Source organism: Protomyctophum parallelum (assembly GCF_964188405.1).
Source record: "Protomyctophum parallelum genome assembly, chromosome: 21".
Classification (NCBI taxonomy): Eukaryota; Metazoa; Chordata; class Actinopteri; order Myctophiformes; family Myctophidae; genus Protomyctophum; species Protomyctophum parallelum.
In genome coordinates, this window is record NC_139713.1 from 13797844 (window position 1) to 13869932 (window position 72089).

At 43.2% G+C, this 72089-nt stretch overlaps 4 protein-coding genes across 5 annotated transcripts in view; 2 read left to right on the forward strand and 2 right to left on the reverse strand.

The window, feature by feature from the left end:
• The first annotated feature begins 17073 nt into the window (after positions 1–17073).
• Positions 17074–38909, forward strand: rcl1 (RNA terminal phosphate cyclase-like 1). The gene is made up of 9 exons (XM_083793984.1): positions 17074–17270; positions 18087–18158; positions 21415–21590; positions 22526–22600; positions 23255–23379; positions 24384–24509; positions 24724–24880; positions 32315–32418; positions 38734–38909. Exons 1-9 carry the CDS (start codon positions 17135–17137, stop codon positions 38885–38887), a joined length of 1125 nt encoding a protein of 374 aa, XP_083650110.1. The 5' UTR covers positions 17074–17134; the 3' UTR covers positions 38888–38909.
• A 137-nt stretch (positions 38910–39046) lies between these two features.
• LOC310879365 (annexin A3-like) lies at positions 39047–50107 on the reverse strand. Its single transcript, XM_083793985.1, has 14 exons — positions 49907–50107; positions 49708–49742; positions 49410–49457; positions 49212–49296; positions 48543–48637; positions 47855–47968; positions 46070–46160; positions 45517–45596; positions 44756–44812; positions 43165–43258; positions 42855–42950; positions 42697–42755; positions 40932–41054; positions 39047–39734 (listed from the first exon to the last, which is right to left on the reverse strand). The coding sequence occupies exons 2-14, from the start codon at positions 49717–49719 to the stop codon at positions 39675–39677; spliced, it is 1014 nt and encodes a 337-aa protein (XP_083650111.1). The 5' UTR covers positions 49720–49742; positions 49907–50107; the 3' UTR covers positions 39047–39674.
• A 3988-nt stretch (positions 50108–54095) lies between these two features.
• On the reverse strand, positions 54096–55097 carry LOC310878833 (kelch domain-containing protein 3-like; the record flags this gene model as incomplete). Its single annotated transcript, XM_083793248.1, has 2 exons — positions 54096–54575; positions 54702–55097. The coding sequence occupies 2 exons, from the start codon at positions 55095–55097 to the stop codon at positions 54096–54098; spliced, it is 876 nt and encodes a 291-aa protein (XP_083649374.1).
• Positions 55098–59853: 4756 nt separating this feature from the next.
• LOC310879367 (dual specificity testis-specific protein kinase 1) overlaps positions 59854–72089 on the forward strand; it is a 16833-nt gene continuing 4597 nt past the window's right edge. The window contains exons 1-7 of one of the 2 annotated variants that reach the window (XM_083793988.1): positions 59854–59957; positions 63903–64009; positions 64103–64207; positions 65754–65875; positions 66087–66135; positions 67434–67583; positions 71096–71269. In XM_083793988.1, the coding sequence (XP_083650114.1) occupies positions 63926–64009; positions 64103–64207; positions 65754–65875; positions 66087–66135; positions 67434–67583; positions 71096–71269 (684 nt within the window). In that variant the 5' untranslated portion in view covers positions 59854–59957; positions 63903–63925. Of the gene's footprint in view, positions 59958–61560; positions 61642–63902; positions 64010–64102; positions 64208–65753; positions 65876–66086; positions 66136–67433; positions 67584–71095; positions 71270–72089 lie in introns of those variants that run through there. The other variant, XM_083793987.1, reaches the window with a different exon arrangement.

A 72089-nucleotide genomic window follows, 5' to 3' on the forward strand; every position in this document is an offset into this window, starting at 1 on the left:
TAGGTCATCAATCCCTGCTGCTTTTCCGGGTTTCAACTTTCCCATTGCAGTTTCAAGTTCTTCTAGGTCGAAGGGTTTGGTTTGAGGGCTGGCTGATTGTGGTTGGTCTGATACCACTGTGCGATGGTATTCTCCTGTGGGTCGGTGGCGGTCTTGGTCACAACTGGTGGCCAACAGTTGTAACCAACACCGCCACCGACCCACATAGAATACCATCGCACAGTGGTATCAGACCAACCACAATCAGCCAGCCCTCAAACCAAACCCTTCGACTTAGAAGAACGTGAAACTGCAATGGGAAAGTTGAAACCCGGAAAAGCAGCAGGGATTGATGGCATACTGGCAGAAATGATACAGCACCTGGGACCTATCGCAAGGACCTGGCTTGTGGGGATGCTGAACACATGCATAGCACAGAAAACCATCCCTTCTGTTTGGAAAAAGGCTGGAGTAGTTGCAATCCCTAAACCTGGCAAAGACCCATTATCCCCGAAGAGCTACCGACCCATTTCCCTCCTCTGCATCACGTCTTTCTTATACCTGTGGTGTGCGGGCTCCATCCAATACCTACACCAGTTGTGATGCAACAGAGTTTGCTGTGACCATTGTGAATTATGGGTGGTGTGGTCTTTGCCAAGACGGTGGATTGTGGCCCATGCCTTCCTGCTGTTATTTGTCATTATGGTGTTCTCTATATCTTTTCGTCCTGGGCATGACGTTAAACTGTTCCGTTCGAGAGGACCGGCGACCCTCGAATGTAAACGGCCACGAAAGGAAACTGTGTGTGTGAGGTGTTCTCTATCATTTCATTCCAGACTTCACTGTCTATCTCCTGTGTTTTCCATTCATCTTGAGCGTTACACAGTCGTCTGATGTGCGGGGACAGGTGCCGGCTAGCGCATAAAGGCACGGACGGGACAGGTGTTGTCTTGACCCATCCCGTGATGATGCGACAGGTGTCATTTAGGGCTGTGTCGACCAATTTGGTGTGACGTGATCGGCTCCAGCTTGAGCAGGCATACTCTGCTGTAGAGAAAGACAGGGCCATGGCAGTTGCACGGATTGTTTGTGGGTCTGCGCCCCACTTGGGAGTTCACTAGTTTTCACAGGATGTTATTGTGGGTGTTGACCGTGGCTTTTGTGTTCTCCAGGTGTTTTTTTGAAGAAGAGTGTCCTGTCCAGTGTAACTCCAAGATACATGGGGTGGGTATGGTTGGAGAGTTTGTGACCATCCCAAGTGACGCTCAGTTCTTTTCTCGCGTCTCGGTTCCTCAGGTGGAAGCTGCATAGTTGGGTTTGTGTGTCTTTCTTTTTCTGTCTTTCTTTCTTAGGACGGAGATCAACGTAGACGCCATAGGAAGGCTCAACACTAGCCGATGCCCCTAGAGATCCATCCCAAAGCTTCCCTCAGGGAGCACAGCAAGCCAGCTAGCCAGCAAGCGTGCCCAGTCAGCCAACGTAGCCAGTCAGCTCCGCCAGTCAGCCAGTGTAGAAAGTCAGGCTGCCAAGCCAGAGCATATCAGCCCTTGCAGTCAGCCATTGCAGCCATACCAGCCTTGCTCAGTCAGCTCAGCCAGGCCTCTCTTGAGGCCTGGCTCTCTGTCTGCCTGGCCCGGTCTGCCCTGCCCTGCCTTGCAGCAACAGAACCAGCCTTTCTGGAAAGCCAGCCAGCTCAGAATGCGAGCTGAGCAAGCCAGTGCAGCAGCAAGCCCAGACTAGGTTACCGCAGCCTTACTGTGCAGCCACAGCCACTCAGTCTAGACCAGCAGGAGCTGGCCAGGCTCCAACCCTTGCAGCGCAGCCTTAGGCCGGACAGTCCCCCTGCCTGCACTTTGTTGCCTTCCTGGCCTGTCTGCCTGCCTAGGCGCCTCGGTCTTCCTGTCTGTCTGCCTTGGCCTGCCAGTCTGAAACTGGTTTAGACTAACTGCGTGCTTGCCAGCTGCGCTGGCTTGCTGAGCTCGTATTCTGAGCTGGCTGGCTTGCCAGCAAGGCTGGTTCTGTTGCTGCAAGGCAGGGCGGGGCAGACCGGGCCAGGCAGACAGAGAGCCAGGCCTCGAGAGAGGCCTGGCTGAGCTGACTGAGCAAGGCTGGTATGGCTACAATGGTTGACTGCAAGGGCTGATGTGCGCTGGCTTGGCAGCCTGACTTTCTACACTGGCTGACTGGCGGAGCTGGCTGGCTGCGTTGGCTGACTGGGCGGGCTTGCTGGCTAGCTGGCTTGCTGGACTCCCTGAGGGAAGCTTTGGGATGGATCTCTAGGGGCATCGGCTTGTGTTGAGCCTTCCAACGGCGTCTACCTTGATCTTCGTCCTAAGAAAGAAAGACAGAAAAAGAAACACAAACTCAACTATGCAGCTTCCACATGAGGAAGGCAGGCAGGCACGCAGGCAGGCACAAGCTGCCTGCGTGCTTGCTTCGCCCTCCAGTTGCTGCTCCAGTTATTTGTTTTCCCTCAAACCCATCCTCAATGTGTTGGGTGAGGTTGAGCTCTGTCCAGCACAGGACGGGACGGAAACCAGCTTGGTCTTTAGTCAGCTTGGTGTCTATGAGTGGTATGAGGCGTTGGAGTAGCAGCCTCTCTTGTAGGTGATGCAGAGGAGGGAAATGGGTCGGTAGCTCTTTGAGGATGATGGGTCTTTGCCAGGTTTGGGGATTGCAACCACTTTGGCTTTTCTCCAGACAGAAGGGATGGTTTTCTGTGCCATGCATGTGTTCAGCATCCCCACGAGCCAGGTCTTTGCGTTAGGTTCCAGGTGCTGTATAATTTCTGCCAGTATGTCATCAATCCCTGCTGCTTTTCCGGGTTTCAACTTTCCCATTGCAGTTTTGAGTTCTTCTAGGTCGAAGGGTTTGGTTTGAGGGCTGGCTGATTGTGGTTGGTCTGATACCACTGTGCGATGGTATTCTCCTGTGGGTCGTGGCGGTGTTGGTTACGACTGTTGGCCACCAGTTGTGATGCAACAGAGTTCGCTGTGACCGTTGTGAATTATGGGTGGCTCCCTGAGGTCCTTGATCGCCATTGGGTCCAACAGTGGTCATTGAAGCGTGCACACACATGCACACATGCACCTACACACACAGGGGCACATGCGTATGCACACCTGGACCTTTAAATGAACAACAACACAAAAACTAAGGCACTGGTGTCGGACTTCTGGTTTACCGGAACGGGGTTCAACTCCCTGCAGTGCCCTGCTCAATGTGTTGTATTTCATTCATTGGTCCATGGTCTCAGGTCATTGAGCGGCGCGCTATAGTGTGCGATTCTTCATCATTGTTGAGGATTTTTTAAAGGTGAAAATCAAGGAAAAGCAAAAGGCTATAGTCCATGGTCACGGACCGCATACTGGTCAAGGTCATTTATACTGGTGAAGATCATTTGCTAGTCTTCTAAAGGTCATTTATACTGGTGAAGATCATTTACTAGTCTTCTAAAGGTCATTTATACTGGTCAAGGTCAATTACTAGTCTCATGAAGGTAATTTATACTGGTCAGTCATATACTGGTCACGGTCATTTCTACTGGTGAAGGTCATTTATACTGGTCAAGGTCATTTGTACTTGTCAAGGTCATTTATACTGGTCAAGGTCATTTACTAGTCTTATTGAAGGTAATTTATACTGCTCAAGGTCATTGATATTGGTCAAGGTCATTAAGTGGCACGCTATAGTGCGCGATTCTTCATCATTGTTGAGGATTTGAAAAAAGGTTAAATTGCAGAAAAGCGAAAGGCTAAAGTCCATGGTCACGGAGGGCATACTATAGTATGTTGTTTTTCTTTTTTTTTGGTGGTGTGCAGGCTCCATCCAATAACTACACCAGTTGTGATGCAATAGAGTTTGCTGTGACCGTTGTGAATTATGGGTGGTGTGGTCTTTGCCAAGACGGTGGATTGTGGCCCATGCCTTCCTGCTGTTATTTGTCATGTTGGTGTTCTCTATATCTTTTCGTCCTGGGCATGACGTTAAACTGTTCCGTTCGAGAGGACCGTCGACCCTCGAATGTAAACAGGTGTTGGGACAGGGTCAGGTGTTGTCTTGATGCATCCTATGATGATGCCACAGGTGTCATTTAGGGCTGTGTCGACCAATTTGGTGTGACGGGATAGGCTTGTAGGTGATGCAGAGGAGGGAAATGGGTCGGTAGCTCTTTGGGGATAATGGGTCTTTGCCAGGTTTAGGGATTGCAACCACTTTGGCCTTTTTCCAGACAGAAGGGATGGTTTTCTGTGCTATGCATGTGTTCAGCATCCCCACAAGCCAGGTCTTTCCGTTAGGTCCCAGGTGCTGTATCATTTCTGCTAGTAGGTCATCAATCCCTGCTGCTTTTCCGGGTTTCAACTTTCCCATTGCAGTTTCACGTTCTTCTAGGTCGAAGGGTTTGGTTTGAAGGCTGGCTGATTGTGGTTGGTCTGATACCACTGTGCGATGGTATTCTCCTGTGGGTTGGTGGCGGTCTTGGTCACAACTGGTGGCCAACAGTTGTAACCAACACCGCCACCGACCCACATAGAATACCATCGCACAGTGGTATCAGACCAACCATAATCAGCCATCACTCAAACCAAACCCTTCGACCTAGAAGAACTTGAAACTGCAATGGGAAAGTTGAAACCCGGAAAAGCAGCAGGGATTGATGACCTACTGGCAGAAATGATACAGCACCTGGGACCTAACTCAAGGCCCTGGCTTGTGGGGATGCTGAACACATGCACAGCACAGAAAACCACCCCTTCTGTCTGGAAAAAGGCCAAAGTGGTTGCATTCCCTAAACCTGGCAAAGACCCATTATCCCCGAAGAGCTACCGACCCATTTCCCTCCTCTGCATCACGTCTTTCTTATACCTGTGGTGTGCAGGCTCCATCCAATACCTACACTAGTTGTGATGCAACAGAATTTGCTGTAACTGTTGTGAATTATGGGTGGTGTGGTCTTTGCCAAGACGGTGGATTGTGGCCCATGCCTTCCTGCTGTTATTTGTCATTTGTCATTATGGTGTTCTCTATATCTTTTCGTCCTGGGCATGACGTTAAACTGTTCCGTTCGAGAGGACCGGCGACCCTCGAATGTAAACGGCCACGAAAGGAAACTGTGTGTGTGAGGTGTTCTCTATCATTTCATTCCAGACTTCACTGTCTATCTCCTGTGTTTTCCATTCATCTTGAGCGTTACACAGTCGTCTGATGTGCGGGGGGAGGTGCCGGCTAGCGCATAAAGGCACGGACGGGACAGGTGTTGTCTTGACCCATCCCGTGATGATGCGACAGGTGTCATTTAGGGCTGTGTCTACCAATTTGGTGTGACGTGATCGGCTCCAGCTTGAGCAGGCATACTCTGCTGTAGAGAAAGACAGGGCCATGGCAGTTGCACGGATTGTTTGTGGGTCTGCGCCCCACTTGGGAGTTCACTAGTTTTCACAGGATGTTATTGTGGGTGTTGACCGTGGCTTTTGTGTTCTCCATGTGTTTTTTTGAAGAAGAGTGTCCTGTCCAGTGTAACTCCAAGATACATGGGGTGGGTATGGTTGGAGAGTTTGTGACCATCCCAAGTGACGCTCAGTTCTTTTCTCGCGTCTCGGTTCCTCAGGTGGAAGCTGCATAGTTGGGTTTGTGTGTCTTTCTTTTTCTGTCTTTCTTTCTTAGGACGGAGATCAAGGTAGACGCCATAGGAAGGCTCAACACTAGCCGATGCCCCTAGAGATCCATCCCAAAGCTTCCCTCAGGGAGCACAGCAAGCCAGCTAGCCAGCAAGCCTGCCCAGTCAGCCAACGCAGCCAGTCAGCTCCGCCAGTCAGCCAGTGTAGAAAGTCAGGCTGCCAAGCCAGAGCATATCAGCCCTTGCAGCCAGCCATTGCAGCCATACCAGCCTTGCTCAGTCAGCTCAGCCAGGCCTCTCTTGAGGCCTGGCTCTCTGTCTGCCTGGCCCGGTCTGCCCTGCCCTGCCTTGCAGCAACAGAACCAGCCTTTCTGGAAAGCCAGCCAGCTCAGAATGCGAGCTGAGCAAGCCAGTGCAGCAGCAAGCCCAGACTAGGTTACCGCAGCCTTACTGTGCAGCCACAGCCACTCAGTCTAGACCAGCAGGAGCTGGCCAGGCTCCAACCCTTGCAGCGCAGCCTTAGGCCGGACAGTCCCCCTGCCTGCACTTTGTTGCCTTCCTGGCCTGTCTGCCTGCCTAGGCGCCTCGGTCTTCCTGTCTGTCTGCCTTGGCCTGCCAGTCTGAAACTGGTTTAGACTAACTGCGTGCTTGCCAGCTGCGCTGGCTTGCTGAGCTCGTATTCTGAGCTGGCTGGCTTGCCAGCAAGGCTGGTTCTGTTGCTGCAAGGCAGGGCGGGGCAGACCGGGCCAGGCAGACAGAGAGCCAGGCCTCAAGAGAGGCCTGGCTGAGCTGACTGAGCAAGGCTGGTATGGCTACAATGGTTGACTGCAAGGGCTGATGTGCGCTGGCTTGGCAGCCTGACTTTCTACACTGGCTGACTGGCGGAGCTGGCTGGCTGCGTTGGCTGACTGGGCGGGCTTGCTGGCTAGCTGATTTGCTGGACTCCCTGAGGGAAGCTTTGGGATGGATCTCTAGGGGCATCGGCTTGTGTTGAGCCTTCCAACGGCGTCTACCTTGATCTTCGTCCTAAGAAAGAAAGACAGAAAAAGAAACACACACACAAACTCAACTATGCAGCTTCCACATGAGGAAGGCAGGCAGGCACGCAGGCAGGCACAAGCTGCCTGCGTGCTTGCTTCGCCCTCCAGTTGCTGCTCCAGTTATTTGTTTTCCCTCAAACCCATCCTCAATGTGTTGGGTGAGGTTGAGCTCTGTCCAGCACAGGACGGGACGGAAACCAGCTTGGTCTTTAGTCAGCTTGGTGTCTATGAGTGGTATGAGGTGTTGGAGTAGCAGCCTCTCTTGTAGGTGATGCAGAGGAGGGAAATGGGTCGGTAGCTCTTTGAGGATGATGGGTCTTTGCCAGGTTTGGGGATTGCAACCACTTTGACCTTTCTCCAGACAGAAGGGATGGTTTTCTGTGCCATGCATGTGTTCAGCATCCCCACGAGCCAGGTCTTTGCGTCAGGTTCCAGGTGCTGTATAATTTCTGCCAGTATGCCATCAATCCCTGCTGCTTTTCCGGGTTTCGAGTTCTTCTAGGTCGAATGGTTTGGTTTGAGGGCTGGCTGATTGTGGTTGGTCTGATACCACTGTGCGATGGTATTCTCCTGTGGGTCGGCGGCGGTGTTGGTTACGACTGTTGGCCACCAGTTGTGATGCAACAGAGTTTGCTGTGACCGTTGTGAATTATGGGTGGCTCCCTGAGGTCCTTGATCGCCATTGGGTCCAACAGTGGTCATTGAAGCGTGCACACACACATGCACACATGCACCTACACACGCACAGGCGCACATGCGTATGCACACCTGGACCTTTAAATGAACAACAACACAAAAACTAAGGCACTGGTGTCGGACTTCTGGTTTACCGGAACGGGGTTCAACTCCCTGCAGTGCCCTGCTCAATGTGTTGTATTTCATTCATTGGTCCATGGTCTCAGGTCATTGAGCGGCGCGCTATAGTGCGCGATTCTTCATCATTGTTGAGGATTTTTTAAAGGTGAAAATCAAGGAAAAGCAAAAGGCTATAGTCCATGGTCACGGACCGCATACTGGTCAAGGTCATTTATACTGGTGAAGATCATTTACTAGTCTTATAAAGGTCATTTATACTGGTCAAGGTCATTTACTAGTCTCATGAAGGTCATGTATACTGGTCACAGTCATATACTGGTCACGGTCATTTCTACTGGTGAAGGTCATTTATACTGGTCAAGGTCATTTGTACTTGTCAAGGTCATTTATACTGGTCAAGGTCATTTACTAGTCTTATTGAAGGTAATTTATACTGCTCAAGGTCATTGATATTGGTCAAGGTCATTAAGTGGCACGCTATAGTGCACGATTCTTCATCATTGTTGAGGATTTGAAAAAAGGTTAAATCGCAGAAAAGCGAAAGGCTAAAGTCCATGGTCACGGAGGGCATACTATAGTATGTTGTTTTTCTTTTTTTGGTGGTGTGCGGGCTCCATCCAATAACTACACCAGTTGTGATGCAATAGAGTTTGCTGTGACCGTTGTGAATTATGGGTGGTGTGGTCTTTGCCAAGACGGTGGATTGTGGCCCATGCCTTCCTGCTGTTATTTGTCATGTTGGTGTTCTCTATATCTTTTCGTCCTGGGCATGACGTTAAACTGTTCCGTTCGAGAGGACCGGCGACCCTCGAATGTAAACAGCCACGAAAGGAAACTATGTGTGTGTGAGGTGTTCTATCATTTCATTCCAGTACTACTACTTTGGGTTAGGGCATTAACCAAACGTGATTTTTGATAGTCGACTCGACTACCATCAAAATCGATTTATAGTCGATTAGTCGGCGGTAAAATATGATATTTATTCCATCCAATCAAGCATTAAAACATCGTGTTATGAAACAGCCAGCGAGCGAAGCAAAACAGAGCGGTGAATGCACTATCAATGCAGGCCGAGTGGAATAGTGTGGCGACACACTTCCTATGGGCTATAGTTCCAAACATTGGAACTATCCCATTGAGATAGAATGAGCACTTCCGCATTCCATTGTTACAGTGGGAGTCAACGCGAGTGTTGCCACTCTTACTAGATTACGCTGAATGCCGCTCTGATTGGCCGAAAGTAGCTCAGCTGTTTCAAGTCAAAGTTGCAAGTCCACAATGACTCACGGATGGACGCGTTGTGAGCTTGTAGATCTGCTATTTTTTATGCACAAGACCGTTCTATGGAGAAGCATAGCATGTTACGTTGTTCACAATGTTTGGAGAGTGGAGAGAGACTGGAGCAATGAACCATGCGATGTTTTTCATACAACCCTAAATGTTCAACAACAAGTTACAATCACAGTTCCTTTGGTTTTTAGAAGGAGCTACAAGCAAGGAGGAGGTTTGCTAGCTAGCAGGCTGCCAGGCTATGAATCAGATGATCAACTACTTAACTCCATCGCGAGTCTTTTGCGGCTACGTATTAGAACTATGATCGTGCGGCATCGCTGTTTGTTTTTAATAATGCCACACGCAGCACGCAGACTTTTGTTGGATAAGCATGAAGAAACATGAAATCACGGCAAGAGCTACTGTAGTTTGACTGTCACCAAACTGGATACTATTGGGCAGAGCGAGGAGGAACTCCTGCTATACTTTACTGTACCGGACGACGACACGTCTCCAATCTAACTTGTTGAACAAACTACAGTAATAAACTCACCAATAGTAAAAGTATTTACACACTGTAGTTGTCCCCATTGATCTTATGAGCCTATGAGGCATATCACATATGCTTTTCCCAAAGAAAAACTGTCTTGACTGCTGCTAGTGCCACCGCCGATACGCCGCCCACCACACCTACACGAGTCAGACGAGTGAGGGTGACGGCAAAACCCACGTACAGTAGGCTTGTATGATATGAAAACAATCAGCCAGGAATGGATTAGTACTGAAGTTGGCGAACTACCAACAAAACAACCGAGCTCACAGCTGCATGCCTGCATGTCTGCTGTAGAAAAGCAAAAAAAAAAAAAAAAAATCATAAAAAATATTAAAAATAATTAAAAATAATATTAGCGAATAATCGGATGTCAATTAACAGTGTCGACTAGTGTTTTGCTAGTCGACTAGTCGACTATTCGATTATTATGTTAATGCCCTACTTTGGGTAGTGGCTGGACGTTTGTGTAGATATTGAAAAGGAGGGGGCGAGCAGGCTACCATGTGGTAGGCCGTTCTTTTGGGCTTTCCATTTACTCCTCTGGTCATTTAACTGGACATAGAAGCGCCTGTTGTTGAGGAGGCTTTTCCTGACCATTGTGCGGTGTTGGACAGTGTCGTAGGCAGCAGAGAGATCTCTGAATGCTGCTCCAGTTATTTGTTTTCCCTCAAACCCATCCTCAATGTGTTGGGTGAGGTTGAGCTCTGTCCAGCACAGGATGGGACGGAAACCAGCTTGGTCTTTAGTCAGCTTGGTGTCTATGAGTGGTATGAGGCGTTGGAGTAGCAGCCACTCTTGTAGGTGATGCAGAGGAGGGAAATGGGTCGGTAGCTCTTTGGGGGTGATGGGTCTTTGCCAGGTTTGGGGATTGCAACCACTTTGGCCTTTCTCCAGACAGAAGGGATGTTTTCTGTGCCATGCATTTATTCAGTATCCCCACGAGCCAGGTCTTTGCGTTAGGTCCCAGGTGCTGTATCATTTCTGCCAGTATGTCATCAATCCCTGCTGCTTTCCGGGTTTCAACTTTCCCATTGCAGTTTCGAGTTCTTCTAGGTCGAAGGGTTTGGTTTGAGGGCTGGCTGATTGAGGTTGGTCTGATACCACTGTGTGATGGTATTCTCCTGTGGGTCGGTGGCGGTGTTGGTCACAACTGGTGGCCAACAGTCGTAACCAACACCGCCACCGACCCACATAGAATACCATCGCACAGTGGTATCAGACCAACCACAATCAGCCAGTCCTCAAACCAAACCCTTCGACCTAGAATAACTTGAAACTGCAATGGGAAAGTTGAAACCCGGAAAAGCAGCAGGGATTGATGACATGCTGGAAGAAATGATACAGCACCTGGGACCTAGCGCAAAGACCTGGCTTGTGGGGATGCTGAACACGTGCATGGCACAGAAAACCATCCCTTCTGTCTGGAGAAAGGCCAAAGTGGTTGCAATCCCTAAACCTGGCAAAGACCCATTATCCCCAAAGAGCTACCGACCCATTTCCTTCCTCTGCATCACCTACAAGCTCTATGAGAGGCACTAACATTTCTGAACAGACTATATTTACATCAATATGTCTGGGTCCCCACATACTCACTCAGGGTTGACGTGTCACACCTGCAGTGATGGGAGGGGCACCAAAATGTGGTGTTTTGATTGGTTGATGGGGGCACTCCCTTAGTATAAAAGTGTATGTTTTGTGTACTGTACACATGACCTGATGAAGATCAAATAGATCGAAACGTTGTCAGTATTTCAATACAGAACGTTTTTTTTACACCTGTGATGTGCGGGCTCCATCCAATACCTACACCAGTTGTGATGCAACAGAGTTTGCTGTGACCGTTGTGAATTATGGGTGGTGTGGTCTTTGCCAAGACGGTGGATTGTGGCTCATGCCTTCCTGCTGTTATTTGTCATGTTGGTGTTCTCTATATCTTTTCGTCCTGGGCATGACGTTAAACTGTTCCGTTCGAGAGGACCGGCAACCCTCGAATGTAAACAGGAGTAGCAGCCTCTCTTGTAGGTGATGCAGAGGAGGGAAATGGGTCGGTAGCTCTTTGGGGATGATGGGTCTTTGCCAGGTTTGGGGATTGCAACCACTTTGGCCTTTCTCCAGACAGAAGGGATGGTTTTCTGTGCCATGCATGTATTCAGTATCCCCACGAGCCAGGTCTTTGCGTTAGGTCCCAGGTGCTGTATCATTTCTGCCAGTATGTCATCAATCCCTGCTGCTTTTCCGGGTTTCAACTTTCCCATTGCAGTTTCGATTTCTTCTAGGTCGAACGGTTTGGTTTGAGGGCTGGCTGATTGAGGTTGGTCTGATACCACTGTGCGATGGTATTCTCCTGTGGGTCGGTGGCGGTTTTTCGCGTCTCGGTTCCTCAGGTGCAAGCTGCATAGTTGGGTTTGTGTGTGTCTTTCTTTTTCTGTCTTTCTTTCTTAGGACGGAGATCAAGGTAGACGCCGTTGGAAGGCTCAACACAAGCCGATGCCCCTAGAGATCCATCCCAAAGCTTCCCTCAGGGAGTTCAGCAAGCCAGCTAGCCAGCAAGCCTGCCCAGTCAGCGAAGGCAGCCAGTTGGCTCCGCCAGTCAGCCAGTGTAGAAAGTCAGGCTGCCAAGCCAGAGCATATCAGCCGTTGCAGTCAGCCACTGCAGCCATACCAGCCTTGCTCAGTCAGCTCAGCCAGGCCTCTCTCGAGGCCTGGCTCTCTGTCTGCCTGGCCCGGTCTGCCCTGCCCTGCCTTGCAGCAACAGAACCAGCCTTTCTGGCAAGCCAGCCAGCTCAGAATGCGAGCTGAGCAAGCCAGTGCAGCAGCAAGCCCAGACTAGGTTACCGCAGCCTTACTGTGCAGCCACAGCCACTCAGCCAAGACCAGCAGGAGCTGGCCAGGCTCCAACCCTTGCAGCGCAGCCTTAGGCCGGATAGTCCCCCTGCCTGCACTTTGTTGCCTTCCTGGCCTGTCTGCCTGCCTAGGCGCCTCGGTCTTCCTGTCTGTCTGCCTTGGCCTGCCTGTCTGAAACTGGTTTAGACTAACTGCGTGCTTGCCAGCTGCGTTGGCTTGCTGAGCTCGTATTCTGAGCTGGCTGGCTTGCTAGCAAGGCTGGTTCTGTTGCTGCAAGGCAGGGCAGGGCAGACCGGGCCAGGCAGACAGAGAGCCAGGCCTCGAGAGAGGCCTGGCTGAGCTGACTGAGCAAGGCTGGTATGGCTGCAATGGCGGACTGCAAGGGCTGATATGCTCTGGCTTGTCAGCCTGACTTTCTACACTGGCTGACTGGCGGAGCTGGCTGGCTGCGTTGGCTGACTGGGCGGGCTTGCTGGCTAGCTGGTTTGCTGGGCTCCCTGAGGGAAGCTTTGGGATGGATCTCTAGGGGCATCGGCTTGTGTTGAGCCTTCCAACGGCGTCTACCTTGATCTTCATCCTAAGAAAGACAGACAGAAAAAGAAAGACACACACAAAGTCAACTATGCAGTTTCCACATGAGGAAGGCAGGCAGGAAGGCAGGCAGGCACGCAGGCAGGAACAAGCTGCCTGCGTGCTTGCTTCGCCCTCCCGGTTGCTGCTCCAGTTATTTGTTTTCCCTCAAACCCATCCTCAATGTGTTGGGTGAGGTTGAGCTCTGTCCAGCACAGGACGGGACGGAAACCAGCTTGGTCTTTAGTCAGCTTGGTGTCTATGAGTGGTATGAGGCGTTGGAGTAGCAGCCTCTCTTGTAGGTGATGCAGAGGAGGGAAATGGGTCGGTAGCTCTTTGAGGATGATGGGTCTTTGCCAGGTTTGGGGATTGCAACCACTTTGACCTTTCTCCAGACAGAAGGGATGGTTTTCTGTGCCATGCATGTGTTCAGCATCCCCACGAGCCAGGTCTTTGCGTTAGGTTCCAGGTGCTGTATAATTTCTGCCAGTATGTCATCAATCCCTGCTGCTTTTCCGGGTTTCGAGTTCTTCTAGGTCGAATGGTTTGGTTTGAGGGCTGGCTGATTGTGGTTGGTCTGATACCACTGTGCGATGGTATTCTCCTGTGGGTCGGCGGCGGTGTTGGTTACGACTGTTGGCCACCAGTTGTGATGCAACAGAGTTTGCTGTGACCGTTGTGAATTATGGGTGGCTCCCTGAGGTCCTTGATCGCCATTGGGTCCAACAGTGGTCATTGAAGCGTGCACACACACATGCACACATGCACCTACACACGCACAGGCGCACATGCGTATGCACACCTGGACCTTTAAATGAACAACAACACAAAAACTAAGGCACTGGTGTCGGACTTCTGGTTTACCGGAACGGGGTTCAACTCCCTGCAGTGCCCTGCTCAATGTGTTGTATTTCATTCATTGGTCCATGGTCTCAGGTCATTGAGCGGCGCGCTATAGTGCGCGATTCTTCATCATTGTTGAGGATTTTTTAAAGGTGAAAATCGCGGAAAAGTGAAGGGCTATAGTCTATGGTGTCGGACTGCATACTGGTCAAGGTAATTTATACTGGTCAAGGTAATTTACACTGATCAAGGTCAGTCTGCTCCGCCCTGCCTTGCAGCAACAGAACCAGCCTTTCTGGCAAGCCAGCCAGCTCAGAATGCGAGCTGAGCAAGCCAGAGGTTGGGTGAGGTTGAGCTCTGTCCAGCACAGGAGCGGCCGGGACGGAAACCAGCTTGGTCTTTAGTCAGCTTGGTGTCTATGAGTGGCATGAGGCGTTGGAGTAGCAGCCTCTCTTGTAGGTGATGCAGAGGAGGGAAATGGGTCGGTAGCTCTTTGGGGATGATGGGTCTTTGCCAGGTTTGGGGATTGCAACCACTTTGGCCTTTCTCCAGACAGAAGGGATGGTTTTCTGTGCCATGCATTTATTCAGTATCCCCACGAGCCAGGTATTTGCATTAGGTCCCAGGTGCTCAACTTTCCCATTGCAGTTTCGAGTTATTCTAGGTCGAAGGGTTTGGTTTGAGGGCTGGCTGATTGTGGTTGGTCTGATACCACTGTGCGATGGTATTCTCCTGTGGGTCGGCGGCTCCGCCAGTCAGCCAGTGTAGAAAGTCAGGCTGACAAGCCTGAGGTCCTTGATCCCCATGGGGTCCAACAGTGGTCATTGAAGCGTGCACACACGCACGCACACACACATGCACCTACACACGCACGGGCGCACATGTGCATGCACACGCTAACCAAATGTAACTCTGAGAGTGTAACACATGTAACCAAATGGACCCTTACAGCTCTAACTCTGAGAGTATATATGGTGGCCGACGGGCACGTACAGGTCTAGTGTAACCAAATGGACCATTTGGTCCATGTCTGTAAGTCTGAGAGTGTAACACATGTAACCAAATGGACCCTTACAGGTCTGTCATTCTGAGAGTGTAACACATGTAACCAAATAGACCCTTACAGGTCTTTAACTCTGAGAGTGTAACACATGTAACCAAATTGACCCTTACAGGTCCAACACTGGTTATCGAAGCATGTACACACGCACGCACGTGTAACCAAATGGATCCTTACAGATCCAACACTGTTTTTTGTTAATCATCGAATGAAATGTGGGAGGTCGGCAAAAGAGAAAGTTTAAAAAATCAAAGCAAAGGTAATTCGAAAATGTTATTTTTGTGCTTTTGTGTTTCTCTTCTTTATACATTACTTTACTGTTTGAAATGTAAAATTTACATTTCAACGAAAGGACCTGTAAAGAACAACACAAAACCTAAGGCACTGGTGTCGTACTTCTGGTTTACCGGAACGGGGTTCAACTCCCTGCAGTGCCCTGCTCAATGTGTTGTATTTCCATGGTTCATTGAACGGGGTTCAACTCCCTGCAGTGCCCTGCTCAATGTGTTGTATTTACATGGTTCATTGAACGGGGTTCAACTCCCTGCAGTGCCCTGCTCAATGTGTTGTATTTACATGGTTCATTGAACGGGGTTCAACTCCCTGCAGTGCCCTGCTCAATGTGTTGTATTTACATGGTTCATTGAACGGGGTTCAACTCCCTGCAGTGCCCTGCTCAATGTGTTGTATTTACATGGTTCATTGGTCCATGGTCTCAGAGGTCATTGAGCGGCGCGCTATAGTGCGCGATTCTTCATCATTGTTGAGGATTTTAAAAAAGGTGAAAATCGCGGAAAAGTGAAGGGCTATAGTCTATGGTGTCGGACTGCATACTGGTCAAGGTAATTTATACTGGTCAAGGTAATTTACACTGATCAAGGTCATTTATACTGGTCAAGGTCATTTATACTGATCAAGGTCATTTATACTGGTGAAGGTCATTTATACTGATCAAGGTCATTTATACTGGTGAAGGTCATTTATACATGTCAAGGTCATTAATCCATGGTCTCGGAGGTCATACAATAGTATGTCGTTTTTTTTCGATTTCGGAGGATTTGAAAAAAAAAAGGTGAAAATCGCGGAAAAGAGAAAGGCTATATATAGTCCATGGTCACGGACCGCATACTGGTCAAGGTCATTTATACTGGTCAAGGTCATTTATACTGGTCAAGGTCATATATACTGGTGAAGGTCATATATACTGGTGAAGGTCATTTACTAATCTTATGAAGGTCATTTATACTGCTCAAGGTCAGTGATTGATTGATTGATTGTCGAATTACATTTCAAGCACAAACTCAATACTAAAAAGTTCCAGCATGTGTCTCCACAGTAAGCTGAATAACAAAGTGTGAATGTAGTTTCTAGGTGAAAGTGATTTTTAAATTTCCCCATTGACATGAATGGGAAAAGGCAAAAATTCACATTCAAGTATTTGTTCCTCGGAGACTGTAATCACTATAGTTACAAAACTTTTAGGGATAATTCAACATTATCCCTAAAATTATTTAACCCTAAAATTGTATCGGTCGGCCTCATGGTGGCGCTATAACAGCCCACTTTACCTTTTGGCTTATAACTCTTGAACCGTAGGTCGTAAAATAAAAAATATTTTTTCCCTGGATTCCTTGGGTCATGACGCATCTCCCCATATAGGCCACGCCCATTTCCGCCATGATAGATTTTCCGCCATTTTGAATTTTGTCCAAAACACACTTTTTGCTTTTCCTCCTACAGATTTTGTCCAAATCTCACAGAAATCGGCACACGTGATCTCTGGACCCATCCAATTAAAACTGAACTGCAGAATTTTGAAAGTGCGTATCGTTCGGCCGTAATCGTCTTCCGAAGTTAGTAGGAGGGGCCTATATCACAAAAAATGCCATAAATCACGAACGGAATGTCCAATCCATCCCACATTTCAATCACATGTCCGGGGTGGTTCAATCAACCAAGTTCTAAAAGCAATTCCATTTTCATCCATAGGGGGCGCCGCAAATGCGAGAAATGTAACCGTTTGTCGCAAAAACATGAATTTCGGGGGTTAAATCCCCTCCGAATTACTTACGCATGATCTAAGGCGTGACTTGAAATTGTAATTGGCTGGCAATACTAGTGGGAGGGGCATATGTAAGCCACTGCGGCAACCACACTCTGCAATTTTTTTAAATTGCGAATTTTCTAGTGCTTTTATGGTGTCGTCCACTCACAGATAACAGTCTTTGTATTGAGTTGTACTTGAAATGTACTGTAATTCTGCAAACTGTTAATAAATACAATCAATCAATCAATCAATCAATTATCAATACACAAGCAAAATCGCACGCACACACACACACACACACACACACACACACACACACACACACACACTGACACACACGCACACACACGCACACGACGCCAACGAACTAGCCAATCAGGCGTTAACGTCCTTCCGGGCGATGGCATCCAGGGTCCATCCTCCCTGAGCCAAACACACGTGGATCCCCCCCAGTCAGTCAGTCAGTCAGAACAGAAACAGAAACAACAACAACATGGCAACAACAAGCCACGGGCTCACATACGACGGCTGCAATTTCTTCAGGCAGAGATTAGTGTTGTCCACGATCAGTGGGAAACGGGTGAAAATAAAGAACATACGGTCTAAAGACGACAACCCGGGGCTCCGCGGTGAGTAACATCACCAGCAACAACCAAAACAACACCGCCGCCCCACATGTGGCGCGTCCGTCCGTCGCAGTTTCTCTTCTGGGCTGGGTGGGTTAGCATGTCGGCTAAAGCTAGCTGTTACGCACTTAGGAGTTGAGATTCCCACTGACTCGCTAGGTGTGGGAAAGTAACGTTGTGTGCTCGGAACGGGTCGACGCCTGTCACGGCAAAAATGTTGGGGGTGTTCTAATTGTTTTTATTTGATTCAATAAGCATTGAATACTAGGCGAAATGGTTGGTGGAGATCAAACAGTTGCATGGTGTTGGTGGGTCAGGGACCAGGGTGGCTCGCAGACAGTGGAATCGAAACATCCTCCATTCCTCAATCTTATAAACTATAATTTTTTGTATCTCTGAATGAATACTGAACATGGATTGTGTTGACGTTATGAGGACAAACGCAACAGGTATTTTGGGATGCTCTGACCAGGTCAGCTAGGTGGGCACTGAGATCAGATTCTAAAAACGTCTAATACATCCTGACAGTTTTCTATTTTGTCCACATCTTTTAAAAGAAAAAACATTTGAAAAATGATCTAAAGTAATACATTCAACGTTTTGTTTATGCACCATTGCAACAATTTTTGTAGACCTTAATTGGCGAAAGTTCAAGCATGTTCTATTCGTGTATACTTTACCTAACTGAAAAAAAAAAATCATTTTCCAAATACTTGATGACCAATGTGACCATTGATTATTTGTTGATGCCAATTAAATCAGACTTATAGCAAGAAGAATGACTTAACATATAGCAATGCTTACTTTCTTTCTACACAGATTTTGAGGCCAGCTTCATCAGACTATTGGACAAAGTGACCAATGGGACCAGAATAGAGATCAACCAAACAGGTGAGTTCATAGTAGTACCACAGTTGGATTTCAAGCAAATGTGTAGCGAACTCTTGAATGTCAAGGACCTCCCTTTGACAACATACAAATGGACCCTTGTGGGTCCATTTGGTTCCATTTGCATGCTGTCAAGAGATTTACAGACTGGTGGAAGACAAACGGTGTTGGAAATGTAAAGGGGAAAATGGTACATTTTTACATGCTTTTTTGGGAATCTCCATGTCTTACCATTCTGGAAAGAGGTACTGGGGAAACTTGGATAATGGATGGGGCTGATACTACCAGAATGCCCAAGGTTATGTCTCTTGGGAGATGGCACGGTGCTGCCACAGGGGGTCACCAAGGCACAACATGCATTAGTGACTGCAGGTCTTATCACTGCAGCCAGGGTGATACTGAGAAACTGGAAGAGCTCTGCTACGCCAGAGATCACATACTTAGTTTAGACTAGTCTTTGTTTAGACATGGGTTAAGGTTAGGTTTAGGTGTGCTGCCCTGTGGGAGGTTTAATAGGTTTAGGGTGAGGGTTTGAGATGGGCTATAGTAGTTGTAGGACTAATGACTGGTCTAACCAATAGTCTAAACCAAAAACTGTCTAAACTAAGTACTGCACCCGACTGGACCCAGCTTATGACTGAAACTGCATCTTTCGAATACTCAATTGCCAGGAGGAACAATGTCAAAGGAAAGTTCCATGAAATATGGGACTACTTTTATTTGTATATTAAAAGGATGGTTGCATTAACAATTTGTAATTGGTAATACATTACAGATGATATAATCAGTCACTATTGTCAACAACAGAATGTGGAGGCGTGTTGTCCATTGGGCTTTTTTTTCTTTTGACTGCTAGTTGTGTTTAGTTTTTTTGTTTGTTTTCCTTGTCTTTCTTTTGTGTAAGTCATGTGTATTTTGTATGCTTTATTGTAAAATCAATTAAAAAAAGGGTCAATTTAGAACGCCTCTAGGAACCTTGAGACTAGAGTCACTGCACTGGACCGACCCCATTTGCATTTTTATCAACATTATGATTTAGGCAGCACAAATTCTCTTAAAAAGGCATATAATTCAGTTCTTACCATTTATATCCAGCTCAGATTACAATTGATTAAGTGCCACTTCGTTCACTGTGATGTTTTGGTTCCGACGTGGGGCATTGTTTATTATGGGCTGTTCACCATAAACATTACTTAAATTTGCTTAATTTGAGTTATGAATCTAATGATGAACTTGACTTGTTATTATTGATGTTGTTACTTTTGTTGTGTTCCTTGGCACCCATAAGCCAGGGTCATAACAAAATGAGCTGTATGAATCTGCTGTTTTTAAGCTGGTTTTTATAGGGAATTTTCTCTGAAGTCAGTTTGCTCCAATGTGGAGATACCATGGTTGATCATGCACATCATGTATTTTATTCCTGACCTGTAATTCGAGCTTAACCCTTCTGGAGGGAAGTAGCAGCACTTATCTCAAACATTCTGGGTTTCAGAATAGGTACTTCATTCACATCCTACAACGTTTTCTGCTGTGTCCCGGGTTCTTTTCCGGGTTTTTAGACACCTGGTGGATGGAAATTAAGCTCCACCCCTGCGGCTGACTGCCGCGGAGGCAAGCGTTTCTGGGAATCTGTCCGTCGCGGCATTCAGCCCCGTGGGTGGAGCTTCTTTTCCATCCACCAGCTGTCTTAAAAACCCGGAAAATACTCAGGTCTCAGGTCTGGAAACGCTGTATCTTGGACAAATCCTGGATGGACCCATTTCCTACCCATTTAGGCCTGACGTCGAAAAAAAAAAAAAAATTGCTCTGAAATAACATATATTCAAGATTTGTGCCGCATTTTAACGATATTTCAAAAATAGCAGACCTACAAGCTCGTAGCGCGCCACTCGGTGGTGCGCTATGAGCTTGTTAGATCTGCTATTTTTCAATAGCTAAAGCATAACATGATACTAACACCAAAAGGGGTTCCCGTCCAGAATGGCTTAAAATTCTACTTTCAGCAGCAAGAATATCTATTCCAGGGAACTGGTTGCAGAAAACAAAATCTCCTATTACTGGCCGATTTGTCAATATTGAGAAACAATTGCATCTCTTAGAGCAGAAAGGGGCAAAAACATGATGGGGAAATGTCTTGAATATTTAGGTAGCGGGCCAGATCTCTTGTGAACATGACTTGCATCATCTATTATATCTCAAATCCTGTAAACATGTTTCTGTTATTGGTACCGAACGCCAATGACCTCTTTACTTTTTATTTATTTATCTTTTTATTTTTTATGTGCTATTGTTTGTATGTCGTACACAAATTTCGTAATTAAAAGAAAAGAAAAAAAGGTTTGCACCATGGGACCATGGCAAGTGCAAGCCCCAATAGTTCCATATAAGGAACTTGAACCCATTTAAACCGAGAACGCATCTGTGTCATTTTAGATTTTCTTTGTGTTTGCTTTTCAAAAATGCTAAACATGCAAGCTCACAGGCATGCCACTTCGTGCCAGCGCTGCCCAGCTTGTACATCTGTTATTTTTGAACATTTATGAAGTGTGATTTTAAGAAGGCAAATTTGCAGAATCGGCCTCGGGTCTTAACACAATCATTCCCGGGATTCCTTCAAAATAGGAGCTCTGGGGGTGCCCAGCTTGTTTCCATTGTATCGCTAAATAGTCCAATGCGTTCATATTTTGAACGAGAGGCGGACGAGAAGTCAGAAACGGAGTGATTTAGTATATCCGTCAGATCAAAACCACGGAGAGCGCCCTGGAGTAGCAGAGAGACGAGGCATTCTTTCTGCCGTGCTAACGGCTACATGAACGGGACGCTAATATGAACGAAGAGCGAAGCGTATACGGTGGCCTTAAAGAGTCCCACTCATAAAAAAATATCATCGAGGCTGCGCTAGGACGTGCACACACACACGTCATTGCAACGTGTCGGTTGGACTCCCTAGGACGCGTGTGGACACGTCGGACCCGCTAACCCCTTTTGGTGTTAGCATTATGCTATGCTTTAGCTATTGAAAAATAGCAGATCTACAAGCTCATAGCTACGAGCTTGTAGGTCTGCTATTTTTGAAAAATCGAAGAACGACTGACATAGAAACATGGCTTTTTCAGAAATCTGTCAGGATGTATAGAAGACGTTTTTAGAATCTGATCTCAGGTCAGAATGGGTTTTAATGGGTTGAAACTAACTACCGGTAACCCAAATCTACTGAATTTCCCAATCCCAACCATGTTGTTTCTAATGCCCTCTCTAGGTACCGTGCTGAGCTATACGCCTGGGCTACTGTATGGGGGCCCGGTGGAGCACGAGTGCAACCCTCTTCGGTCCATCGGGTACTACCTGGAGGCCCTGCTCATGCTGGCTCCGTTCATGAAGAACCCTCTAAAGGTCACTCTGAAGGGAGTCACCAACGACCTCACCGACCCTTCGGTGAGCACACGTTTTTTTAAATTAACCCATTCTGACCTGAGATCAGATTCTAAAAATGTCTTCTACTACATCCTGACAGTTTTCTGAAAAAGCTACGTTTCTATGTCAGTTGTATCTGATTTTTTCAAAAATAGCAGACCTACAAGCTCGTAGATCTGCTATTTTTCAATATTTAAAGCATGACAAAAGGGGTTCCCGGCCAAAAGCTGTTGTTGTCTCGAGTAGGATGTTTTGGATGATTGATTGTCATACAGATAATTACAATTAACAATTGAATTGGCATTGGACATAATGCAATTTTTTAATTTCCGTTAGATTTATTTTATTTTATTTGCCCCATAATCACAAATTGCACAGTGCAAATTATGACGATTGACTTCAATAATAATTGTATACTTTCCAAAACATGTAAAAATGGCTTACCGGTATGTTGAAAGCTTGTAGATCTGCTATTTCTCCTATTTAAAAAAAAAAAGAAGAAAGAAATATGAACATTTTTGAACATGGAAACTATTGTGCAAAATAATTGTGATTGTCTCATAATTGCGATTGGATGATTATGTAGTATAATTGTGACGGGCGTACCCAAACAGAGAGCGCTGCAGTGAAAAGTTGACAACATGAATGTCCTTTTTATTTTTTACTGCAAGAATTATTGTGATCATTTCACGTTTAGTCAGTTAGTCTAATGGTATCGATCGAGCATCCAGCTAAGTAGTTGTTACTGAACATGGTAGTTTAGGTATCTGCTTTTATGTGTCCTACAGTATCTGGGTACCGTAGGCTATATTGTTAACGTAAATTAGTTTTAGTTTACTTACAAGGAAAAAGGAGAGGGTAAACCATAATATAATACCTATCTACCATTACTGAATTGATTCTAAACAATACAGTTGGCATATCTCAACCTTAAAAACTAATTATTTCTCCTGAAGGTCGATCTACTGAAGTTTACAGCTCTCCCGCTGATGAAGAAGTTTGGCATTGACGGCGAGGGCATGGATATCAAGGTGAGCATTTTCAGATACCGGTACTTGCAGTCGTGGCTATCCTAACCGCAGTGTGTTATGAAAGTAATAATAATTCATATAATTTAGTCCCCTTTTTACACCCAATTCATAGCGTCATGACGCTGGCATTCTCTGACTGAGCAACGAGTTTGTGCATATATGGTAGTCAATTTCCCAGACAGCCTACTCGGCTGCAGTCACTCTTGCTAATATTGAAGTTAACCCATTTTGGGGCGGGGAACCCCTTTTGGTGTTAGTATTATGTTATGCTTTAGCTATTGAAAAATAGCAGATCTACAAGCTCATAGCGTGCCACCGAGTGGCGCGCTACGAGCTTGTAGGTCTGCTATTTTTGAAACGTCATAGAAACATAGGCTTTTTCAGAAAACTGTCAGGATGTGGAAGAAATTTTTTAGAATCTGATCTCAGGTCAAAATGTGTTAATGGATGAGAAAGTTCTTCTAGCGGTCATGTTTCTTTTCTCCTTTTTTTGAGTGGTGCAACACACATTTCTGTGTGGCATGTCTGAGAAATGTAACTTAAAAGATTACCTCTGTGGAATGTTTCTGTCGGAGATTCTCTCATACTGTACCTCATGTTATTTTACAATATGTTGAGATTAGAGTTCTTTCTTTCTCCCTCCCTCCCTCCAAGGTTGTAAAGAGAGGGATGGCCCCTAACGGAGGCGGAGAGGTGGTCTTCACCTGCCCTGTTCGTCGTACCATCAGGCCGGTCCACTTGACAGACCCAGGGAAAATCAAGAGGATCAGAGGAATGGCGTATCCTTCTCATGATGACTAAATGCAAACAAAAAATAATAATCCGTAACCCATTTAGACCTGAGGACGATTCTACAAATGCCTTCTAAATCCTGACAGTTTTCTGGAAACCCCCCCCCCCCCCCCCCCCCCATGTTTCTATGTCAGTCGTTCTCAAACATTTTCATGTCAAGGACCCCCAAAAATATAATGTAATTGGCCGCCGACCCCACATCTGAAAATATGTTGTTCCAGGGGACCCCTCCCAGAAGCAAAGATTTTAGTTAAAAACATTTTGTGCCACATTTTCACGATTTTTCAAAAATAGCAGACTTGCAAGCTGCTGTGAGCTTGTAGATCTGCTATTTTTCAATAGCTAAGGTATAACATAATACTTGAAACGCCAAAAGGGGTTCCTGCCCAAAATGGGTTTTTAACTCGTATATAAGTTTGTTTGCCTGTTAGTCCTTTTCTCATAGGAACTGCCCCTAATATGCTTGACCACAGCATCAAAACTACAATATGTTACTACGTACAGTAGCTACTAGCTACCACCAAAGACGGCTACTGTAATGGGAATTTTAGAATGCCAACTACAGTGCCAGATATATGCATTATTGTGTATTTATCTTCCTTCCATTAAGTCTCTTTGCTCACCAATGTGCTCAGTCTAATCCATGCAGCTGTCAATCTAACAGCTGACTTGACTCCTCCACGCTTGTCAGCAAACGTATACTTATTTGTGTGTCGCCCTTATGTTTAGCACAGATCCGTATATGGACATTACATGACTGTAAGGAACAGTCAAGGAGGCCTGTTCCTCACTCTGTATGTCGTTTCTCTGCTGAATCTTCTGAATAAAGTCTCAACACATCACTTCGTCATTCCTTCATCTTTGGAGGATTATTTAATCGACAACACTACACTACCCACCAACAACCTGCTTTTGCTGTCACGTAACTGGTGTTTTGTATTAACTTTCATTTGTGACGGATCAAAAACCCCCTTGACTGTACAAAACCCAGGTTTTCGGTACGAGTCTCGCCCCAGATGGCCAATCGGGTGGTGGAATCCGCTAGGAGCATCCTGAACAAGTTCATTCCAGACATCTACATCTACACAGACCACATGAAGGGGATCAGCTCCGGCAAGTAGGTCCTATACAACAACAACCACAAATATGTCTTTATGTTTTTCATATGTTTTCCACCTGTCCGTTTTCCCCTGCAGGACAGAAGTTGGACGATAACAATGAACATTTGCTTATATTTTCCCTATATCATTCAAGTTTACTAGAATGAATCGGCAACAACTGAGCCCATCCACAAACGCTAGACGTTTTCCTTTTCTTTTTTAAATCCCCAGGTCTCCGGGCTTCGGTTTGACCCTGGTCGCGGAGACCGTGAACGGGTGCTTCCTCAGCGCCGAGCTGTGCTCGACGCCCAAGGGGCAGGGAGACCCTGTGCTGCCGGAGGACCTGGGCAGGGGCTGTGCCAAGCTGCTTCTGGAGGAGATCTATAGGGTGGGTTACTGCAAATACACAAAAAAGACTCATCTATTGTTTAACCCATTCTGACCTGAGATCCGATTCTAAAAATGTCATATATGTCATATATATATATATATATATATATATATATATATATATATATATATATATGTAGTTTATGAATTGAACACATTGATAATAACGTTCCCTGATGCAGTTTGACACAGCCCATAGTCATGTGAAGGCAAACGCAAGCAAATTAGATAATGCAAAGAATGATGCAACCTCTCCACCGCCCCGTTCGCATCGAGTCTAACCGAAGTAGAGGTTGTGAATGCGACCTAAGTCACTCTCATATGTCAACTCATTTACCGCCGAAACACCCCCAATCTAGTGTCTGAATTGTGTACTCCAGTGCGGCCAGCCCTGTCATTTAACCCATTCTGTTCGGGGAACCCCTTTTGGTGTTGGCATTATGTTATGCTTTAGCTATTGAAAAATAGCAGATCTACAAGCTCGTAGCGCGCCACCAAGTGGCACGCTACGAGCTTGTAGGTCTGCTACAGTATTTGTTTTCCGACTGACGTAGAAACATTCCGAAAACTGTCAGGATGTAGAAGACATTTTTAGAAGCTGATCTTCGGTCAAAATGGGTTAATACGGCGAGACCTTTTAGTTTGAAAGCCGTTTCCCTCGGAAACCAAGAGTCAGGAGGTAAATGATCGCTATGTAGCACACACATGCACGTGCGTGCGCTCACACACACACACACACACACACACACACACACACACACAGAGAGAGAGTTGTGATCAGCTTTATTGTACACAGGCATAACATGCACAGTAAGAGACATGTGGACTTGTCCAAGCATACGCTTAGCCAATTCTGGGCAGGAACCCCTTTTGGTGTTAGCATTATGTTGTAATTTAGCTATTGAAAAATAGCAGATCTACAAGCTCATAGCGCGCCACCGAGTGGCGCGCTACGAGCTTGTAGGTCTGCTATTTTTTCGAAAAATCGAAGAACGGCTGACATGGAAACGTAGCTTTTTCAGAAAACGGAAAAAGGATGTAGAAGACTTTTCTTTTAATCTGAGCTCAGGTCAGATTGGGTTAGATACTAGGGCCCAAACCACATGAACTCCTGTCAGACCATACCGTGGTGGACTCGGTCAACAACTGCAGACCCCGCTGCTCCTTGTTTACGACACATTCTCCGGTAATGACCAGCAACTCCCGTCTGGAATGCTACTGAGAGAGAGAGAACTGTCTTTGACGGGAACCACAGATATAGGGAAAAAGTTGAAGAAACGGGCATGCCCATTCAAATAACCCATTCAGGCCTGACGTCGAAATAAAGGAAAAAAAAATCTAAATCTTGACAATTTTCTGAATGATTTGAGGCACATTTTAACGATTTTTCCAAAAATAGCAGATCTACAAGCTCATAGCGTGCCACCGAGTGGCAATAGCTAAATTATAACATCATGTTTAAAACACCAAAAGGGGTTCCCGGCCCCAAAATGGTATAAACATTATTGAATGGTCGATGAAGTCGGCCCATTGGAATTGAGCATTTTTGTACAGTGTCTAGAAATTCAGAATGCGGGAATGTTCATGGTGTAATTTCAACCGACGGCGTTCCAAGTCGCGGCCGCGGCGAGGGACGGTCCGAATGTATTTCATCTGCTGTCAACAAGTACAATGTTACGTCGTCTACTGACAGCGTTTGCTGGTGTTTACCGCAGCAAATGCCTTTTCTCTTTCCATCGTTTCTAAGACAAAACAGAGAGAGAGAGAGCACATGAACACATGTGCTCTCTCTCTTTCGCTCACACATGCTCCCCCTGTCCGTCTCACATGAGCCACAATCAGTCACAATGGATGTCGGGTGGTTTTCACATCCAATTCATTAATGTGACACAGCTGTGAATACCAAAAACGATGTCGTTCTATTTTAGAGAGTCCCTTCTATATCTTTGACCCGCTCGAACGAGAGTTAACCCATTCTGATCCGAGATCAGATTCTAAAAATGTCCTTCTCTACATCCTGACGGTTTTCTGAAAAAAGCTATGTTTCTATATGTCAGTCGTTCTTCGATTTTTCAAAAATAGCAGACCTACAAGCTCATAGCGCGCCACCGAGTGGCGCGCTATGAGCTTGTAGATCTGCTATTTTTCAATAGCTAAAGCATGACACGATGCTAACACCAAAATGGGTTAAGGAAGCAAAGTCTGCTATGACAGGCTTACGTCGGTGCCGTTTAATTGGATACTTAAGGTGTGCTAATGAGCTATGCATATTTATCAGCGTACGCTCATAATTCCAGGCATGTGATTGAGATGTAAGTGCAACATCACTAAATACCTGCTGTGTATATTATAATATATATATATATATACATTTTAAATCTCAGATTATGAAGTAGTGTAACGGTTACCACTTAGAGAGTGCTCGACGGATGATGGAATGTTACTGCTATTTGAGGTTGGAAGTGGTAGGCTATGGAGAACAGTTAGGTCAGGCTTGATGAAGCTATGTCATTGTGCGTTGCGGGCAGTGTGTCTTCCCCCCCGAGTGTAATATGATTATGATGAGACTCACAGTGAATGTGCATGTCATTACACACACACACACACACACACACACACACACACACACACACACACACACACACACGCGCGCACTCACACACACACGCACTCACACACACGCAGAAAAAGAGCCCATTTTTATCAAAACGTATTCAATTACGGCCAGTGGATCTGTGACTTCTGTTTGCACAAACTGCCTCTCTCTCACCCCTCTTCTCATAAGAGCCCATGTGAGTCCAGTTAGCCTGGGCAGAGTAGTGCTCATTAACTCTGAAAGAGAAACTGTGTTGGGTGTCCTCTCTAAGACCGTGCGCCAGGGCGGGGTGCTAAAGCTTTCTCTGCCTAGAAGCCTTGGGAACATGGTCCATTGGAATCATTCAACCGTTCCCGATGTTCTTTTTGTTTTCTTTTGGGGGGGGGTTTCGTAAAAACCAGTGATACTAGAAGCTGGTCGGAATAGAAGAGCGCCTCAGTCGTGTCCAAAAAAACGTTGTGATTATTGGCTGCTGATAGGATGATTGGGGCAAAAGAGAGAGGAGAAATGGTTGACACCAGAAAGAGGGGGGGGGGGGGATTGTTAATCTGAAACGGTGGAAAAAGTGCCGGAGTCCTCTTTGAGGACATATAGGTCTGTACGCGTGCATGTGTTTGTTTTAGGGTTAATCAGTACAGTCCTCTGCGGGTTATAGTAAACGAGAACTCACACCATGGACATTCTGTTTCTGGAAGAGACACGCAGGACAGTACATCGGGAGCTGATGTAAGTGTTGGAAATATGAATTTTCTTCTTTCCTGATTGAAAAGTATATTTTTATATATATCCACTGTCACTGCTATTTATCGATACGTTGTGCCGTTGGCTGTACTTTGCGTTGGTTTCCGTTTATAGCAGTATAGGTAGATTTTCCTTGGACAATGTCGGTACGGCTTTGGTTTTCCATTCTCACTAATTGGCAAGGTCTTGGTTTGGATTATCCTTGTAACAACTCTGCCCTGCCAAACTATGCCACCGTTCGAAGTCAAACGTGTCACATCGAGTGAAGGAAATATAGCACTACCCCCATGCAGAATCGTGTAGATCCAAAATGAGATTCCAATTCGTGAGATTGATTGAAACCTTTATTTATTCTTGAAAGAGCAATTGAGGTTCTCCCTCATTTCCAATGCTGACGAGATTACACACGGTATATAATAACAATTTAAGACATGAAGGTATAAAACACAAAACAAATCTTCATGTAAGGCATAGACATCTTATACAGACAATGAGACAAAACACGAGTTCAAAACAGTTACATATTGACGTAGGGAGGTTCAAAAGCAGGCTATTAAATTGACCATAAGATATTGGGGTATTGATTTTCAATGTTTGCTGTGGAGTGTTCCTTGTGGTTGGGGCAATCGAAGCAAAAAGGCTGACTTTCCTAGTTCAGATTGTACGGATGGGACCTCTAGATGAGATCCCCTATCGGTCTGTTTGAGACGGCGTGACGATACGATCAAATGGGTAAAAACCGAAGTGATCTTGCCGCGAGGTCTATCGCGTTTATATAGTTTGAGAACGACTGACATAGAAACATAGGGTTTTTCAGAAAACCTGTCTAAATTCAGAAGACATTTTCTTTTAGAATCGTCCTCGGGTCTAAATGGGTTCATGGAGAACTGTGGTGACTGTTTGTAATGTGTACTCTACTGTACATGCAGAGGCAGGCCCTAAACTGGGTCTCAACATATTGAGATGGCAACTAGAAAGTGTGTTTCTACGCCATCTTTTGCTCCTAGAAAACAAATTTCTGGACTGAAAAAAGACCTAAGACAATGCCGTGTTGAAAGGGAAACGGCTGGGGTTTTATATCCGTTATTTACAGTGGTACAGCGGGCATATACTTTGAAAAACAACAAACGGTAGCAGCACTCAAAAGGGTTCAAAAACCTAAGAAAGTCTAGTCTTAATCTTAACCCATTTAGACCTGAGCTCGATTCTACAAATGTCTTCAAAATCCGACAGTTTTGCTCAACCTTTTTCATGTCAAAGACCCCCAGAATTATCTGTATTTGGCCTCCGACCCCCCCATCTGAAAATATGTTGTTCCAGGGACCCTTCCCCCCCGAAGCAAAGATTTGAGTTAAAAACGTGCCCTGAAAGAATATATATTCAAAGATTTAAGGCACTAAAGTAGCTAAAGTAAAACACCAAAAGGGGTTCCCGGGCCAGAATGGCCTCATGACCCAAGTATCTCGGGGAAGACTACGGAAGCGTTTATACGCAGGCCTTCCCCACTAGTAGCAGGAGTTGGAGCAAGACCATCTCTCTCTTTTGCGAAACTAACGTCAGTCAGCACCCAGTCGTCATCCTGGCTCACCAAAGGGGTCAAGACCGGGGCATGGGACGGACATCCTGACCGCCAAAGGGCCATGGCCTATCGGTTCTACAGCTAGTATTTAATTGCATTTAGCATTGAATGGAATCTACGGTTCTTTTAACCCATTTAGGCCTGAGATCTAAAAATGTCTTCTACATCCTGACAAGTTTTCTGAAAAAAGCTATGTTTCTATGTCAGTCGTTAAAAATAGCAGACCTACAAGCTCGTAGCGCCATGGATATGTAAGGAGTGTTTTCATACAAATTACTTCTATATAACCACGTCTTTTGAAATGGTAAGTAACATCCAAGCAGTTGACTTATCGTGTAAATATATATTAGAATAGTAGTAATTAATTAATTATTATTACTAAAATATGTTTTTTTCACTATGGCTTTACTTTGGTATTTTCATGTTTTGCATGTTGTTTTGCATCGTTGCATCTTTAGTTTTTGCAGTGCGTGGAAACTAGTCATTTGTTTATATTGTGTAGCCGCCCAGTCCAAATGGTGAATGTAGTTGAGAATCCCAGGCTATGGGATGCCTTTTCTTAAAACAATGTTGCCATGGTTTTGTTCACATGATCAATGTAATCGAATCATATTCCTGCTGACCGTCTTACATAGGGCGCACTTGGAAAATGGATGAACGCAACACCACAGGATATTGACCCTATTTAGCCCAGGCCCTGTCCACATTTAACACATGAGTCTAATTTAGAGGAACGCTTTGAAAAGGGCCCTCAACTATTGGTTCGTTGTTCTTTTTCTCTCTCTCTCTCTGTCTCTTATAGCGCGTGTCCAGTCACCCTAAGTCTTAATGGGTGTCATAGTGGGTGCACAAAGTCGCATAGCTGGCGAGTTAACCATGGTGGCATGTGATGCCGGAGACTGGACCTTCTGTCCTCTGGATATGTGGACAGAGGAAGGGAAAGGCAATAGATGGCTTAACCCAATGTAGGCGGGAACCCCTTTTGTTGTTTTAAGCCTTATGTTGTACTTTAGCTATTGAAAAATAGCAGATCTACAAGCTACGAGCTTGTAGGTCTGCTATTTTTGAAAATTTGTGAAAATGTGGCGCAAACCATTGAATATATATTCTTTCAGAGCGAACGTTTTGAACTCAAATCTTTTGCTTCCGGAAGGTCCCTGGAACAACATATTTTCAGATGGGGGTCGGCGGGCAATTACATATATATTTGGGGGTCCTTGACATGAAAATGTTTGAGAACGATTGACATAGAAACATGGGTTTTTCAGAAAACTGTCACGATTAAGAAGACATTTTGTAGAATGGAGTTCAGGTCTAAATGGGTTAAGGGGAAGACGAGTTAAGATGGTTAACGCATGCATTCACACGGAGAAAGGAAACACTGGCTTTTCAGACATAATTTTTTTTTATAAAGGTATACTTCTGTCTGTTGAGTAGTATATCATTGGTGCACCTGGTGTTAAGATTGTCCCTGGTCCACTCGCATTATTTTGGGATTTATGAACTAATTTGTCACGTCTCTGTATCCGAGACTGAAACGTTTCAGCAACCTCTGACGGTCCTCTGTGTCAGTATGTCTGCTGTGATCATGACATTTTATATTATATATATATCCCATTCTGACCTGAGATCAGATTCATACGAGGTTTCCACTGGACACACACTGGGTCTGATGAACCCATTCTGACCTTCTAAAGTCGTTCAGTCGTTCTTCGATTTTTCAAAAATAGCAGACCTACAAGCTCATAGTGCGCCACTCGGTGGCGCGCTATGAGCTATGAGCTAACATGATGCTAACACCAAAATGGGTTCCCGTTCAGAATGGGATATATATGCCTGCTGTCGGGAAGAAACCACATAACTCCAAAATGTTGAATATGAAATATAATTTTTTTTCCCAGGAAATTACGAAAACCTTTTTATATCTTTGAAAACAAAGCAACACAGCCTCATCAAAGTTGGTCTTGTGACTTTAATATATCGTCAATTATTTGCATGAGAAGGGGAGAGGTGGGGTGGAGTTGTCTGCTTTAGCAGACAGTCTGAGGGTCACAATGGAGTTGAGAGGTTTTTTTTCCCGAAGCGATTTTTTAAAATACTTTTCATTATTATTACTTTTATTAATTACTTTTATTATTATTATTATCACTTGTCATTGGTTCCGATATTTTTGAAACGACACACAGACGTAAAGGGTGTTCAATAGCACTGATCTATGCCACACGAAAAAAAAGAAGAAAAAAAAATCAAAAATGGAGTTAGGTGGTTTCCCCCCACCCGACAGCAACGATATGTATGTTGATATGTGATCGATAACTCGTCTCGGCCTTAACACGATAACACTCGACGACAACAAGTACGTCCTCGTGGGGTCACGGAGTTCTTTCTAACAACTCTCCGCTCTCAGTGACGTATGTTAGTGTTGATGTTTTTTAAGCTGATGCACACACACAACCCCCCCTCCTCCCCCTCCTCCTCCTCCTCCATGAATTATCTCTCTTTTTGTTTGTTTCCAGGGTGGCTGCGTCGATTCCTCCAATCAGAGCCTGGCGCTGCTGTTCATGACCCTGGGTCAGCAGGACGTCTCTAAGACTTTAGTCGGACCTCTCTCCCCGTACACGTAAGGCGCACGCACGCGCACACACACGCACACACATACACACACACACACACACACATGCACACTCAAACACCCTTCTCCATCTACATGTAAGACACTATAGCCTTGACGTCATGACTCGGGCAGTGCTCGGGATTCAGTGTGAATAGCTGATCTGGGTCGTTTTTTGGCTTAATATTTGGCAAAATAGGGATTGCGATAGTTAATGTGGTTGGTATGTACACTTCTAATTAAGTTGTTAACATTTTCATATCAAAGCAATCAAAGAGGGCAGGAGCGCACACCAAGAGTAGGGAGGTGCCCCTTTTGTGTATTAAACATGTTATGATTTAGCTATTGAAAAATAGCAGACCTACAAGCTCGTAGCTTGTAGCTTGTAGCTAGCTATGAGCTGTAGATCTGCTAAACATTTTTGAAAAATCGTTAAAATGTGGCACAAATCATTGAATATATATATATTTCAGAGCTAACATTTTTAACTAAAATATTTGCTTCTGGGGGGGGGGGGGAGTAACTACATATTTTGAGATGGGGGTCCGTGGCTCCAATAGAGATAATTCTGGGGGTCCTTGACATGAAAAAGGTTGAGCACCACTGACATTGGTTTTTCAGAAAAATGTTAGACATTTTTTTAATCGACCTCAGTCCAAAATGGTTAAAATAGTAAAGGAGAGGTCGCAGAAAAAAAACGTTTTATTTACCAACGTTTCGACAAACGGGTATCCTTCAGGGTATGAAGAAGGATACCGACGGAAATAACAGACAGTCTACATTTCCGAAAAACGAAAGGCATGTAATGTAATTCAGTCTGACCAGAATTAGGGATAAAAACATATCCTCACGGGCTGTAGCAATTAATGATGGATCAAAAGAGAGACAGATTTCCCGCCCCCCCCCCCCCCCCCCCCCCCAGAAAATTGAACCCTGAGAGTAGCAGTGTTGTTTTCGTCGACTAAAACTATGACGGAAAATGTTCGTCGACTACCTACCGAAAACTAAATGGAAACTAAATTAAAACTAAGCTACGATGACTAAAGCTATGACTAAATATATTGACAATTTCGTCAACAAATAAAAACTAGACTAAAATGTTAGGAAGGGACTATAGTGGACACGAGATCCAGTATAAGTCATTTTACACTTGGTCACATGCTGAAAATAGCCGATCTACAAGTTCACAACGCGTCGCAGTGTGACTAAAAGAACTTCAGATTTAGTCGACTAAAATCTTATGATATTTAGTCGACTAAAACTAGACTAAACAACTAAAACATTCCAGGTGACTAAAAATGTGACTAAAAACCAAATGAAAACATTTCGAGAGACTAAAAAACTAAAACAGAAACTTGCTGCCAAAAACGACACTGAGGAGTAGTCTTGCACAAGGTCTCTCACACGTGCAATGCGCGCACAGGGGCCTCAGTCCTGTACATAGTGGTTATTCTTCGACAGGTCATCTCTTGGCAGGGGACAACACTCCAAAGTTCTCTCTCTCTCTACGCACTAGGACAGGAAACGCTAGTCAAATAAACAACTTCAGGAAAAACAAACCAGTCATTGTTTAGGTTTTCCCCATGAACCTTTGGACATCCACTTTTTTAATGTGTTTTAGTGTGTTTAATATAGCAGACCTACAAGCTCGCAAATGCGTAGCAATGACGTCACACAGTGAACTTGTAGGTCTGCTAGTTTCACAATTTTAAGATATGGGCTTTAAAAGTGACCCAAAAAAACTGTTTAGCCAAAAACACGATATTACACAATTGCCCCCCCAGCCCTACCGCAAAGACGAATCTGCGATGCTAATCTTAAGTGAGGTGTCTAGTTTAAAGGGTGGTGAACTTGCACACTCGGCTCACAATTACCCAAGCGCAAGTGTTTTCGCAGAATTCCACGAGGGCGCTAACAAAGAATCTCCCGTCGGCACTGAGATTCCTGAGCGTGATAAGTCTAAACCGTCACTGTGGATGTGGCATTCCTGATGTGGGTGTGTCGGCAATAAAGATGCTAAAAAGGCAATAAAGATCTCCCATAAGCAGAGTGAGATTCCCAAGTGTTGTGAGTTTAAACTGTCACTGTGGATGTGGCGTTCCTGACGTGGTGGTGTGTCGGCAAAATTCTGCTGAATATTGCAAGTTTGCCAAAATGATGGCCATATCTAACCAGCAAACGATTACCGGTATCTCTATTGAAGAAACATGATGTAGACCTGGATAGGTCACACACCAATAATAAATTACCAATACAATGCAAGAGTGTATACAGAGACCTCTTTTCCACTGGTTGGTTCCCAAATGGGAACCGGTTCAGTTCTTTTTGGTTCTTAGTCCATGAGCCAGAGCTCCAAAAATGTAAACGTTAATTATGAATTGAGTGTGCAAAACCATACCTAATATTAAATTGTTTATAGCATCAATATAGCCTTTCTGTGTGGAGTTTGCATGTTCTCCCCGTGTCCCCTAGGGTAGGTACCCTCACAAAAAACATGCAGTAATCCTGGTCACTAAACTGCCTCCCCCTGGCCAGCCGGGGCGCCTGATGGAGGGGAAAGGAACTGGTTGGAATAACGTGTTCCTTCCACGCGCTATACGTCCAACCAGGGAAACTCCCCCCTGTCAGGTGTAAAGGAGCAACTTGGACACTCAGGCATGAAGGAAGCATGAGTTCAAGTCCGTTGCTCTCCCCTTGTCCCCCATATATGGGGACTAGGTTGGTTGAGGGTGTGTAGAGCCCAGGATCACATTAGATGATTGACACAGGGGTGAAAAATGGGTTACAAAATTGTGGGAAAAAAAGAAAATAGCATCAATATAGGTACATTAATATATGATATTCCACAGTAGTAGCTTTTTCTATATTTTGCATTATTATTTTTCCTACATATATATATAATGCCCTGTTTGCATTTTTTCATTTTTTTCTTAATTTATAATACAATAAATCATTGTCTAAGTGTAAGTAGTCAACTGGAGACGTTTCATGGTGCTGACAATCTAATGTAGGTATGGTTCTGCACACTCAATTAATAATTAACGTTCCAACTTTGGAGCTCTGGCTCATGGACTTAACCCATTTTGGTGTTAGCATTATGTTATGCTTTAGCTATTGAAAAATAGCAGATCTACAAGCTCATAGCGCGCCACCGAGTGGCGCGCTACGAGCTTGTAGGTCTGCTATTTTTGAAAAATCCGAAGAACCACTGACATAGAAACATAGCTTTTTCAGAAAACTGTCAGGATTGTAGAAGGACATTTCTTTTTAGAATCTGATCTCAGGTCAGAACCAAAAAGAACCGAGTGTTGGAAAAGGTGTCAAGAGTGACGGCAAAGAGAGGGAAGGCAACGACAGAAGTCCAATTTGGTTCCTCGCAACTCATTAGGAGCATGTTGTGGAATGTCTTGTCGCGCTGCTGGCGCTTCCACCATAGCGTAAATAATATATATATATATAACACTCTGGTGGAATAGAATACAATTCCACATTGCGCTCAGGATGGACACACAGCCCATAACTGACTGAGCCATCATGCACCCAGGACCATATTTATGATAAAATGTGCTTCAAATGAGCCGTCAGTTGAGTATCAATTGTTTACTGTCCCATGCATGTGTGATAAATAATGCACCCGATTAACCCATTCTGGTGCGGGAACGAACCCCTCTTGGTGTTTATAGCAGCATGTTATACTTTAGCTATTGGAGGGAAAAAAAAGCAGATCTACAAGCTCGTAGTTCCGCGCTACAAGCTTGTAGGTCTGCTATTTTTTTTCTTTCAGAGCGAACGATTTTAACTAAAATCTCATATACCGGTAATTCTGGGGCTCGACTGACTTTGGAAACCTAAGGGTTTTTTTTTTCTCCAGAAAACTGTCAGGATTCAGAAGGCATTTGTAGAATCGTCCACGGGTACTAAATGGGTTTAACCCATTCTGAACGGGAACCCATTTTGGTGTTGGCATCATGTCGTGCTTTAGCTATTGAAAAATAGCAGATCTACAAGCTCATAGCGCGCCACCGAGTGGCGCGCTACGAGCTTGTAGGTCTGCTATTTTTGAAAAATCGAACGACTGACATTTTTTAGAATCTGGTCTCGGGTCAGAATGGGTTAATCATCAGACCAGTGTGTTGTCCAGTGGAAACCTCGTATGGATCTGATCTCAGGTCAGAATGGGTTTAGAGAGGAGGTGGCCAATGGACTATATGAACTGTCCATTTTCAGTTATCATGGTACCGGTGCTGTGTTCCTCTCAAGTACAGTACTATGATAACTGAAGATTGGCAGTGCCATCACAAACCCCCCCACCACTCGGCAACCTCCTCTCCCTCGGCTTACAACTCAGTGGACAGCCACGCTCTGTGTGAAATGGGTCATGGAAAAACTGATCGACTTTGAGACAACAATCTGCCATCTTAAAATGGCAGCTTTTTCTGGATAACCGTTTTCATGCCTGTGATTCGTTGTTTGTTTTTATGTTGTGTTTTAACCCATTTTAGGTGGGAACCCCTTTTGGTGTTTTAAACATTGTTATAATTTAGCTATTGCAAAATAGCAGATCTACAAGCTCATAGCGCGCCACCGAGTGGCGCACTACGAGCTTGTAGGTCTGCTATTTGTGAAAAATCGTGAAAATGTGGCGCGAATTTGGAAACATAGGTATTTCAGAAAACTGTCATGATTTAGAAGACATTTAAATCTAATTCCGATGTCGGGCCTGAATGGTTGTTTTTGTGGCTTTCGCCTTTAATTGACTTTTTTTTAATGGAGGGACAGACAGTAGGCTGACAGGGAATGGGGAGAGAGATGGGGGGGGGTGTGACATGCAGTAAAGGCCGTCGGGATCGGGAGTCGAACCCGCGGCACACTGCCAGACTGGATTACCAGCCAAGGTGCCTGGACCGCTGAGCCATGGCCCAGGCCTTTATGTTGTATTTTGATATTATTATTGGTATATAGTATGTGTGCTGGCTCATTTCTGCATGTATCTAAAGATGAGCGTATTTGGTGATACTTTCCTTTTTCTGTCTTTGGTGCATTCAATTCATTAATATTTAGTGTTACCAGAAGTAAGTAATTCCTCATCCCCATGTCCTGGTTCCCGTTCCAGGATAATGTTCCAGGACATTGTTATAATTTAGCTATTGAAAAATAGCATTTCTACAAGTTCTTAGCGTGCCACCGAGTGGTGCGCTACGAGCTTGTAGGTCTGCTATTTTTGAAAATTTGTGATAATATTTATTGAAAAAGAACTGGAGGATTTAGGAGAAGTTTTGGTGGTGCAACCACTCCAAGGAACAGCAATGTCCGTGTTCACCTATGTGCCTATGTATTGGTTAATGAGCATTCTACAACAGGTCGTTTCGAGGAAGCAATCTGATTGGTTGAAACGGTTTCTAGCCGTGGATCAAACCAGCACTGTTCACCACCTAATCAAAAGAGCCGCTCTGTTCTCCCTGCAGAGCGCTAGCAAACTCGGTGGCTAGGCTAGCTAGTTTCTTGGGACATTTGTGGTCGTAGTGACTACATCTGTCATTAAAGGACCACTTCACCACTTTTCAACCTATCTTCATATAATAGGTCCTCACTAATAATCATGAAAGAATTGCGCAATTTTTGTGTCTGTGTCTCATAGGAGGGCAGTGGGCAGTTCAGAAACCGTCTTCCAATGAAGAATGTATGGGAATACAAGCTAATAGAAACTGCAGGCTTTCTAGTCCTGAAAAGTTGCAATGCGAAAATGGAAGCCATCGTTCTCACGATAATGAAAATCTAAACATTTTTGTAAAATAATCTTGTTTAAAAAAGAAATCTGCATGTCACTGGAAGACGGTTTCTAAACTGCCCACAGCCCTCCTATGAGACACAGACTGAGTAGAAAGAAATTGTGCCATTTTATCATGATTATTAGTGAGGACCTATTATATTTAGATTTTCTTAGTTTTAAGGGTAACTGTTGTAGAATTGCAATATTACACGAGAGGGTGTTGTTTAACGTGATTATTGCCACTTCAGTGATGCTTGCGGAACTCGACTTCGTCTCGTTCCTGACCGCATCACTGTCGGCAATAATCACGTTAAACACCCTCTCGTTTAATATTGCTTAAATGAGCACCAGTATATGACTGAGTACCATTGGGGGTGCTGTTGTGCCAGAAACAGAGAGGGATAGTGCTGCACTGTTGCCTGCTAGAGAGAGAAGTTGCACCACTCAGTTCACACGGGTGTGATTTATTTTAATTTCGAGGCCAGGCCTAAATGGGTTAACCTATACTTGATTAACGAAATGTCTTGACATTCCTTTTCTCCCATTCCTCCTAGGATTGAATTCCTCCGAAATATTAGAGATTTCTTCCAGATTATGTTCAAGATGGAGACACAGAAACCGCTGGACGGCGAAAGAAAAGGTGGAGACAAGACCCTGATGACGTGCGTCGGAGTAGGTTATAGCAACATCAACAAAAGTATCCATTAAATGTATGTTTGTACAACTATGATCACTTTGTGCCTTTTTTTTTACCCCTCACAATAATAATGCCCATTGCAGGAGGAACGTTTTTTTATTGTTAAAATGAACATTTATAACTGTACCTTTTTTTTTGTTTTGGTTGACAAACTTGTTAGGGTATATATATATATATAGAGATATTCTATTGTGATAAGAAAATAATTCATCCAGAGGTTTAAAAAATGTAATAAAATTATTCCCCCCCTCTCCCAAAACGTGAAATAATCATTCAAGTAGGGATGTCAAAACTCCATGATTGATTACCCCTGTGAGCTGTAAGCCAGCCACAATCCATTTTTGTTGGGTAAGCCTGCTACTTGACGCTAATGTAATGTTGTTTAAAGAACACTATACATGAGGGAAATAAACCTCGTGCAACAGAGGTGTTGCATGTGTGACATCTAGTGGTTGAATGTTGTCTACTAGTATCTACATTGTATATTTTTGAAAACACTTTAAGTAGAACACACTCTTGTGCAGTTCAGAGTTGCGACGAGATTCAGTCAGTCGTGAATACACAATTCCTTCAACTCTTATGACCTCTTATTGGTGAATACCCCATCTTAATATTAGAACACTTAGTATCATGTAATCCTGATTGTCATCCGTTGTGTTATTAGAACAGTTGTGTTATAAGTTAAACACTTCTCATGTAATACTGATTGTCATCAGTTGTGTCCACTGGCGTGTCGTCTGCTTTGGCGTGAAGCTCCACACTATTCCAGGTGTTTCTCATCAAGCAAATCGCCGATAATCAGTCATCTCCACCACAGAGCAGCTTCAGGGCGTTGGCGTAATTACCAGACACTTCAGACTACAAAAGGGTGAATGCAAAGAAAATGTTATTAAAATAAACTATTCCATGACCACCTGAGATATTGAACATGAGTACCGAAGACATTAATATAATGCTCAATCCCGACATGAAGGCCAAAACACACTATGCGTTTTACTGTTCCATTTAGTGTCCACTTTTAACTGGAAAGACCAACCACACCGCTCACAGTTGGAGTTGGAGCATATGTTTTTCCCACATGCTGGAAGCAGCCAAATAAGATGGTGAAAATGTCTCTTATTGAATCAGAATGATCAAAATTATAAATGATTAGCTTTCGTTTAGTTTCAATGCAGAGAATATCGTTTGACTACCGGTAATTCTTTAAAAAAAAATTTTTTTTTTGCCAGGAGCTTGAAATGACAAAAATATTGATGTGTCTAGCACTGATCCCAAAGGTGAAATGTTAATCAAGTGTAAATTGGGAACAGCAGACGTGTGCGAGACGCTGTCATTGCAGATGACATCCCTTCAGCCATGCTTCCAGTGTGTTTCAGGCCTAATAGTCCAGCAGTGGACAGATGGGAAATTTAGTATAGTCTTTTTTTTTATTGGCCTAAAATATTGTCTATATACATACATACATTCATGAATCCACTTGCTGACCGGTTGTCGGTATTGGGCAATTTTTTTTCTGGGGGTTTCTTGTGACCCTACCATTAACATCGTCATCCTATATATATATATATGGCAGGCAAAAATGTCAAACTTTCCTTTAAGTGACATGTCAAACTAGGGGGTTTTCTAGCTCTGGTCCATAGCTCTAATACCGTTGCATTTAGAGCTATGTTACCGATGACTTCCGGGGCTCGCATAAATGCAGACCAGCCTATCATCTTTAGCGTAAATAAAAAAACGTTTTTGCTTCTCACCAATACAAAGGCGGGTTGTGTCATTAGAAAGCCTAGTTTCCTTTAGTGGAAGCACTCTGAGCCCCTCCACCACACGTATAAAAAAGGTACTTTTTGGGCAGAAAGGGATTTTTTTTCACCGGAAGAAAAATATTCTGTATGAGGGGTTTCTCTTGGCAATATCGGTGGAGGGTGGAGTGAGTAACAAACATTGACTATATACCAAATTTCCCACTTTAAACAAACTGCCGGACTATAAGACACACAACTGATTTGTGTGTGTATGAGAGAGATATTGTGTACAGTATGTGCGCATCGTGCTGACCTCTAACTGGGAGAAGAGAGAGCAGCCAAACAGCTTTTTGTACTCCGTTCTTATGTCCAGTAAGTCCGTCTCTGAACGGCTGACCAGTATCCTGGTCAGAGTGGACTCCGTGGTCCCTGCACCCTGGAGACGAGAACAACACATGTAGTTAACCCATTTAGGCCCGACGTCGAGATAAAAAGAAATCTCTTCTAAATCCTGACAGTTTTCTGAAATACCCATGTTTCTATATCAGTGGTGCTCAATATTTCATGTCAAGGACCCCCAGAATTATCTGTATTTGGCCGCCGACCCCATCTGAAAATATGTTGTTCCAGGGACGCCCCCGGAAGCAACGATTTGAGTTAAAAACGTTCGCTCTGAAAGAATATATATTCAAAGATTTGCGGCACATTTTCACAATTTTTCAAAAATAGCAGATCTACAAGTTCATATGTTCATAAAGTTCATATGAGCTTGTAGATCTGCTATCTTTCAATAGCTAAAGTATAACATAATGCTTGGGTTCCTGCCCAAAATGGGTTAAAAGAAAGGTTCTTCCTAAATTAAATGTTACCCTATTCAGACTTTCACACAATGCAGAATGCTAAAAAATACAAAAGGTTTTACAATCCTTTTGGCCAAACCTTCACTTTGAAGGTCAACTACAAAATCTATCTAGGGTAAATGCTTCTTTCTTTCTGCGATAAATAGAAAATGGAATTTGCTTGCAAGTGCACAAAAACACATTTCACTGTTTTACACCTGTAAACCTGGCTGTGATGTGACGTAAGGATGATTGTGATTCTGATTCTAATCGCATCAGTGACTAAAAAGAAGTAAAAACGACAAAAAACTATCAGTGGTGCTCAATATTTCATGTCAAGGACCCCCAAAATGATATGTATATTGCGGCCGACCCCCATTTGAAAATATGTTGTTCCGGGGGAAAGTTATCAGTACTGCAAACGGCAACATCTGTTCATAATCACTCAAATTGGTGACACTTTTCCACCAACAATGTTAGTCTTTCCTCAGAACAACAGCAGTAGTAAGACCATGGCTTAACATTCCCTTCCACGCCATGAGAGCGCAATGGAACCATCTCTGTGGCTGAATGAATGTTGCAGCAGGAAAGGCCGCAGCGTAACAATATGTGGATTTGATGTCGGGGGAGTCACTGGTATAGGTGTTGGTTTGTGTGCTCTGCACTCTGCAGGGTTCAAAAGGTAGCCTGATGATTTAATGCTTCAGCAAACAAAGTGGCTGGACACAAATAATGTATTTTCAACTGTCAAAGGAGAGTGTAATATGGTATTTAACCATTTTAGACCCGAGAACTGCTTCTACAAAATGTCTTCTGAAAACCTCCGTTTCTATGTCAGTGGTTCTCAAACTATTTCATGTCAAATGTTATGCATTTGGCCACGGACCCCCATCTGAAAATATGTTTTTCCAGGTATCCCCCCCTTCCCCAGAAGCGAACATTTGAGTTAAAAAACGTTCGCTCTCAAAGAACATACAAAGATTTGCGCCACATTTTCACGATTTTTCAAAAATAGCAGATCTACAAGCTTGTAAAGCGGCACTCGGTGCCGCTCTATGAGCTTGTAGATCTGCTATTTTTCAATAGCTAAAGTAGGCTATAACATAATGCTTAAAACACCAAAAGGGGTTCCCCGTCCAGAATGATAACTACTTCCAGTTATCAATTATGTTTGCACAGCACTCTCGTCAATGAATCGGGTTTATATAACGGAGAATCGAGATCGACGCCACAACTTACTTTCATGGCCTTGAAAAGCCTCTCCGCCAGGTATGTAGGGACACTCTTTACACACTTAACTGTGGAAAGGCACAGAAAACAAGAGAGTTTTGCATACGTTTTTTTTTTATAGTTCCCTGAAAGAAAATAAAAAAGCACTGCTAAAGAAGAGTCCTTACCAATGGCCACTAATAGCTTCTGCAGGTCACCGCCCATCTCACTTTCAATTTTCTCCTGCAGGGTCTTGTTGCTTATGCTTTTATATTCCACAAGCGCTGCATAAACATGGACATAAACATGGATTTTATTGATACTGTATTATTTAGTCTGATTTGCGGAGCGATATGTTTGTCAGAGTTAAGGTCCCTGCGCACGGAGAGCGTTTTTCGGGATTTTTAGCGGCGTCGGTTTTCCGAAAAACGCGTCCGGTGTGCAAAGCACCTTTATCGTCAGATACATTTGTCTCCAAAAACATAAAAGTCTACCTACTCTGTCGCAACTGAGGAACACTCCGATGGCACAGAATATCAATAAACTTGGCCTCATCTGTCCCCCACTTGTTCTCCCCTGCTTCGTACAGGGCCTGTGTTAGAAGGAGAAAGATATGAGTATACATGCAAAAATAATAATAATGTACACAGTGGAAAACACAATTGGAGAGGAACAATGAAAATGGAATTTCTCATAAGGGTTCAGAGTAAGTATGATTCAACGCAAATACACCGGTCCATGTCTTGACTCACACAAGGTTCAGGGGCTGGGCCACGCCCAGTGGGACGAAGTGAAATACTTAACGAAGGGTTACGAAATACTACACGAGGCCATCATAATCATGGCCTCGCTTAGGTCGCTAGTTCGTATCCCCGGACCGGCACGTTAAAATGACCACCGCTGAAGTGCCCTTGGACAAGGCATTGAACCCCTACCATGAAATGTTCTATGAGCAGGGCCTGGCTGTGAACAAGTTCTTGAGCTTAGTCCAGTTACCCTGGGTAAACATAGTACCTTTCCTTTCCTTAGTCCAGTTACCCTGGGTAAACATAGTACCTTTCCTTTCCTTAGTCCAGTTACCCTGGGTAAACATAGTACCTTTCCTTTCCTTAGTCCAGTTACCCTGGGTAAACATAGTACCTTTCCTTTCCTTAGTCCAATTACCCTGGGTAAACATAGTACCTTTCCTTTCCTTAGTCCAGTTACCCTGGGTAAACATAGTACCTTTCCTTTCCTTTGCCTTAACCCATTTATAGCTGAGGGCCGATTCTACAAAATGTCTTCTAAATCGTGACAGTATTCAGAAAGAACCTTTGTCAGTGGTGCTCAACCTTTTCATGTCAAGGACCACCCGGAATTATCTGTATTTGGCCGCGACCGGCATCTGAAAATATGTTGTTCCAGGGACCCCCCCAGCCCCCAGAAGCAAAGATTTGAGTTAAAAATGTTTGCTCTGAAAGAATATATACCGGTATTCAAAGATTTGCACCTCATTTTCGCGGGAACATCAAATTTTTCAAAGAATTGCTTGTAGATCTGCTCATTTTCAACAGCTAAAGTATAACATAATGCGATCACTACTGGGGGTAACATATAAGTCATGAGTAATAAAAATGTGTTAATATTTGTTTTAACCGTATTTTTCACATTGTAATGAATGACTCTAAAATGGCATTTAACCCATTTTGACCCGAGAACGATTCTACGAAATGCCTTCTAAATCCTGACCGTTTTCTGAAAAACCCATGTTTCTATATCGTTCTCAAACATTTTCACGTCAAGGACGTCAAGGAAATATGTTGTTCCAGGGACCCCCCCCCCCCCCCCCCCAGAGGCAAAGATTTGAGTTAAAAACGTTCGCCCTGGAAGAATATATCTTCAAAGACTTGCGCCACGTGTTCATGATTTTTCAAAAATAGCAGACCTACAAGATTGTAGCGCGGCACTGAGCTTGTAGATCTGCTATTTTTCAATAGCTAAAGTTCCCACCCAGAATGGGTTAAACACCACGGCAATTATTCCGTTTCCATTTAGCTTCGCCTCTTCCACATAGTGGATGGTTATTACTTTAGTCTGTAGCTGATTTCACCTTAGCATCTTCCTTGGCTTTGGCGACGTCCACACTAGTGCTTTCATCTCTCTTGCCCTACAAAGGAAAGGAGGGATCACAACTGTGATGATGGTGATGATGGTACTGTACGTTCCTTACTGTAATTCTACAGATGAGAGTTTTCCATTTTTTTGCATTGCTTCATGACGTAAATTAATATCACCTAAAGAAGTTGTGTTTCTCTGACCTCTCCAGTCTAGGCCACTCTCAGAAAAGTATTGCTAAGTCAATTGTATATGCTGAACTCGTGTATACTATACAGTATCTCTCATAGCTGTGCTAACATAATTCAGAAACTGCTCTCTTCCATGGAATTCCATTCTGCACATTCTTTGGCTGAGAGTGGAGAAGCCAAACTGTCTAAAAAAACGATATGGCTTTGCCTTTGACAGTGTACGGCGGTTACGCATCTTTATTTGTCTACCGTTGTATGATGCATTATGGTAAAATACACATAATTCGTTAATATTAATAAATATACATAATAAGTCGGATCTCGACTATTTTTAGCAAGTGTAAAAACAGTCATTACGACGGCATCAAGGCCCGCCGAAATACATTCATCATCACTAAATATCATCGGATTTTAGTCGACTAAATCTAGACTAACACTAAGACATTCCAGGTGACTAAAATGTGGCTAAAACTAAATGAAAACTATTCAAGAGACTATGACTAAAACTAAAATCGAAATGTGCTGCCAGACAACAACACTGGTAGAAACAATGTAACATATGTACCTCGGCTAAAATGAGCAGAGTTTTACCATAGTCCCCGGATACCTCCGAAGTGAAATCATGACTTAATGATCTGCCCGTTTCTAGGATGAGACAAAACACAACACAGAATGTCAGTATAACAATAGTCTACTCTAAAACATGCAAATACCTATAAGTATAATCAGTCCACATGCACAAGTAAGACGCGTGAACGCAGCTCATACATTTAGTGGGTTTTTTTAAGTTACGTTTTTTTGAAGTTATTTTTTTAGTGTGTGTGTGTGTGTGTGTGTGTGTGTATGTGTGCGTGCGTGCGTGCATGGTTTTTTGTACGTTTTCTTTAAAAATAAAATGTGTACATTTTGTTTTTAGGTTACGTTTGTGTGTGTGTGTGTGTGTGTGTGTGAGATACACACAGACAAGACATGTATGTTCTGCTAGGTCTCATAGTTAGTGCTCATTGCGTTCACAATGACCACACACACACACACACACACGTGCCCATGGAAGGGGGGGGGGAAAACACTATTGTCACCATCTTATTTGCAGAAATATATGTGAATAATATACTAACCTGCCAGGTATGCTTCAGACAGGGCTTTGATTTGTCTGTTGGATCTTGAGGCAAATATTTCAGTCAGAATACTTTCTGTGGTCCCAGCTCCCTATAAACACAAATAATTATCCTCTTCATGCTTTTCCAATACAAAACCAGTAGTAGTAGTATTAACGAATACCAAACGACCCGCCCCTTTACCAACTCGCCCCGGGCGTAGAGCCAGCGGAACTGCGCGGCCTGGTATTCCTAAATTAACCCAAGTAAATGATGCTTCAACGGTTAAACCTAACCTTATTCCTAACCTCAACCTCAGTAAAACTATGCCTAAACCTAACCTAAACTTAACCCTGCAGTAAAACTATGCCTAACACTTGCACTCGAGGGAGTTCATGCGTGCTCAAAAGGCACATTCTATACTCAAGGGGTTAACATGCTGAATTTATATGTGGGTGTATAAGTGTGTGCAAGTCCCACACGTCATTCGCTGATGTGGCAGTCAGCTGACCAATTGGGCGGGCTACTTAAGCTCACTAGTCTGCATGCCTTCCTTCTGCTATGGTTCCCGGTTGTTATGTGATGTTTGCTCTGTTATTTATGTTCCCCATGGGGGGGGGGGGGGTTCATTGTATATCTATCTCCCTGCTCTTAATGTTTATGATGATTAATCGTGCCAAGCTAAGAGTAAATGCAGCAGAGCCGAACGCCAAGATGAATATATCTATGCACACTTGTATTCTCATTCTATAATAAATATTGGTTGAATCTATTCCGTGAGTTGTCTGACTGAACCTTATTCTCAGGAAAACAAAATAAAGAATACATGAATCGCGGCACCGAGCGGTCGGCGTGAGAAATCGAGGGGCGAAATGGTTTTTAGGGGCGACCGTACCTGATACCGTATTAACAGTTAATTAGTTAATTTATTAGGTCCGACGTCGAAATTAAAAAAGTTTGCTCTGAAAGAATATATTCAAAGATTTGTGGCAAGATTTGTGCCACATTTTTACGATTTTTTCAAAAAATAGCAGACCTACAAGCTCGTAGCGCGCCACTCGGTGGCGCGCTATAAGCTTGTAGATCTGCTATTTTTATATAAGCATTATGTTATAGCTAAAGTATAACATAATGCTTAGTTAAAACACCAAAAGGGGTTCCCGTCCAGAATGGGTTAAAGATTATTCACAGTGCAAATCGTGTTGGAGCTCCTTATTATAAAATGCTACCTTTCGTACAATAAAGAACGCATGGAATGTTTTTTATCTGTGGCATCCTGGTGGATAAGCATTCTATGTAGGACACAATGACATGAAAATAATAGCAACTTCATAAGCATAGAACTAGGATGCGTTCCTAGTAAGTTGCCATAGTATATATATACTGTACACAACGGCATGTACCTGCTTGATTGATGCTCTGCAGTTTTAACTGCTACTCTAACACATCTTGTGCATATATCATACACATTTCATCATATATATATATATATATATATATATATATATATATATACGGTATATATATATATATAATATCATACGCTATTTCGCACTGCCAATATTTATATTGCATTTGTTGTTCTGTTGTGTTAGTTTATTTATTTATTTTCATCTTTTTCTTGAAACATATGGCACTCACACCTGTGAACCTGTGATGTGAAGTTGAGTTGACATACATGGTGGCCATTTTGTACTTTTGTAGCATACACCGGTCTTCCGCCCACTGAATATGGCGTGAGAGGAAAATGGTCACCCTGTGCATAACACACTCACTTTGACCTCGTCATCGATTACGATCATATACCTGGGTGGCTTTAATGATCTCTCTACAGTCGTACACATCGGCGGGTGTCGCCAAGGCAACGAGCAGTTCCTCAAAGTCTCCGTGGGTGTCACCTTCCAAGTCAGCTACCAAAGCCTGAGAGAGAGAGAATATGTATTTACATGTATTCTGTATACATTCCGGCTGCACCTAAGGCCTGAGGTATACTTGCTTGTGCATTGTGTCGCGTAACAGGAATAACCGATCTACAAGCTCATGTGTCGCAGCGTGACCATTTTGGGCTTGTGGATTGACTATTTTCTGTGCATCAGGCTAAGGAACATATATCTGCATATATATCCTAGTAATGCAACTACTTCAACCGCTGTATACATAAAATTGTACACTCTCCATACCTCTAATATTCTTTGATAATTCCATTCAGGTTTCATTTTGGTACTGTAAGTGCATTGCATGTTATTGTTAAAGCCTGTTGTAAGGTGTCCATGTCAGATTGGTTGTAGAGATGTTTATTTTGTAGTCTTGCGTGCGTGCTTTATAATCTTGCCAAACCTCTCCAGTCACTGGGCTGCTTCCAAACTCCCCTGCATTTATGTTATGTATACTTATTTTATCTGGCAAAGAGATTGTTGATAGCTACTATTCTTAACTTATGGCTCTATACTAAATGGCTAAAGATAAATAAACCCAGGTAATATTATTAATGTACCCTTCCCGTGGCCTTCAGATAGGCCTTGGCAATAACCTGGCGCTGAGCATTGCTTCTCTGGGCCAAGACTTCAATCAGTTTATCTTCTGAGGTTCCTAGATAGAGAGATCAGAGAACGGAACAAAGCAGTCTTTTAAACTCTTTACATATAGCTCATTATCGCCACACGGTAGAATGCACTCTAGAATTCAGTCTACGTTTGCTGTGTGTGTGGTTGGCTGAGTGCCTGCCTGGGTGCCTGGGTATGAGCACAAAAATAGCATGGTTGTTTTTCACCACCTGTGCGCAACCTAACACACACACAAACACACATATTAACTGTATATATGTTGATTTTGGGTGTGCCAGTACAGTACAGTACAGTAGAGGGACCCCCACACGGTAAAGGTCCCCACACACAGAGCGCAATTTCGGATTTTTCCATCGGTTTTCCGAAAAACGCGGCCGGTGTGCAACCACCTTTAACTCTGTCATTTCTCAACCGTTTCGGACATGGGGCGGCTCGCCGGAATCGCCCCGGCCCCCTGGGCGCGTTCCTGTGGGGCTGGAACTTCCGGGCACCCCCCGGGGACCCCCACACGGAGTTGCACCACTCACTTCACACGGGTGTGATTTCTTTTGCTGAATAAACAGAAAGATAACTCTTTAACTGTAATTGTTTTCCCATACCAATGCCCTCTATGGCATTCTTCAGAGTTTCCACGTCCTCTTCTGCTTTGAAGTCTGCTTTATCCTTGACAGTCCCTCTGTTGGACTGATGGCAAACACATGCAACAACAAACAGGCTCAGTCACAATAATGAAATAACAAACTTAATAGGCTACATTGTGATTTTAACCTCTTTAACCCATGGTATGGTCAACTTACTGTTACTGTCAATGAGGAGGGGTTGTCTAACAGCAGTTCCAAGTCATCCTGCAATAGGCCAGCAAATTATTGCAATCAGATTATGAAACTATAGGAGTGATGATAGATTATTGCCTAGGGCTAGTAGTAGGCCTATATATATATATACCCTATACTATCTACAGCCTACGATTACAATATTATATGTAGGTAATTTAATGCTACTGCATGTAATGCTAACTTCAATATGTAGTACACTTCTGATTCCGAACAACTTATGTCATTTTTAGATGCTGTGTGCAGGCCTATAGCCCCTCACCCAAACAGACATTCTTCCTTATGGGTCCAGTCAACCTGGGGAAGAGAGAGAGAGAATAAAGATGAGACTGCGTTTCATTGCAAATAAAGGAACACGCTCCTTCCCCATACAGGCATACAGCAAAGTATAAGAAGAAAGAAGGAAAAAAATCTAAAGTAGACAGCGACAACTATATACACACAAAGATAGATAGGCTTACCAAACGCAAGAAATCACAATAGTCGGTTTGCCAGCAGGGTGGGGGAAAAAGACTGAATCGCAGCGAGAAAGGGAACCTCTTTAGCGGAGTTGTGAAGGCAACGCCCAGGTCATCGGCTCTACGGGATTACGGGAAATGAAATTACAAAGGAGGTTTTTCCCAAACCAAACTCCTCCTGATCAGAGGCAGTCAGTCAGAGCTCTACTCCAATCCAATCCAATCTCCACGGAACGCAACGTGCATGACATGACTACAGACAGTAGTACTGTACAGATAACATTTTATATAGAAATACAGGAAGTTTTAGGGGGCGGGGCATAGCTTGAAGTTGGACAGTCTGTAGTTAAACGTATTGTATTATTATTTATTATCAATGGGACGGGCGTCATAGCAAATTTGTCCATAACCAGAGTATGAATGTGTGTGTGTGTGTGTGTGTGTGTGTGTGTGTGTGTGTGTGTGTGTGTGTGTGTGTGTGTGTGTGTGTGTGTGTGTGTGTGTGACTCATAGACTGTATGTGACTGTGTGTGTGTGTGTGTGTGTGTGACTGTGTGGGCGCTGTCCACATTCCACAACCGCAACTACCAATGGGAGGAGCTCTCAATAGTTCCCGGAAGTTAGTAGTTCCAAAAAGCTTGCTACACACTTGTTTCACTGTGTTGGGGAACATGGTTACCCAATACCGCCCCCATCTGGCAGAGTCAGGTTAGCAATAACTCGCTGCATGTGTGGCTGACGGTAGCGAGTGACAGTAGACTTGCATGCACTTCAAAAGCAGGTAAGATTAAGAACGTTTAAGATTTTAGATTGTATCAATCATCAATGTATCAATAAACATGTTCTTCTTCCTACTATGCAGGTGTGGTCACATGGTTGATCTGAGGAACCCAGCCATGATGCAGGAAGCCATAGAAAATCAAAATAGTACATTGGGCAGATAATAAAGTGATTTATTAAAAGAAAATTGGCCCCAACACTTGCTGTTGACCCAGTGACTTCAGTGATGATGCTAGCCTAATTGATTAATCAATTAACCCCTAAATAAAATAACAACAAATATGATAAAATGTTACACTTTCAGAGTTTAATTGACACTCTAACAAGGGCATGAAAAACATTTTTGGCCAAAAGGCTTAAAAACACATGTTTATGATTTTGTCCGTCATCTCACCACGTGATTCCCTAATCTTCAGTCCACCAACCAATTTGATTGATTGATTTGATTGAATCATCACCTGCCCATCCTGAGTAACTTGTTCAGACCTACAGGGCTCCATCTTGCGCCACCCCTTATCCCTAAACTTATTTGCCATTTTTTACTATTTTGAAAAACATTTTAAAATAGTTCAACTAGCCGATCTACATCGAGACATTGTGAGCTTGTAGATCGGCTATTTGAACTTTTTTTTAATGGCAAATTAGTTTAGGGATAATGGTTAAGAGGTGGTGCAAGATATAGCCCAGTCTATTCTGTGTTCAGCATTTTCTGTTTTATTATTAAATTAGAACAAATATACTCCCACCTTTTATAAAAAACGAATAATAAGTGACAGAACAGCTCATTTAAAGCCCAGGCAAGACCTAGCTGTTATATAAGGCTAGCTCTTAATGCATTTCTGGTTCATGTTATTGTCTACCTGTTTTGTATGTCTGTGGGAAAAATGGAATTTTTACAAAAATGTGCAAGCCAGCATGGCAATGACCCCTGGTGGTCACAACAACAATAACAGCCGGAGGTCAGGAGTTAGTAGGCTGAACATTTTTTAAATATAACTTTCTTTAAATCACTTTCCAAAAGCCTGTATGGTTGTATGTAGGCCTGTTGCTGCTTTTGTCCAATTGAGGACGACACAGACCATAGAATAGAAATACAGGCACCCTGACAACTGACTCAGTACAGTCAGAACGAAACGGGACAGGAGTTAGGCTACTGTGACAAGTGAGAGCCGACACACACACGCGCGCGCCCATATACCTTATGACATAATTATTTTGTTGATACAGCCGTATTGTTACAAATAGTTAGACTGTTCATAGTTCAATATCACACGCAGCCATTACTCTCGACAATTAGCAACAACAACAACACCTCCTCATCCTGTCGTCCCTTCACAATTAAAGTGTCTCCTCCTTTACCTCCCAATGCTGCACATTTTACCCAGGTTATTAACATAAAATAGGTGTAACTTAACATTGTGGGAGAGAGCAAGGCAGTGAGTGAGCGAGATAGATAGATAGAGAGGGCCAAGAGTGGCGGGGGTTGACTGACGCCTGACGTTCAGTTGGAGCTTGGAGGCCCCCCTGAGGGTGGAGGTCTGTTTCACTTGAAACATAGCTAAGGCCTCCTATGACACGCACACACACACACACACACACACACACACACGCACGCACGCGCACACACAAATCATATCATATCAAATCAAATCATTAGTGTTGATTTGAAAGCAAACCCGGATCCATTCTCTCACCAGACCGGATGTGAGCAGTGATTTGATTAGATATAGGCTATAAATATAGAACTCAGGTGAGATGCCAGCTAGGAGTGTATGTATCACTTCAGAATGGAACCTGTGTGTGTGTGTGTGTGTGTGTGTGTCCCCTCTCTGCTGCAGGATGTTGGCCAGAAAAAACACATGATCTTGAGCACACGGTGGCCGGAGTGGAAGATGCATATGGAAGCGGCTGATCCACTGTGACGTGATGCGTCATTACCGTACCAATAAACAGGCAGTAAACATAAGTCATGGAATCATAGATCTGGCATATTTTAATGAATGGTCATGTGATATGCATATGAACAGCAAAGACAAAGATGAAAGCAAATACGACCTGTTACATCACGAATCAGATTCGATCATATCAGTCCGTTGGTCGGGGCAGTCACTGAACGGATATACAACATTATATATATGCAAAACAAATAAAGGAACAGAAAATAAAAGAGGAACCTATCTTGACACCGGTCACATTTAGCGGAATTCTGACGTAATTTCTCTGGTCATTGTCAATGGCAAATATTGAGACGTGTGGGGACAAGATTTAGCCGACATTTGACCTGAATTCCCCTTTCATTGTCATTGGCAAATCTTGAGACGTGTGGGGACAAAAGCTGTTTATAGACACCCATGTGAAGTGAGGGGCGCTCTTATCATCATACATCATCATCTCATACTAGCCAATCAGAATGCCCGTTGCCTGTGATTGGTTAGCTGATTTGCTCGTTTACATATGACGTATATTTTCCCTTCAATGTCAATGTCGTTTAATGTTTTAATGCTTAATTTACATATTTAGCAGAATTTTGACCTAATTTCTCCATTAATAGTCAATGGCAAATCTTGAGACCCGTGGGACAAGATTTAGCAGACATTTGACCTGAATTCCCCTTTCATTGTCCCCTCATAAATCACACCCGTGTGAAGTGAGGGGCGCTCATATCATCGTACATCATCATGACTCATCTCGTACTGGCCAATCAGAATGCCTGCTGCCACAAATTTACGTCATATTTGGCGGACATTTGACCTAAATATGAGACGCTGTATACCTCAAAAACAGTTAAAGAACAGGAGCTTGCCTCATTTTGGACACACCTTGCTCTCAATGAACGCAAGGCAGCTACATTCGACATAGTTACTACTCAAGGATTTTGGGCGTGTGCACAGTGTCCATTCGTTCTTATGGACATTAATTACGCTGCCAATGCTGATCTAAACGGTTACAAAAAGCAAGCTCCCATACTATATAATTCAAGTATAATTCATTGTAGCCTAACATCTGGTGCTGAGACAGAGGCATACAACTCTCAGGGTGCTCTAAACACATAGAGTCCCTATAGAGCTTGACTTTTTGACAATGATTGTTTCACAGCTCCCTGGACAGTGTGTGCTCAGTATGGCAGTGCCAACAGGCTCAAGTCACAGCTGCGCTTAAGTAGGCTTCCACTGTAGGCCGGCCCTCCGCTTGATGATAGGCTCACGATGACGAGGTGGGCAGGTGGAAGGTGAAAACGGAGTCAGCACCTTCCTCTATACAGCACAACAGCATGCGACTGATAAATAACCAAATTACCATAATCACCCGATTATGTAACAATATAGCTTCTCTTTTGGGGGGGAGGGGGGCTTGACCACGTTGTCATAGCTGCTTGCAGCTACTTTTTTTTCCCATTTTGAATGTTATTTGTTCAGTTGTTGCTAGTCATGGCTGCCAGTTCCCACTTGATGCCATGTGGAAGTTCTGACTGCTCCAGACCGTACTGAATAACTGACAGTTTGCATAACATCTTAAGACTCGGACTAAAGTCTAAGATGAACAACTCATCAGATCTGTCATTTCCTCGAAAGAGGATGATAAGATCTCCCATGCAACAACAGACCATCCAAGACTTTGTACAAGGGCTTTTCCCTTTGGGCTTAACCTGACTCCAGGAGAAAGTCTCTGGTTTGAATTTCCACAGGTCATTGAATTCCTGGTTTGAGTCGTTGCTGCCACCAAATATGTACAGCTCTCCATTGTAGGCGAATGCGGAATGACCGAAGCGTCCTTCTGGAAGAATCTGTGCAGAATGCGTGCTCAGCCAGAGGTTGGTCTCTGTGTCAAACACTCTGATGGTGTTATAGTAGACCCCTTGTTCATACCCAGAGAATCCCCCAAATACAAACATCTTTGTCCCGATAATTGTGGCAGAGTGACTGGATGAAACAGATGGAGCAGTTCCTCTGGTGTTGATTAAAGACCAGACCATTGTGCTGGTGTCCAACTTGTAGATGTCATTAGTGCGTCCTCTCACCTGTGTGATTCCTCCATGGATATACATGGCCTTCTCCAGGACGCAGGCAGAGTGGTCCATCCTCTCCTCTGGAACGGTCCCAGAAACCTTTGGTTTGAACCATATGCAGGCGTCAACGTCAAATGCATGAAGCACATTCATCCTTCCCCAGAGGTAGACAGTATCTTCAATCAGCACAGCTGTTTTAAGGCAGGAGTAAACCTCAAGGGGGCGTTCTCCTCTTCCTATCGTCTTTGGGGGCAAAATCCTCCAGCGCAACGACACTTGATTGAAGATGTGGACCTCAATCTGATCATTGTTGACCACAAAGTGATACACCTTGAGCCCGACTACCACAGCAGCACTGTTATACTGTCCAGTATGTCCTCCTTTCAGGTGTACTGTCCAGTGCAACATTTTAAATACAGTACCTGAACCTCCACAAATAAATGCTACTAACACCCGGAAGTTACAATGTCAAGTTCCTAAATGGTGTTTTGTTTATAGGACAGATCATTTTTAAAGGATGCTTACATCGGTTGTAATGACGGTTTTGTGACGTCATTGACATCATTATGTAGAATAGCTCATGACCTTGAGGGAAGGAAACAGGTGGTCGAGGTGAATGGTACCCTGTCTACTTCCCTCCCAGTAGAGTGTGGGGTCCCTCCTAGGGCCTCTACTATTTCTAATTTATGTAAATGACATGAACTCGGCATGCAAATGCAATCTGTTCTTGTTCGCTGACGACTCAGCTCTCCTGGTCTCGGACAAAGATAAGTCCCAGGTTGGGAGAGTACTCAGCACAGAGCTCGGTAGCATCTGTCTTTGGCTCTCCGACGACAAATTGTCACTGCACCTTGGGAAAACTGAATCTATCCTGTTTGGTTCAAGTCAAAACCTCAACAAGTCCCCGGGCTTCACGGTTAGAGTGGGTGACAATGTAGTCACAAGTAAGGAAGAGGTCACTTACTTGGGTTGTATCTTGGATAACAAACTCACATGTGAAAAATCACACCCGTGTGAACCGAGTGGTGCAACTCCCCTCTCTCTCTCCTCCCCCCTCCTCTCTCTCATTAGCAGGCAACAGTGCAGCACTGTCTCTCTCTCTCTCTCTCTGTTTCTTGCACAACAGCACCCCTACTGGCCCCTACTGGTATGGTGCTCATTAACATCACATAGGTGGGTGATCACATAGGTGAACACGGACATTGCTGTTCCTTGGAGTGGTTGCACCACTCAAAAATGGCAATGAAAGTGATCTCAAAGGTCAAGCAGATAACTCGTTTTTTGGGCAGGATATCCCCTGTCAACAGCAGTGCTATGAGGACCTTGGCCGGTGCCCTCATCCAGTGCCACTAAATATATCAACATTGAAATTAGTCAATAGTCAGCATACCGTGCTTTTATTTTTGTTTTTGAAAAAACACTTCTCAGTCTGACAGATATTCTCCTGCTCATTACTGTGCACAAATGTACTACTGTATCAGTAGGCTACTGTGATGACCCATCCTGTTTGTGTGATGTTGCTGTGTTCTGATACCCCCTTTCTGAAACCAGCTCCTCGCCACTCGCCCCACACACTTGCCCTCGATATGCGCGTTCACGTGAGGCTGCGCCATATTAAGTGTCGTCCGAAACCAAGCAGCCTTGAGTGGAAGTGGCTTATAAAGCCCTCAAGAGCGCATGACATAAATCTCTGTTTGATCACTGAGAACCCCAAAAATGTCTACAAGCTCAAGTACAAACATTGTGGAGACACACACGGCAACCTTTTCCACAAATTAAAACAAGAAAAGCCATGGATAACTAATAGTATCCACAATGCATGTAAAAAAATTGACTTATTATATATAAGACATTTGTAAAGAACAGAACAAAAGAAGCTGACCTAAAAATGTTAAAGAAGTGGTTTGATATAAATAAATTATTAAATATAGGTCAAACTAAATGTATTATATTCGGCAATAAAAAATATAACCATAAATAACAAACAAATCGATCAAGTAACCCACATAAAATTCCTAGGAATCATGATTGACAACAAACTCACCTGGAAACCTCACATAGACTATTTAAAAACTAAAATATCGAAAACAATAGCAATCCTATACAAAATGAAAGACATCATTAATACAAAATCACTCCAGACATTATACAATTCCCTAATTATGCCATATCTAACTTACGTCGAAGTCTGGGGAAACACACATAAAACTATAGGCTACTACACCCCGTTGTTATTCTACAAAAGAAAGCAATAAGAATTGTCAACCGGGCTGACTATTATGTGCCAACAAATCCACTATTTATTAAAAACTGCACATTGAAATTTGCAGATCTAGCCTCAACACAGCAATAATAATGTACAAAGCATAACAGGTCGCTTCCAGTCAGCATGCAGGAGCTATTTATTTAAGCCTAGGGAAAGCAGGTATGAACTCAGGGGAATCTGAATTTTTAAAAAGACTACAATTTCACGGACCAACATCAAAGAGAGATGTCTATCTGCCATTGGGGTGAATCTATGGAATAATCTGGACACTGAATTAAAATTAAGCAATTCAATCATAAAATTCAAGAGAACATATAAAACAAAGGTAATCGAGGGCTATATGGAATCACTCTAACTAAGTGTTAGCTATATTAACAGTAATTTCATGTATATGACAGCTGAAGGCTAACCGCAGAACATTAAATATGCAAGAATCCCAAATTCTCCGCCCATACGCATTGAGTCTACCGAAGTATTAGGTGACCTCAAATACTTAAAATAAGTGCAATATAGAAACAAATTAAATAATATTCCCAAAACATAAACAAACAAAAAAAACAAGCCTCACTGGCCGCAAGTATAATTATATATAATTTAAAAAAAAATCAAATTAAGTAGTGTAGGAGCATTTATCAGTCTCACGATCTCAGCAGAGTGAAGGATATCAGGACACAGGACTCATCTCAATAGTTTCAGGCATCGTTCTTTATTTTCATGTTTCCGGTCAATTTACAGCAGAGCAACCGCATACTTCCATCATCCCTTCTCCCAATCAATGACCACCTTTCCCCTTTATTCTCTCCCAGACACACTCACAATAATAGCATTGACAGTCAGTAACAGGTGATCATACTAAAACATGTCCTTCCTTGGTTTGTGGGAGGAGAGAGAACAACAGGATATATGTGGCACCTTACTACAGGAAGGAAAAAGGTCCTATTTGAAATGAGATAGTGACAGCACATACAGTGGTATAATTACATGTAATGACAACTAACAGGTGTGGGTCCCGCACCTACATACATGTAGGTGCTACTTGTTCCCCTTTCTAGAATGGAGTAGGTACATAGCTACAGTGGTCTAATTAGACATGGTGGCAGCTGTCTGAGTGACAGCTGCCGGTCACTTGCAAACTAGGCTCAATGGTGAAGAATAAACTGGATGCAATGATAAGATAGTATTAGTAATAGTGTGTATATTTAATTGTATAATTGTCTCCACTTATGGGGCATTCTAAATTTCCACCACATTTGGCCTACATTAAATGATGTAGTAGTGTAAGTCATATATATTTATAAACATGTATATGCTCTATAATGTATTATATTCTATATATATTATCAATAAAATACTTTATCAGTCAAAAGGGAGACATTCATATGGAATGTCAGAACAGGTCAGTTCCATATATGGAGATCTAATTGAGGTTTGACTGGTCAGATGTAGAGTTGCTGGAGACAGCCATGTGCTGCGTGTCACGACTCACGAGGCGTGACAGGCCATATATGGAGGTGTGATGGACGGATTGACTGACAGGTTTTGCAGGTCTTCATAGTAATCTGTAAAGAAAGATCACATTCATTGTGTTGGTTTATTCCAGTGTGATATTATTGCAAAGGTATATAATATAAGCTACTCCACACTAAAATGTATCGTTGTAATTGCAGAGACTGTCCACTAGAGTGTGTTGAATGACATGGATAGCTTTACCCACTATAATCTCTTTATCGGATAGGTCCTAATAAACCCTGAATAATTTTCAATAAAGTAAAAAGTGTAAAGGACGTCACCCATGTTCAACCTATCTCCCTATGCTCATGATAATATGGTCATATCATGGTGCCAATTCTGTCTACCCCGTCTGTACGTGTCTCAGACTCAGTGGGGGCTGTGGACAATTCAGAAACCCGCCTATACCATGCAGTGACATGATTGATTGATTTAAAATGGGTGACGACTGACGAACATCTGGATTATTTTAATGATTTTTGACATCTTTACACCTTGCATTTAGTCTACCACCTGCAGAAAGGTTCGTTCACAGATCTGAGATGTTATTAGCCCTGAAACATATGACTGTCATGATTTATCATGACATGTGGTCGTGGACCATGGCTAAGATTTTATAGGCTATAATTTGATTATTGAACCATTTTTTAAGAACTACGTAGCCTACAACTAGCCTACAACATTCACACCCACTAGCCCCATATGTTCCCTCTCCCTACACTCATTCTGTAGCTCCGAGATGAGGTCACACACTGGGCCCCTCCCACCGCGTTTCAGAAACGGCGCAAGTTTCCGCTATGTAAGTTTCTTACCCTGACGCCACGATTAATCCAAACGTGAAGGGGACGTGAAGGGTTTACACTAATTCAACCATAACAACGCCCAAGAAAATCCAACTAGAGATTTGAACCGAGCCTTTACGTCCCGTATTTTGTCAGTCGCTTCCATGTTTATCAAGGAAGTGTGCGTGCATGTCGAGTGAACTGAAGTCAGTTGGAAATTTCGACCAGGGGAGGCGCTAAAGCTTTTCAACTTCCTTGATAAACATGGAAGCGACTGACAAAATACTGGACGTAAAGGCTCGGTTCAAATCTCTAGTTGGATTTTCTTTGGCGTTGTTATGGTTGAATTGGTGTAAACCCTTCACGTCCCCTTCACGTTTGGATTAATCGTGGCGTCAGGGTAAGAAACTTACATAGCGGAAACTTGCGCCGTTTCTGAAACGCGGTGGGAGGCTACACACCCACATGAGCGACGTGTGTGAGCAATTATTGTCACACACACTGACTGTAGGCTAGTCTGTGCATCAAGTTCAGCGCCACAAAACCTCGCGTCACCACAAAGTGATTGGGGGAGTATTCGTATCAAGACGTTGGTGGAAGCGGCCGAGTTCAGTTGTTGTTTTGTTTCATTAGACAGTTGAATCAAGTTGTATAGCCTAATCAAATCGGTATAATCTGACGTTCATCAAGTTACCAACCTGCAAGGCGTGAGTAAGTGTTTCATCTTTGTATTGTTATAAATAAGATGGACCAGTTGACAGTTTCCTTTTGCTGGAAGTGATGCTTATTCAATCTTCGATGGAGGGCGAGCTCCAAAAGTGACTATGGGGGCTTGAAAGATACCTGGACAGTAGACTAGAGTGACTAGGCTACCTGTTCCGTTTGTAAGGTGGACAGTGGACTGCTCTGCGTTCATGGGTTTGGACTGCATGGTTTACAAACTATGTTTAATACTCTAAATAATCTATTGAGAATAATAATAATAGTATATTAATAGTAATTTTAGTAAGAGTGATAGATGAGTCGACAAATGACCATATGCCTATATATAGCATAAATTATTAAATAATCTTTATGAATGTAACTTTACTGTCCATATTTTTCTGGTATAGAGATAGAATAGGCTTAGATTAAACATTGTCATATATAATATTTAATATAGTGTGTGTATATATATATATATATATATATATATATATATATATATATATTAGGGATGCACCGAAATTGAAAATCTTGGCCGAAACCGAATACCGAATATATGAAACAGTTGGCCGAAAACCGAATACCGAATATGATTAATATTATACATCTTTTTTCCTACCATTGCTGTCATGGCCGTACCTTAAAGCTACCTGATTTATGGCAAAATAAATGGTTATGGCAAAAAACTTAAATAATAATCACTATTATGGGTCCATAAAACATTTATTCAGCCCTTTTGAATGCATTAATTGTTTCCAGCCAGACAGGTCTAGTCCAGAATTCCACTTTAAGCACTATATACTTTGTTGTACAACAAATAGCAAAGATTGTTGACCTACAAGCTTGTAGATGTTTGGAAAATTTGAAAGATTTAGAAAGCTTTTGCCTATAATGCCATGTTGAAAGTGGTTATCACTTAACATACCTACACCCGCACAGTATCATTGGTATGAAGTGTAACTGAATATCGCTGTTTTAGTATCCTCACTTAACCCATTAACCTGAGTTTGATTCTACAAATGTTATGTTATGGTTATGGCAAAACTTAATTTAAATAATAATCACTATTATGGATCCATAAAACATTTATTCGGCTCTTTGAATGCATTAATTGCATACACTATTCGGTGATATATTTTCGGCCTATTTGGGCCGAAACCGAATAGGCCGAAAATGCATATTTAGCCATTTTCGGCCGAATATTTTCTGCGGCCGAATATTCGGTGCATCACTAATATATATATAATGTGTCACAATACTGCCGCCATTCATGTTGCACGATGACGCGAAACATATGGCCTAAGCGTTTCCAGGGGGTCCCTATATACCAGCCAAAAACGTTGAGAACCCTAATTAACCCCCCCTTCCTTTCATCCATCTGTGTGGTTCTTTTGGCCTGTATTGTCCCACTTGCATCACCAGACTCTTCCCTTCTTGCTCTGTGTGTGTGTGTGTGTGTGTGTGTGTGTGTGTGTGTGTGTGTGTGTGTGTGTGTGTGTGTGTGTGTGTGTGTGTGTGTGTGTGTGTGTGTGTGTGTCTGTGTGTGTCTGTCTGTCTGTCTGTGTCTGTGTGAAATATAATTGCACACAAACACTCTGTGTTTCTTGCTATGATGTACAGTAGACAGAGCCGGGCCTCTTTGCCCACTCTCCTGCATGCCGGGAAAGCTTCAGTGCATGTGGGTGAGAATGTAAGGAGGGAATTCTGCAGATTGGTTTCCCCAACGGTGTCATGCCATAATTAATAATACGTCAACTTTAAACATGCATGTGATTGGTTACTGTAAGCATAAACATGCAAACAAATTCATGCAACTTACTACATTTTGATCGGGAACCCGTTTTGGTGTTAGCATTGCGTTATTCAGAATGAAAACTGTCAGGATGTAGAAGACATTTTTAGAATCTGATCTCAGGTCAGTGGTTGATTGCCGAGTCCTGTGGTGGGAGTTCGGGTCTTGTTTTGGTGATTATGAAGTACTTTATTGTTGTCTCCACCAGGCCGAAGGCATGGGGGGAGAGTATGTTTTGCACTCCGTCCGTCCGTGTGTCCGTCCGTCCGTCCGTGTGTCCGTCCGTCCGTCCGTCCGTCCGTGAGCAGCTAATCTCGGCCACCGTTAACCCGGTCGATGACAAAGTTTGCACACACACTCCCTGGATGCCAACAATGAACCTCTGCCCCAAACTTTCCACAACGGCCTGTTATAGCGCCACCAGGAGGCCGCTTTGTGCAAAACAAGTTTTTGCACAGTACACCTACAGATTTTGTCCAAACATCACGCAAATTGGTACACAGTCTCTCTAGAGCCATTCAACCAAACCGGTCTTTCACATTTCTCAGACTCCATCCTGATTGGTTAACATTGGCTTCCAAAGTTCACAGGAGTGCTCAGTTTCAAACAAAATGCTGCAAATCATGAACACATCGTGTGATTTCCGTGAAATTGTGCACCCACATTCCCACTAGGCCGAGGACGAAATGCCACATGAACAATTTCAACTCAGCCTCAAGGTGGCGCTATAACTGGCCGAAAAGTGTTTTTACCTCTAACTGCACGGATCTGTGGATAACTTTCTATGCCAACCTTTGCCTGGAATTTTTCACATCTGCTCTTTATAGCGCCACCAGGAGGCCGACATATGTAAAACACATTTTCTATTATTACTCCTTCAGATTTTATCCAAATTTCACGCAAATCGGTACACATGATCTCCATAGTCATGTGATCAAGACAGGTTTGTTTGATTTCTCATATTCCATCCTGATTGGCCACAATTGGCTCCTACAGTTTTCAGGAGTAGCCCGCTTTGTACAAATCGCCACAACTCCTCAACGCAGCGTCCGATTGCGATGAAACTGTGCACGCATATTCCCACTAGGCTGAGGAAGAATCCTGGTGGAGACCTGTGCCCAGAAGGGCACTTTTTCTAGTTACATCTTGTGTTACAGGTACATAAGAGTAAAACATATTTTTGTTTTGGCTTCCTTACGGACAATGCAGCAGCATATAGATAGCATAACATTCAAAACATTAAACAACAAAACCACAGCAAACAAAGAAAAAAGAGCAATCAAAGTGTAACAAATAATAGTAACACATGTATGTGTTATGTATATACATGTATATGTATGTGCGTGTTTTCCCTGTAGTAGCAAAGTTAGGTAAACCTTTTGTGAACAGCTTCACAGTAGGTTGTCATGTTCCATATATACACGCTAATATAAACCATAACAAGTTGAATCATATACATTCAATGCATGCCAGATAACATCATTCAGTCTTACTGTCATAAAAAATAAATCTGACAAAACTAACCTAAAATAATAATTAAAAAAAATAAATCACGATTCGAACTTCACGCTGAGCGAATCGGCATAATAGTGTATTGTATTGTATTGGCATAATATGTGACCATACCATTAACAACCTATATAGAAGGCAAAATATCCAAAATGTCATCATGCTTTATGTAGCATGTGATGTGTCAAACTAGTGGGTTTTCATGATGCTGAATCCATTCCAAGTGCCGGTATTAGTTTTGCAAAAATTGGGCTAAAAACGGTCATGTCCATCACATTTGTGATGCCGGTAATGGCCTTTTTTGGCCCAATGAGTGTTTTTTTGCAAAACTAATGCTTGGAATGGATTCAGCATTCTATAGGTTGTTAATGGCATGGTCACATATTATGCCAAATATGAAAATTGCTCAACATATGCAAGTTAGCATCCGGCAGTTTCTAAATGCTGGGGACCCATACTCAACATTTCTAACATAAAGCCTTGGTGTACTCAACATGTCCGGGTTCACAATGGGGCTCTATGGGCTGGCAAGTAGAATAATATGGGCATTCCGAGACCTGTTGTTTCAGCGGCCTTTAGGGCGAGGTCGCTTCTCACCCTCAGGGCGTCTTCTTTACTGGCATTAACCTTGTTGTAAATAATTATTTCAGAATTCCCAGACAAAGCAGATGCCATGTCTCATGTGAGCGTGACCCCTGCAGTTTCCTGCAATGCCATCCTAAAATCTACCTCTCCTCATCCAGACCATTATGGCCAGGTCAGTTGGATTACTGTCTGTGCTGATCGATTATCGTTCTAATTGATCAGGTTTATATTTTTAAAGCAATTAATCTTCTCCTTTCCTTGCCAGGTTGACAGCTTTAAACGAGTGCAGGTTGTGGTCCCAAAGCTGTTAAAGTGGGAGGATCACAGTGCTGAGTTGATCGGGACTGGATTCTTTGCCGATGTGTATAAGGTACTGATGTGTAAACTAAGTTACAAACAAAACAAAAAAAAAACATTTGCATTCCGGGATTCGTTTTAATTGGGAGGCTGTGTGTGCCTTGTGTGTATGCATATATACATGAGGTGATATTAGAGAAAAGCTAAAACTGAACTCATTTTCTTTATAGACTCAATCATTATAGCCTCTTTGTCTTTGCCTTCCTTGTCTCAAATGTTTGGCTAACATCACAGATGAATCTGTTTCGCATTGAAGCTATATTTTCACACACACACACACACACACACACACACACACACACACACACACACACACACACACACACACACACACACACACACACACACACACACACACGCACAAATGCATGCGGGAGAGAGAAGCACCATGGCGTGCGATACTGTACTGTACTGTACTGTACACTAAGCTGACAAGGCTTTTTGGAGCCAATTATTGTTTTCTTTGTCACTTATCCCATTCTGACCTGAGATCAGATTCCAAAAATGTCTTCTACATCCTGACAGTTTTCTGAAAAAGCCATGTTTCTGTGTCAGCCGTTCTTCGAATTTTCAAAAATAGCAGACCTACAAGCTCGTAGCGCCACCGAGTGGCGCGCTACGAGCTTGTAGGTCTGCTATTTTTCAATAGCTAAAGCGTAACATAACGCTAACACACCCAAAAGGGGTTCCCGCCCAAAATAGGTTAAGTTGTGATGACTATAGTACACACGTCAATAGCTCAAGTATGTTTCCTTTGAGGCGAAACCACGGTGTCATGCCAATGGATGTTGTTTATTTCCTGCCGTTGTTTAGCACGTTCGCAGGGAACTTGAACACCGTTGCGGCCGATCTGTCGAAGATAGGCATCAGAGATTATCTCTGACAGATAGATGTGTGTTGTGAAAGTGTTGTGAAAGTGCTCAGTTTAGATGCAAGCAACATGAGTGTGACATTAAGAGTGAAATTTCTCACAGCCCGTGCCAAAATAAATATGCTTTTTTACTGATAACATGGTGTGTTACAGAGCTGATCTAAAGGGACAAGGTGAAAAGATGTAGTAAAGTATATACCTAAATCACACACTGTAGTAGCGATGCACTCTCGCCATGTTATTTCTCACTTTATTAAAGTGAATATTTAAATGAGTACACATTGGAGGCTTTAAAGATGGCTTGACAATTGTATCTTGTAATATGAAAAATGCAGCATTGTCTTTTGTTTTTGTCTTCCGCCTTTTGTTCTTTTTTTCTTACTGTATTTTTTTGTGTGTTTGTGTCTCTGTCTTCTCATCAATAACAGTTAAGTTAAAAAAAAAAAAAAAAAAAGATGGCTTGACAATATTGTCATAATAATGGCATGTCTATAGCCTCAGAAACCACAGGCGTTTTTTTCAAGGGAGAGAAAATGGAAGTCTAATGTGGAAGTGGTCAATCGTATACTGCACCACAACCTTTTAATATCGAAAACCAATTGAAAGATTTCTTGTTTTTCTTTCTTTTGTTTTGTAGTGAGAAACAAATATTGCAAGTTAACATGCTGTATCGTCACCTGCCTTTCAGATAACTCACAGTGCTACACACAAAGTTAAAGTGGTGAAGGTCTATAAAACCGAGGTGGAGCAAGAAAGCATCGTGCGAGAAATCGGTCTGCTTCAGAAACTCTCCCACCTCAACATTGTCAGGTACGTATAGTCATAGGGTGTTTCCGAACTTAACAATAAATATATTTCTTTACATCGCATATCTGCTGTATAATCCAAATTATGTAGGTCTGAAATGTCTAAACAGTGTTTTTTTTAACATATGTTTATTGATTTTTCTAACAACATTAGCTTATTTCAATAAAATGTTGTAAAACTGCCGTAATTTGGACTTTTCTTCCATATACTGTAGATATCTTGGAATCTGTGAGAAGGATCAGAAGCTTTATCCAGTTTTGGAGGTGAGCTCTTGATCTGCCTTTTGGTGTTTTAAAGCATTATGTTATAGTTTAGCTATTGAAAAACAGCAGATCTACAAGCTCATATCGTAGGGGCACGGTGGCACAGTTGGTAGTGCTGTCGCCTCACAGCTAGGTCTTGGGTTCGATTCCTGCTCAGGACGCTGTGGGTGCTGGCTGCGTGTTTCCTCCTTCGCGTCATCAGTGCCCATACCCGAAGGCGGGGTTGGCAAAAGGGCCTTTCTGTGTGGAGTTTGCATGTTCTCCCCGTGTCCCCTAGGGTAGGTACCCTCACAAAAAACATGGAGTAATCCTGGTCACTAAACTGCCTCCCCCTGGCCAGCAGGGGTGCCTGATGGAGGGGAAAGGAACTGGTTGGAATAACGTGTTCCTTCCAACCAGCTACGTCCAACCAGGGAAACTCCCCCCTGTCAGGTGTAAAGGAGCAACTTGGACACTCAGGCATGAAGGAAGCATGAGTTAAGTCCGTTGCTCTCCCCAGGTTGGTGGAGGGTGTGTAGAGCCCAGGATCACATTAGATGATTGACACAGGGGTGAAAAATGGGTTACAAAATCGTGGGATAAAAAAAATACAATCTATCTAATCTAATGAACTCGTAGGTCTGCTATTTTTGAAAAATCGTGAAAATCATTGAATATATATTATTACAGTGAACATTTTAACTCAAATCTTTGCTTCTGGGGGAGGTCCCTGGAACAACATATTTTCAGATGGGGGGGAGGCATATTACATATCATTTGTGGGGTCCTTGACATGAAATACTGAGCACCACTGATACAGAAACAAGGTTTTTCAGAAAATCTTCAGGATTTTGACATTATAACTTTTTTTTAATTTCGCTGTCAGGCCTAAATGCACCTCTTGAGCCCCATTGCCCCCGCGGGCGAGAGCAGCCGCTGTCCACCTCATGAACAGCGCTCAGCGGGTCAATGTAGACCCAATCGGTCTTCGGTTCCAACTCTGATGTTGCTGATTTTCCCCCTGGACCCCCCTGGGGTTTAACCCATTTTGGGTGGGAACCCCTTTTGGTGTTTTAAACATTATGTTATAATTTAGCTATTGAAAAATAGCAGATCTACAAGCTCGTAGCGCGCCAATTTTTGAAAAATCGTGAAAATATTTATTTCAGAAAACTGGAGGATTTAGAATATAATATTGTGTTTAGTCAGGCCTAAATGGGTTAAGAGGTTAAAGTGGCTATATTTAGAAGCCCTGGAACATCTGCAAATTAAAATAATAATAATACAAAAATACGCTTTTATTATTTTGTATGCTTAAGTATGTTACTGGAGGAACCCTTGGAGAACTGCTGGCCCAAAAGGCTGTGGATCTGTCTTGGAGAGAGAAGAACGACCTGGCCTGCGACATCTGCAGAGGGATGACCTATCTGCACTACAAGAACATCTACCACAGGGACCTGAACTCCAGGGTACAGTGCTCTGATCTGTCTGTTCCAGGTCTTTGAACATCTACCACAGGGACCTGAACTCCAGGGTACAGTGCTCTGATCTGTCTGTTCCAGGTCTAAGAACATCTACCACAGGGACCTGAACTCCAGGGTACAGTGCTCTAATCACAAAGAAATCACACCCATGATGCAACTCCGTGTGGGGGTCGCCGGGGGTTCCAGACCCACAGGAACGCACCCAGGGCGAGCCGCCCCGCGTCCGAAACGGTTGAGAAATGACAGAGTTACAAGCATGCTGTTTCCGTGCTCACACATACCCATGCAGCCAGCCACCCACACACATACTCACATAAGGAAGTGGTTTGCACCACTTAAAAACGTAGTAAAAATGTTGTATTACTTGTTAATTCTAACAAGTGACAGGCTTAAACCCATTTAACGATTGAAAGAAATTATGTGTTAGTTGGATCCTTAAAAGATTTAATTATTATTTCATATAGACACCCTTCTTCTTTCTGCTATGTAGCCTACTTCACACACACCTTCAACACATGGCGCATTCTGTTTGTCACAGCTATGCTCAACATCCCAGGGTTTCTATTCAAAAGACCAATTAGATTCATTTACATTTTACACGATACAATATAACGCAAAAAATAAATAAAGAATGTGTTAAAGAGTGGACCAAGAGATGAATCCATAGCGATGTGATGTGATGGCCATCGGTTGAAAAGTGCTCATTGTACCCATGTCAACCCTTCATAAAAACAAGTACTAATGCATTGAAGGCCATCCATGGCCTCACTTCTCTCATGCGTCAGATTTGCACAATGTGGTGCTGCATTTTGTCTTGGATTTCACAACATCGTAGTATGCCCCATGGCTTGCTTGCCAAGTTGCCGTTGCCATGGGAAAAACAATTTAAATGCATGAGTCTTTGTTGTCTTTTGTCTTTGTTTTGAGTACAAACCTGCAAAGCATTCGGCACCGCATGTCGCATGCACTCATGCATTCCGTTCAATCATTCTACTAAGGAACCCGGATAAACTAAACAGATAAGTCAACCAGGCTCAATGATATGTCAGCGCTAATCCTCACATGTCTCTGTGATCACAATGAAATGGAACGATTGGTATTTGACATGAACTAACCCCAAGGGATAATCTGGCAAGAGTATATTAACAAGTTCAAGTTTATTTTATTTTATATAATTCAATTAAATTGTATTATAGTGCATTATAGTGTCTCAAGCAGTGTTGGTTTTGGCAGCAAATTTCTATTTTTAGTTTTAGTCATAGTCTCTTGAATAGTTTTCATTTCGTTTTAGTCACATTTTAGTCACCTGGAATGTCATAAGATTTTAGTCGACTAAATCTACAGTTGATTTAGTCGACTAAAATGTATGTTGGTGGGCATTGATGCCGTCATAATGACTGTGTTTGTTTACACTTAAGTGTAAAATGACTTAAATATCTCTTGTCCACTAGTCCCTTCCAGACATTTTAGCCTAGTTTTTATATGTTGACGAAATTGTCAATATATTTAGTCATCATGGCTTAGTTTTTATTTCGTTTTATGTCGTTTTTGTCAGTGAAAAAAGGTAGTCGACGAACATTTTTCGTCATAGTGTTAGTCGACGAAAACAACACTGGTCTCTCAAGACTAGTTTTCATGCAGAGACCAGCCGTTGTCCCTCCACCCTGAGCAAGGACTTCTGCGACGTGGCTTTATAGGGGACCAGGGTCATAAGATATAGTTCTTTAATAGATGAGGGAGGGGGTCAAGAATTAGAGTTTCTGGGACAGTAAAGCGCCTTTAGGTGTTTAAATACCACACGTGTTGTTTTATAATGAGTTGCTTGTATTGTTTTGACATGGTTATTGATTTATTTTGGCGCCTAAGCTTTCCCCTCTCCCTCAAGATGCCTTGCCTTTTCTGCCAGGCTGCAGTTGTAAATGATCATTTGTTCTTCTTACTCTTGCCTTGACTGGTTATTAAAGGAGAATTCCATACTAGAAGGCTTTCTTACCTTTATTTGTAGTTGTTACGTCCCCACCAAAGAGGTCCAGGTGTTATTTTGTGCAAAAGTGCATTATTCGCTATTTCCTCTACCATAAGCCCTCAATGGGGGTTGGGTTTTTGTGCTAATTCGCTTATTCGAAATAAGTAGTAAAGTGTGCTGCATTGGGATACTATTGGTTTTTGAGCGATGGAAATAAGCGAATTAGCACAACACCCCATAGCCCCATTCAATTCCATTCAATTCAATGCAATTCAATGCAATTCATTGAGGGCTTATGGTAGGGGAAATAGACAATTTCTTCTTTTGCACAAAAGTGGGGACGTAACAACTACAAATGAAGGTAAGAAAGCCTTCTAGTATGGAATTCTCCTTTAAAACAACACACTGATACAGACAGTGCAAGATGCATGCATACAGCCACAGTGACCCAGAGGTTTTCATTACCTTCAATACATGTTGTTGGACTCTACTACAACTTCATGATGAAGTAAAAGCTGAACATAATTGCCGGTTTATCGATGCTCCTTTTAGTTCGACTAAAGCTTGTACATATACACGTGTATATTTGCAAAGAGACGCAGATTCCAGAGAGCTCGCCATGGATGCCACTATAAGTAACAACTGACCAAACCTCGCGGTCTATCTCACTGAAAAGTTGTTTCTAAAAGTATTTTTCGCAAAGAACTACATACGTTCTTAATACTGAAAGAGAACACACAGCATTTTTATTTTCGGTGGAACACATTTTGAAACTTGAAATACATTTAACTGTTAACCGAATGTTATGCATTACAAGTGTTTCACAGCCCCTTGTGGTAACACATATGTATGTACATACTGTACATGTAGAAAACATATGGTCTGTCTTTATTTGTAGCTGATATGTGATATTGAACATTTCATATTTATTGTGAAAATGTGACTCAGAATGTTTAGTTTCACAAATCACAATCAATACTAACAGAATTAATACATACATGCAAAATTGGATTTTAAGTTATAAATAATCCAGGGTTCGCCCCCCCCCCGCTATCCAATTATCTATTCTTGATTTGTATGAGACATGCTCTCCAATGTATCCCTAATGATTCTTCTCTCTCGTCTTGTTTGTAATGTTTCTGTATATCATTTCAATCACTACATAGCACAAACAATTAAAAGGGCAGGGGAGGGAAAAAGTCATGCTGCCCACCAGCTCAGCTCTTACAGCTTGTGTCCTCTGGGGGGCACTACAGTAAAGTTCTCTGAACACATCACTGTGTAAATGTTGTAATAATAATAATAATGATTGACAATATTATTGTCTGTGCAAATCACTGTCTAATTTGATATTGATATAAAACATGTTGTTAAAATAGTTTCCAATTCATTCAATACAGTCCACCATTCTTTGCATGCTTCCTCATCTATCAAGAAGGTTTTATTTGTCACTATAATGTATACAAGTAGACTACAAGCCTAAAAACATCAAATGGTCATTGAAATGGACTGGTCGATTATTGGTTTTCAGAACTGTCTGATCAGGGAAATGGCGTGGGGCAGGGAGGCGGTTGTGGCAGACTTTGGCCTGTCCAGGGAGGTGGCGTTTGAGCTTCCAAATGGCGACAACAGGAAGATGTCACTGGTGGGATCGACATACTGGATGGCCCCTGAGATGATCCGTGGAGAAGCCTACAATTGCAAGGTGTTGTTGCTTTGATTCTTGACACAGTTTTTCTTTTTTCAAATTAGATGAAACTCCATGATTATTAGGATTTTTTATCTTACAATAAATGCACCACATCTCTGTAAGTGTGTACGTACGTACAGTCGTACACGCCGACTTTACATTCGACACACGCGTTCCACACCACCACAGGGTGTGCAGTGCCCGGCCTCGAGTCGGTCGGACACACGGTTGTCCAGAAGCGCCAGAAAAGGCTGTGGTCAGGCTTTGCCAGTGGACCCAATTTGAGCCAAAGTCCCCAATTTACAGCCTCTGCCAGAGCCAATCCCCACACCTGCCATTTGATCAGTTCACAGTTAGTTTGCACTCTTCAGACATTCTCCACAGACGTTTACCCCCCCCTCCCCATATGCCCATATATGGCCAGGCCCATAATATGGCCATATATGGATAACATTCAGAAACCCATCCCTGTGGCCTGGGCTGGCTTAGCGGTCCAGGCACATTGGCTGGAAATCCAAGCCATGACGGCGTGTCGCGGGTTTGAGTCACGATCCCAACGAACCTTGCTTTGTGTCGATCTGCCCCCGCCCCATGGCTCTCTCCTCGTTTCCTGTCAAGCTACTGTATATATATATACAGTATATATCAATAAAGGCAAAAAAAAAGAAACCCATCATGAGCTGTATCTGAGGACCAATTAGCCTATATGAAGATAGGTTGAAAGTGGGTGAAGTTGTCCTTTAATTAAGTAAAAGTAGCAATTATAGCACAATTTAAAAAAAGCTTTATTTTGCTTGAGTAAAAGTGCAAAGGTATTGGCATCAAAATGTACCAA

Bases quoted from the DNA above. Each gene is read 5' to 3' on its own strand.
- LOC310879365 (XM_083793985.1), bottom strand. The intron at 43,259-44,755 runs GTGAAATCAGCT...CTTCTAACACAG, and splicing joins AAGCCAAGGAAGATGCTAAG to GCCCTGTACGAAGCAGGGGA. The intron at 42,951-43,164 runs GTAGGTAGACTT...ATGTTTATGCAG, and splicing joins TGTTCCTCAGTTGCGACAGA to CGCTTGTGGAATATAAAAGC.
- rcl1 (XM_083793984.1), top strand. From the start codon at position 17,135: ATGGCAACAACAAGCCACGGGCTCACATACGACGGCTGCAATTTCTTC. The intron at 22,601-23,254 runs GTGAGCATTTTC...CCTCCCTCCAAG, and splicing joins GCGAGGGCATGGATATCAAG to GTTGTAAAGAGAGGGATGGC. The intron at 24,881-32,314 runs GTGGGTTACTGC...GTTTGTTTCCAG, and splicing joins TTCTGGAGGAGATCTATAGG to GGTGGCTGCGTCGATTCCTC.